General features: G+C 38.1%; 2 protein-coding genes across 6 annotated transcripts in view; both read right to left on the minus strand.

Annotated features, from left to right (window-relative positions):
- Positions 1-1,078: 1,078 nt before the first annotated feature.
- MLF1 (myeloid leukemia factor 1) lies at positions 1,079-32,660 on the minus strand. Of its 4 annotated transcripts, XR_008710633.1 has the most exons (9): positions 32,479-32,660; positions 20,183-20,330; positions 13,416-13,457; positions 9,021-9,104; positions 7,807-7,935; positions 5,645-5,804; positions 3,997-4,135; positions 3,133-3,195; positions 1,079-2,411 (listed from the first exon to the last, which is right to left on the minus strand). XR_008710633.1 is itself a non-coding variant. In XM_055569236.1 (8 exons), exons 1-8 carry the CDS (start codon positions 32,523-32,525, stop codon positions 2,306-2,308), a joined length of 855 nt encoding a protein of 284 aa, XP_055425211.1. In that variant the 5' UTR covers positions 32,526-32,657; the 3' UTR covers positions 1,079-2,305. The 4 variants fall into 4 exon arrangements, 3 of the variants coding, with proteins under 3 accessions (XP_055425211.1, XP_055425212.1, XP_055425213.1); XM_055569236.1 differs by lacking the exon at positions 3,133-3,195 and having other exon boundaries at positions 32,479-32,657; XM_055569237.1 differs by lacking the exons at positions 3,133-3,195; positions 13,416-13,457 and having other exon boundaries at positions 32,479-32,656.
- Positions 32,661-60,020: 27,360 nt separating this feature from the next.
- Positions 60,021-72,089, minus strand: part of RSRC1 (arginine and serine rich coiled-coil 1) — a 434,626-nt gene continuing 422,557 nt past the window's right edge. Inside the window, exons 8-10 of one of the 2 annotated variants that reach the window (XM_055569240.1) lie at positions 68,451-68,557; positions 61,327-61,494; positions 60,021-60,677 (exon numbers count right to left, since the gene is read on the minus strand). In XM_055569240.1, coding sequence (XP_055425215.1) covers positions 60,585-60,677; positions 61,327-61,494; positions 68,451-68,557 — 368 coding nt within the window. In that variant the 3' untranslated portion in view covers positions 60,021-60,584. The remainder of the gene's footprint in view (positions 60,678-61,326; positions 61,495-68,450; positions 68,558-72,089) is intronic. The other variant, XM_055569241.1, reaches the window with a different exon arrangement.

Below are 72,089 nucleotides of genomic sequence, written 5' to 3' on the forward strand. Positions count from 1 at the left end.
ATTCCCCAAAGACACAGACTTCCAGGAAGATAAGTGGTTGTCAATAAAGAAAAAATAATATAAAAACTATAAGTATAGTTTCTATACTTGTTGACTTCAGAATGGGCTTCCATTGTGGTTCAACTGGTAAAGAATCTGCCTGCAATGCTGGAGACCTGGGCTCAATCCCTGGGTTGGGAAGATCCCCTGGAGAAGGGAAAGGCTACCCACTCCAGTATTCTGGCCTGGAGAATTCCATGGACTGTATAGTCCATGGTGTTGCAAAGAGCTGGACACAACTGAGTGACTTTCACTGACTTCAGAATTAGGATAAAAATAAATTCTGGAAAAAGTCAATTTCAGTAGTGTGTGAATGTAAAGAGTTGACATTTAATCTCTGGATGTCACATATTTTATAAATGGCCCCCTAAGAAGCATTGTAGGAGAAGGCAATGGCACCCCACTCCAGTACTCTCGCCTGGAAAATTCCATGGACGGAGGAGCCTGGTAGGCTGCAGTCCATGGCATTGCGAAGAGTCGGACACGACTGGGCAACTTCACTTTCACTTTTCACTTTCATCCATTGGAGAAGGAACTGGCAACCCACTTCAGTATTCTTGCCTGGAGAATCCCAGGGACAGGGGAGCCTGGTGGGCTGCCATCTATGGGGTCGCACAGAGTTGGACATGACTGAAGCAACTTAGCAGTAGCAGGAAGCACTGTGGCAGAAGAGGAAATACATATTTAATTCAATTTTAACATGACTGCCAGTGAACAAATTGGGGTGAAAAATGTATCTATGAATTCTGTTATATGATGCATGGAAGTTATACTCTTATAACTACAATATTTATTCAAGTGTGTTTCATATTTGAATACAATGATTTGAGTTAACGATCAGTATAATAATTTAGGAGAATAACTACAGTGTCTACTGGATTTTGATCTATCCAGTGAATTTACACAAATGTATTATTTAAAACCAATGCCTTATGATAAGTTCCCAATGTGTAATAGTATGTTATTAGTATAGTCATTATTCATAAGAGGAAAATTTTAACATATTTAACTGATACATGCTCACTTTCCATTCTAAAAATGAGATGACACATTTGCATTTTATTTTAGTGACTAAAGGCATGAAACACGACTACTAATATTAACAGGGTATGATACAGAAAATTAGAAGAGTATAAGCACAATTACACAATTCTAATTCCAAAGTTTAAAAAGGAAGATATTAGGATTATAGAGTGTTAGTTGACTTTGTTTTTTCTCCCTTTGAAACAACAAAAACTTAAAGAGTTAAGATTTTATATTTTCATAAGCTTTATACTTAAATTTATATAAACAGATCAATGCTATAATTCTAGAACAAAAAATTCAAGAGCTGAATTTTTAAATAGTATAATTAAAAAGGGAACAGTTGAATTATTAAGTACCTTGCTCAAACACACACATCATCTGTCTAAAAAATTCTGAGACAATCAATCATTAAGGTTTGCAGAATACCAAATGCATTTTTCTAAATGTCACAAAGAGGCTGAGCAGAGTTTCTCCAAGGACAATCCAACTTTAGAATCTTAACCATGGAAATAAATTAAGCTGTCTGTGAGAAAGGAGAACAGAAATATGCTACCTTAAGATGTTAAAGAGAAACGTCAATGGAAAGTCTGATGAGTGTTAAAAATGTAATACAGAACAAAAAAAGAATACACTGTATAAAGAAATGATAAGAAGAAAATTCAGGTATATTAGCAATTTAAAATCTCTTCAAAAATGAACTATTTGCTTATTCTTTATGTCCTTTATCAAAAAAACAACTAACTTTTTATAAGAGTACTAGTATAGTTTTTGCTTTATTTTCAAAAATTCTTTAAGCTGGCTGGCTACATAAACACATTATAAAATTTGAGCTAAATAATTTTCACCTTTATTAACATCACTCTATTACAGTGTTGCTAAAAAACTGGGACTATTTTTGAGCAGTTTACTTATTTTAACTAATTTTATATGATAGAACAGTTGTACGTTCAATCTTGAATATACAGGGGAAAACATAACCAATATAAAAATAATTATGAAAGCAAAATCAGCATGTGTTATGTTTTAAAGAGTGTTAGAGAACAGCTTGCACTGTTGAAGAGTCAAGTTTTATTCCTAAAGTAGGGACAATATAAAGCGATCACTTTTAAGAACATTCAGAAGAAAGTTGCTAAGAACAGTACTGATTTAATAACAAAAGATTGGTCTTATGTGTATTACCCAGCACCATTACTTTCTCTGTTAAAATAATCAAAACTAAAGAAATCAAATGCAATGCTATTTATTTTTTGTTGATTTTCACAGGTGATCCTTTGATGTTGAGTTTGTCCACAAAAACATTTGATCTTCTTCCATGTTCAATGGCTGGACTTTGATGATGTTTCTCCCTAAGAAATATACATATGAACATTAACATCATTTTTAAATGGTCATTAAAACATCAACACAAACTTGATAAAGGCCACTGTAATTTAAGGTGAGTTTTATCTTAAGAGTTCCGTAATAGCTTTGAAAAACATATGGCAGACAATTTCACTTAACATTTAAGAGAGCAACAGCTGCTTCCCTGAGACAGATTTAACTGTTTACCTTTGAACCATGCTGTCCAACATCATAGCCACTAGCCACATTATTTACATTTAAATTAATTAAAATAACATAGAATTTCAAAATTCAGTTCCTTGGTTGCATCACTGACATTTCAAGTGTGATTCAACAGCCACGTGGGGCTAGTGGCTACCATACTAGACAGTACAGATGTATAATGTTTTCATCACTGCAAAAAATCATTTCAGAAAGTTCAGCTGGACAGTGCTGGTTTACAGAAAATGCCACTGATAGGGTTATAGATTTATAAACCATCTATAAGGAGCATGCTTTTCTCTAGCTGGGACCTGAATCTCACAGGCAAACTTAGGTTTGATTATAGCACTGTTAGGTTTTTATCAATGAACTTTTCAAAGGGAGACAATTATGGTTTACAATTAATAGGGGAGCAAGTTTTCTATGGAAAACATTAGGGCTCTAAATTCCTAGACAAGTATTTTAAAATAAAAGATGTTAGCACACAAAATTCTGCACAAGGCTTCTGGTTTACTTGGTACCCACTTGTTGCTTGCTGGTTCTGGGCAGCCTTCCACCTTCTGCAGCGATCCTCCACTCTCTTATAGCCTAGAACAGATTTCTGTTTTGAGGCCTGGTGAGGCCTCTCTCTCTCTCTCTCTCTCTCTCTCTCTCTCTTAAGTCTAATGGCAACAGGAATTAGGTAGTGTTTTCAATTTTTCCCCAGAGAACCAAATTAAATTGTAACTCTAGAATATACACTAAATGTGTCCAAGTCTCATCTTTAAAGTTGGTTAAGGATATTTGTTTTTCACATCTATTCCAAAAGATAATTCCAAATGAGGCTAAAGTTTTTGAAAAATTCTTCCAGAATATCTAATACAGATATTGTAACATACTATTTAATACGTAAGTATCTAAAAATATGTTTGCCATTAAATGCTCAATTTTGATCTGTTAGGGAAGTTTTGTTCAGCCTTTTATACATACAGTCCCTCTCCCCTTACCATATCCCTAAATGCCAGTATCTTTACCTAGTACAACACCGGTTTCTTTACCTAGTACAAAATGTACAACTCCTCCTCTCTCCAGATGAGAATCTGTTGCATAAGAATAACTGCATTATAGTATATCACTTTTCCTTAGGAGGATTTTAGTGCTACTGTCTAAAGCATAATTTGCTAGTGAGTTACTAGTCATACAATCCTAAAATATTATTGGGTTTCAGGTACAAATTTAAATTTCTGTTGGAATACTCGGATGTAATTTAAAATTATTACATCTTTCACAAAACATTGATACAAATCACCTGGTCATAAATCAAAACTTCCTGATAACAGAGGTAAAATTACATAACTTTCCTTCTAATTTGTTTTTAAAAAACACAATTTAATTAGAAATAACTTTTACCTTCTTTTAAGTTCTCGGGATCCTGAATTCTCATGAGCAACACTTCGCATCCTAGAGTTATCTACATTGCGCCATTGTCCCCTTGGCTGGTACTTCAGAATCTCATTTTGCCACTCATCATCAAAAGCATGAGCATCACCTACATTAAATATCAAAATGAAAGGGTAAGTAGTAAGGTGTCAACTGTCAGTAACTGCTTTGCTCCCTACACGTTCCCTGGTGTTTCCATTGGCCTAACCTTAGAGATAGGAAACTGCTTCAAATATAAAGGTCTTTGACTCAGAGTGATACTTCCTTTTCTATTTGTTCCTCTCCTATTCCTGCTGGTAATTTGGTTATTGATGAGTTGTTTTTTCACAAACCTGCCTGGATATCATGTTGTTCTATTCCTGGACCCCATGACCCAGTGACACTGACTTACAGTCTTTCTTTTTTCCTGGGTCATCTCACAGTGATCCCACTTTTCCTCTGTACTTGGAGGACACTCCTCCCGGGACTAGCACTTCCTATTAATCTCACAATTTCACTACATAGTTTGGCCTCACAAGTTTCTGTTTCAGTTTCCTAAGATAGGTTACTCATCTGCCAATTTATGTTGCTATGAAGTAGGTAATCTAAGTTCTATAATAACGATAAGTAAATGACAATACTTGTTCTTTCAGATTGCCTATACAACAATGTTACTTTGCCAAAATTTTCTTCAATATGTTAATTATTGTGAAGTATTCTGTATATATTTAAAATATGAAAAAATTGCAAAGGTTAACATTAAAGAAAGGTTAAGATGTTGTGGCTTTCATCTCACTGCATAAGAATAATTTTCTCCAATTCCAACCTGAAGAGAATTTCTTTCTCTAAAATAAAACAATAATTAAAACTCTTTACTATTATAAAACATTTTTACTTAAAATACTTTCTAAAAACAGGAAATGAATATAACTTAAAAACTATAATGAGAAGAGTTAGGACACTAGAAAGAATTGAAGGCATTAAAGAATGAGTAGGAAATATAGGAAGTGGAAGAGATGAGCTTGATCCATATATATTATCACTTTTAGGTAACCATTTAGAATGTTTTTGAAAAAGTAACATCATAGGTGGCTGTTCACAATTATAGTTGGGAATTAAAATAAGCACAATATAAACTATATAGATGGTAAAATACTAATTTTGAAAAAGAAAAGTATGTGTGTTTATATGTTTATATATACATAAAACTATTAGGAATATATATACTAACACATTAATACTAGTATTTTGGGTTGGAATTATGGATGATTTTATTTTCTTTCTTTGAACTTTTTTATGCTTTTCAAATATACTTCTTTGATAACCACAAATATATAAAAACTCATTTTTACTAATGACAGCTTTACTAAAAAATGAAAGATTCCATTTTCCAAGTATAAAACAAAAAATAAATGATATTCAACATTAAAAAATCACTATGAAAAAACAGATCTACTATGAAACAATGAAACCACAATTTTATTACTATGTTGATGATGTCTTGCCTACATATACAATTCATAAACTGCCTGAAAGATCACATGAAATGTTTCTATTAAAAAAATTCTCACCAAGTGCTACTGGTACAGCTGCTATTTTAACTTCAAGAGGAAGAATGCCATTTTTTCTGATAACTTACATTCATTCATATTGATGAACTCTTGATTGACCTCTTCATCTCCAGTCTTGCTGTTCTTTGACTTTTTAATGACATGAGCTCGGTCATGGAGGTGATGGCCAACAGCCATCTTTTCTAGCCCACTGTCAGAGTCTCTTAGTGCCTTCCTGGTTTCCTTTATCTGTGAAAACGAAGAGTATAAAAATTACTTCTTATTTATATAAATATAGCATATAAACTCCTCAACCTACTTACCCATACAGGTAAGAAAATAAATATATTGCTCTAAAAATAATGGGTACTTAGTTCCACTACCAACTTGTAGTAAAATTATGGTAATAATTCTCTGATATTTCCTGACCTGCTTAAAATTAAAATGTCTAGGACAAGCAGAACCAGTATAATTATTTAAAAAAAGAATACATGTAAGGGCAACTAATTATTCAGCAGTCATGATATGACTTAAAATATTGTTTTCATTTAAGTCACCCATTAGACAGGCAACCCCTAATTTTCTTTAGGATAAGTACTAACAAATAGAATAAATGGAAAAGTAGCAACTCATACCAAAATCTGTAGGCGTCAACTGTTTCAATCCCTACATGATACAAAGTTGGCAATTTCTAGGTGAGGATGAGGACATGCACTTCCTCCAGTCCAACAATAGCATTCCTAGCCCTTTCTGCACAAGGGGACAGCCATGAAGATGAATAAGTGAAAAATTATAAACACCTACGTAATCTATTATTAGAAAAGTAGATTTTAAAACTGTGGTATATTCATATTTTGGACATTATATAGAAGTTAAAATAAAGAAACCAGAGCTACACATATCAACTTGAACAAATCTCAGAAGCAATTACTGAGCAAAGTCTAGTTGCAGAGCAAAGTCATGTGTGCTTGGAAACCATTTATACAAAGTTTAGAAACCTGTAAAATGATTCACTATATTGTATATGGAGCATACATAACTAATGAAATCATAAAAGCATGCATCAAAGTGGTAAGTTCCAGGTACAGGCATACCTCAGAGATAGTGCAGGATCCATTCTGGACCTCTGCAATGAAGGAAATAGTGCAATAAAATGTGTCACACGAATTTCTGGTTTTCCCGTGCATATAAAAGTAATGTTTATTCTATTCTGTTGTTATTAAGCTTGCAGTAGCATTATGTCTAAAAAAGAAATGTACACACCATAATATAAAAACACTTTATTGCTAAAAATTGCTAACTACGACCTGACAGCACAGGATTGCCACAAACCTTCAGTTTGCAAAAAATGCAACTTATCTGTGAAGTGCAATAAAGCAAAGACCAGTAAAATGAGGTATGCCTGTATAAGAAAGTGGTTCTCTTTGGGGAGGGAGAAAGGGAAAAGGGACCAAGGAGGGAGGAGCATATTGGAAATTTTAACTGCATTTTGCTTAAAAAGAGAACAAAAGACAACTTAGAGAAAAGCATTATGACTTCACTAAACTGGATTAAAGAAATATGGGGTATTTATATTATTCTTTATGTTCTGTCTGTACTCTTGAAATATTTTATGAGTTAGAATATTCATTTACTTCAAATATAAACTAACTGTAGACATTTATTTCATGAAACAAAGACTTTAGTGTCTACTTCCCTTGTCAACATGTAAAGGTAATAAACATCAATAGACATTAAAGATAAAAAAGCACCTGGGGGCACAAATGGAGGTAGGTGGGGGGACAAGTGAGCGAAAGTGAAAGTTGCTCCGTCGTGTCCGACTCTTTGCGACCCCATGGACTATATAGTCCATAGAATTCTCCAGGCCAGAATACTGGAGTGGGTAGCCTTTATATTATGGTGATTACATTGCTTTTTTAGACATAATGCTATTGCAAACTTAATAACAACAGAATAGAATAAACATATGCACGGGAAAACCAGAAATTCGTGTGACACATTTTATTGCAGTGCTCCCTTCATTGCAGAGGTCCAGAATGGATCCTGCACTATCTCCCCCACTAGCAGTGGGGGAGACAGAGAATGCCTTAGGATAAAAAACTACCGTCAACTTTACTGCTTTTCACTCTGCTTTGTGTTTTCTTCCCTCTTCTCTTTTCCGCACCAGTACCAGGTCAAGTTTTAATAGCTAAAATTTGATATGGGTGATCTATCATTCCATAACTTTATAAAGTTCCAAGAAAGTACTTACTCCTCCTGGAGCCCTACGGGTTTGTGTTGAGGCCTGGAAAACCTTTGGCGGTTCATCTCCTACTTTGGAATAAGTCATCACGGAGGAGGAACTAAATGAATGTCCATTTGGATCCATTGAAAGGTGACCCTGGAGATAAATATAAATTGTATATCCAGTGAGTTCAGTCAAATATGAAGACTAATGTCAGAAGATTCAAATAAGCAACAACACTAGCTGTAAGTTCTAGTAAAGATACTGTATATGGTTAGTATGATGTATCCAAATGGTACCCCCATGAAGGCCCTAACCTCCTTCCATTTTAGGTACCAATTCACACTCCTCTTGTAAGGAATAATGAATAACAAGTGATTCATTTTGAATTCCTCAAATCTTTGAGGTCAAAGACTTCAAGGCTTAAGTTTATAGATGTTATGCTTTGAAGCACATGATACTTTTATAGTCAGTGGTCAACTTTTGTGAGCAATTTTGCCAATGTTGAGCCAGTTAACCATATGCCAAGAAGTTTATACCTTCTGTGGACACCAATGCTACACTTCTAATGTCCAAGATTTGGACATTATGAGATGTCCTTAGATTTCAAACTGGATGACCAAAATAATATGGTTGGTCTTCATACTGAATCAAGTTATTATTTTGATTATGATTAATGTTTTGAGTAGAAAAGAAAGAATATTAGTACTAGTTTATAAGTATTCAGACTATATGACTCTAATCCAGTTTCTAAATATCATTCTTAAAATTTCTATTTTGAGTTATTTTTAAACATTAAAACTTAATAACTTAGATGCTATAATTTTTTTAAGTAGACAAGTTATATACATAATAAAAAATCTAAACTCATATAAAATGTTCATTACAACAGTGACCTTCAGCAGAATAAATATTTTTGAGGTTGAATTTTTTATTTTGAAATTTTAAGTGATGCTATTTATCAAACTTGTAGGTTATGAGATCATTTTGATAGGTTGTGACCAGGATTTTTAAAATATGAAATAAAATAGAAAATATCAATAGACATTGTAAACAGCATGATCCTTTTCTCATGAAACTTTCATTTCAGGTGTACAATATGTACAGTACACAAGTAGTGTCATGATTTAAGATATATTTTTTAGTTTCTGGGGACTATGGTTAGAAAATGGTTGAAAGCCACTATAATATAGGATACCAATAGTGGAAAACAACATTCTCATCCATCTTTTAGTACTTACAAAGTTTCTTTGTAATTCCTGCATACTGTTTCGCATATTTAACATCATTCGGTCCATTGCCTGAAAAGGGCTGACATCTGTATGCTACAGGACATTAGGAAGTATGTTATTAACTATAAATACAACACGAAAGAAGCAAATCCACCTTCCCCAAACAGCTGAATTTCTTTTTTTATCTTGACTTTGCTGTGGGATCTCATGCAGTGATCAACCAGGCAAAAATAATTTAAGGACTATACAATGAAAGTGATTTGTTAAAGAACACTTTGAAGCATACACACAATCCTAGACAGCCAGCATATAAATGGTTAGGAAGCTGTAACACTATAAACACATGCATACATACATGTGTATATATCCACATGAATATACATGCAAGAACAGGTAAATATACACATACATATCATTCAACTTGCTGAAAACATAATTTGGTTGCTATTTAAATACTGAGTGGTATATTCTGGGCTGGTACAGCTTTAGCATAGACTAGTCTTCAAATTTTTCCTTCTTATCTCTGTATATCCCACCAGGCAAATAAATAAAACCTGAGTGTAAGATAGCAGTGTCATCTCCAGCAGGACCACATGGCTCAGAGAAGCTGACTCTGGAGTAGCCAGCCCTCTTTCCATCGGCGTTAGTGTTAGTTGCTCAGTCGTGTTCAACTCTGGAACCCCGTGGACTATAGCCCACCAGGCTCCTCCATCCATGGGATTTCCCAGGCAAAAGTACTGGGGTGGGTTGCCATTTCCTTCTCCAGGGGATCCTCCCAACCCAGGGATCAAACCCGGGTCTTCCGCATTGCAGGCAGACTCTTTATTGAGCCACCAGGGAAGCCTTTCCATCAGAGTTGGTGCCAAGTGACGGAGGTTGAATCATTCCACTAACAGGTCTTGGAATTGCTGCCTATCACTGATTGCTCAGTAGGGCATCCCCTTGAAGCATGAGGTGTGCTCCTCTCCAAGAACAGTTAAGAATTCCTCTGGAACAGTGGTTTCTTAGCCAAGAGTGATTTTTACCCCAGAGGGACATTTTTAAATCATTACACTCATTTTTGTTTGTCACAACTGAGGAGGGCATATGACTGGCACCCAGTGACAGGGGCAAGGGATTCTGTTAAAAATGCTACAAAGCACAAGAATGTAGGACAGCTCCCCACAACAAGTTATCTGGCCCAACATGAAAGTAGCATCATTGAAGCAGAGAAACACTGCTCAGAAAAATCTCCTATTGATTTTAGGTTTTATCACTGGAACGATCACCAGGAATCAAAAAGCGAAGCACATATTCTAGTGTGTCAGCCAAAGCATCGCCTACTGTTAGGAGTTTCTGGTTCTTCCAGGGACTCCCTCGCTCAAGCAGGAGGAGTCTTTTGACTCCTACATGTAAGGCATTGTTAAGCAGTGCTGGTATTTCAGCCCTTCTGGAGATTCTTTTGCTTTGTACCCTATTCTGGGACTCAGTAAAGAATTATCAAAGGTCTGTTTACATCTCTGCCTTCTATTGGGTTTTTATTGCTAATGGCAACCCACTCTAGTAGTCTTTCCTGGAGAATTCTATCGACCGAGGCTACAGTCCATGGGATTGCAAAGAGTTGGACACAACTGAGTGACTAACATGTTCACATACCATAGGAAATAGAAAAATCAAATTCCTCTTTAGAATCTGCACTAACCATTGTGGGCTTCCCCTGTGGCTCAGTAACAAAGAAATCTGCCTGCAATGCCGGAGATCCAGGTTCGATCCCTGGGTCAGAAAGATCCCCTGGAGAATGGAATGCAACCTACTCCAGTATTCCCCTGGAGAATCCCATGGACAGAAGAGCCTGGTGGGCTACAGTCCATGGTACTGCAAAGAATTGGACACAACTGAGCGACTGTCACATCACTTCACTTCTAACCATAGTACAGAACAACAAAGACGCATTTAGGAAATATGATACATCTTTCCCTGATAACTCAGCTGACAAAGAACCCACCTGCAATGCAGGAGACCCCAGTTCAATTCCTGGGTTGGGAAGATCCCCTGGAGAAGGGAATGGCTACCCACTCCAGTATTCTGGCCTGGAGAATGCCATGGACTGTACAGTCCACAGGGTCACAAAGAGTCGGACACGACTGAGCAACTTTCACACTTAGGATGCAAAGGACAGCAACAGAATTAATCTGCATTTCAGAGATTCAACACAATTCCAGAAATACTGTGAATTGTTTGTTTCAGCATTACACTGAGAATCAATGTTGTTTAAGAGAGAATTCAAGAGAGGCTAAAGAGCTAGCCTAAGGAAAGTGAGGGGAAAAAGATCACATGTTTTGGGTATATTTTGTCTCTTCTCAATTCACTGTCAGCCATTAAAAGATGTTTCTGTACTTGTTATGCGGGTGGCCCAACGCCTTGACAAAAAGGGGAGGTACAAATTAGAGCTGAGATTCCAGTGGGCTTTGGAGGCCTTCAGGAACTTTGTACAGCTGCTCTTCTCTCTGCCTAGAATGTTCTCTCCTGACTCAGTATCGTTAGTTTCTTCTCATCATTCAAGTATCACCTCCTTCGAAAGGTTACCTGTCTAATCTTTGCTCCACCTGAACCTGTCCCTGTATCATTTGCCCATTTCGTCTCCTTCAAAGCACTTAGAAGCACTTTGACTATCTGAATTATTTTGTTCTTTATTGTCTGTCCTCCCACTCTGTAAAAATAACCTCTGTGAAGGCAGGGCTATCATCTCTGTCTTACTCAAAACCATATTCCCAGTACTTTAGAAACAACCCCTGGTGCATAGGAGGGCTCAATAAATATTTGCTGAATGAATGAACTAATTATCTGTAGCTCAGTTCAAGCTCATATATCCAACTGCTTACTGGATAAATCAACCTGAACAGCCCACAGATGCCTCAACTGCAAAACATCCAGACCTGAAATGATCTTTCTGAGCACTCCTGCCCTCATACTGGCACTGCCTCAATGCTCTGTTCCTTAGCTCAGTGGCATTTTCATCTAATTCCTCAGGCCAGAAAAATAAGCATAAAACTTTTCTTCCCCTTCTCTACTGATCCAACAGCCGAATGAATCGCCAAGTGCTATCCATTTACTTATGTAACTCTCTCAAAAGAGATTATTTCTCTTTATCACCACAGCTATTACTTGAGTAGAAGCTATCTATCACTCATACTTAGAACACTTTGTCAGCCTCCTAGCCTCTCTGCCTCCACTCTGGCCCCTTCTAATACCTGTCTTCCCTGCAGGGACAATGCTTTTTCAAAAAATAAGAATCTGATTCTCATACTATTTTGACAAAAATTCATCAATTGCTTCTCCTGCTCTTTTGTTAAAGTCCACAGTCCTTATCAGGGCCAAAAGAAGTCCCCCCGGTACCTCATCATCCTTACCTATACCTATTCTCCAACTCACACGCTAGGGCCAAATAACCCCAAATATCTTTGGGCTCCCTAACCTCCCAGTCTTTACACATGCTATTTCCTCTGTGTTGATATCTCTTCTCCCTTCCCAGCTTTTCCTGGCTAATTCCTATTAATCCTTAAGGCTCAAGAGTCTTCTCTAACTGACCTCTACTCCACCAACCCAAAGGTCTGGGCTAAAGGCTTTTTTCTATCTGTGTGCCCAAAGCATGCTGAATTTCCTGATTACTTGACTGATAACTCTGTGCTACAGCTGTTTTTTTTTTCCTTCATTGCTTGTCCCACAAAAAACTCTGACTAGGAAGAACAAAGTTTATAAAGCAAATTTTAAGGTAAGAAATGGCTAAAGTCTGGCACAAGAGAATTCAAAAAACTTTTTCATGAGCGTATAGATGCATGCATAGAAAGTGCTCCAAGGTGAGATGCTATTCTCTGCCACTCCCCAGATTGCCTTTAAGTGTGTTAGAAATTAGCAGCACAGCAAAAGAGGACCAAAGGCTCAGAGAAAAACGGGTAGGAGAAAAAAGCTGGCTGCAGAGTGCTTGGACATGGGAAAGGAAAGCATGACTGAACTGACAACAGAGTGATAGAGAAAGCAGTCAGTCTGAGCTTTTCCAGATGTGCTTGTCTATCCTCAATTTGGTGCTTTTTTACTTTTTGAAAAGTCAGCATAAGCAAGTGGAAGTCTCCAACTTTTAAACACAACTACGGGGATCCCTTTTGTAAATAAAGTGAATCATCATCAACCAAAATGTACTTTTTCTTTTGGAAAACTGATTTTTTTTATGTTGACGTGAGGTACTCCACAAAACACAGGCCTAAACATTCTAAGACAAATTTAACACACAAAACAAGTTTTCAGTAACAAATGCTAAAAGCTGTTATGAAAGTGAGATGGCATGCCGATTCAGTATGCTTGAGTTAATGAGAAATAAAATATTGTCAGAAAATATTGCTAAAATGGCTTGTGTCTTATGATACGAACCATACCACCAAAACTGCCAAAAGGCACAAGAGAACTCATTGCCTAGAAAAAAATCCAATTAATTTTGGTATATTTATTATACAACAATCTCTGAAAAAGAAAGTAATACACTACATAATCGCATAGTTCAGAGCTAACCAAATTACAAAACCGTTTAATCAAAAAGAGCTCAATATATATATTTAAAGTTATCTGCTTATTATTCATTATAGAGTCTGACATGAGATAAGACGACAAACAAGGAGACCACATATCTCTTTTAAATAAGACCACTCTAGTATTTATTAAAGAGAAAGTAATTGCTATGGACTAAGACAAACATTTTTCAAAGAAAATGCAAATTCACACCAAAATTAACACATAAGGTATAATGATTAAGATTATATCATCTTTCTTTTGTTCAAGGATTCCATATTTTTAAAAAATCATTTAATCTTGCCTGAAACCAATTAAAAATCGAAAGTATCTATATTAATAACATTTCAAAAGCTTAGAAGAGATATTGGTCAAAAAATTTAATGGATACCTCCTAAGAACTAATATGGAATAAGAAATACAGAGTTCAGAAAGGATTATGCATATAGGTTTAAAGATATTTAGTCTTTGATAGGAAAAAGAATGTTAAGCATAATAGATGGAATAATCAAAATAAATTTTTAGATACATATATAAATTAAAAACTTTCATTACTTGGAAGTTTCAAATGTTGAAAATAAATTTTGAGTTTCTTGGTAAAAGGTATATACAAAATTATACTATCATTCAGTGATAATTTCTTCCCTGTGTAAGTTATGTCAAAAAACTAGAGAAAACTGTGTTTAAATTTTATAATAAATTAGAACAGTAATCTCCAAAGTGTATTTGTACACCAGTAAAATTCCTCATTGTTTCTTTTAGCTAAAAGGAAAAACAGATTTTACATTGACTCTGGCACCATCTCTCAATCTGTCAGATGGTCATGTGTTATATCTTGAATTATAAAGTGCCTAATGAAATAAACTTACAGATACTGGCTTAAAAACATCCCAATAAAGAAATCATGAACTGAAGAAAAAGCTAATAGTACAAAGAAATGGCATAACTGATGCCTTTCCTACTTTTGTAGGAAGCTCTATTTTCCCTCATAATAGGGCTGAGAAAGATGACAAATGCCAAGAAATGGGCGAAAAATAAAGAAAAGGGTTATCAAGTATATATCTGAAATATAAATTTTCATCCACAAAGCATCAGCATATTACTCACTACTTAATCAAAATATTCATTTTAAAATTTATAACTTCACAAAAAGAGGAAAAAAAATCTTTGTGTAAATTATTATTAAAAAGTTCAAATAGAACAGCTAGCATGCTCAAAAAGCCTACTCTACTTAGCTGTGCTGCTTTCAAACTAGGCAGCTGATTTGTCCATCTTCTATAGTCAATTTCTAATTTTTATTCCTACTTTCATATGTAATTATAGGACACTGACTTAGAAAAGTCAAGTTGGGATAGAGGTCCTTTGTTGTTACTATTGTTTGTTTGTTTTCTTTTAATTAATGTATTTAGGTTTTTTTGCTTTTACATAAATCTTTCATACTGAGACATAAACATGTCAAATGTTTCACACCCTAGGGGTAAAAAGGAGAGCCATATCTCACCAGTATAACTCATTCAGAGGAAAAGAAGAGTTTTGGTTAAAAAGAAGCTGAATGTTCCTTGGAAAACCTACTGAACCATATGAAATTCCTATATTTAAAAATTACTACTGCCCTTCAACTGCCCTAGGGCAATGCTCAGCACTCTTGTTTAGCAAAGAGTTTTCATAGCTTGAACAAGGAAAAAAAACACTGGTGTTAGTTTTCTAAGATAGTTGATACAATATAATGTAATTGAATATAATATTATATATACCACTTGATTTTAGATGGGAGAGGTAAGTAAATACTACCTAGCAGTATTTACTATATAAAACACCATAAAGTTCAAAGTTTTATGAAATGGTTTGGTCTAAATCTGATATAGTAAAATCACCATTTACTTTCTATTTAATAGGTAGATGAGTACTGCAGTTTCTCTTGGGAAAATGTTGAGATTATTATTAAATTAAAAAAAAAATAAGATGATAGGTTCACCTGTAGGTGATTAGTGTCCTTTACTCAGTGTTGGTTTTTTTAAAAATGCTAAAAGCTTTGCACTCTTTTTGAATATTATCCTACCCTTCATTAAGGTATTCAAAACCTACATGTGGCTATTTAAAATTAATTTTAAATCATTAGAATTGAAAATTCAGTTCCTCAGTGGCACTAGGCACATTTCAAAGGTTTTTTTCTTATATATAAATTTATTTATTTTAATTGGAGGTTAATTACTTTACAATATTGTATTGGTTTTGCCATACATCAGCATGAATCTGCCTCAGGTATACACGTGTTCCCCATCCTGAACCCCCCTCCCTCCTCCCTCCCCATACCACCCCTCTGGGTCATCTCAGTGCACCAGCCCCAAGCATCTAGTAGTCATATGTGGCTAATCATACTGGACAGGGTGGATTTAGAACATTTAAATCGTCCAGAGCATTCTACTGGATAATGCTACACACAGATTTTAGCTGACACCTATGGTTCATCATCTTCAGTTCAGTTCATTCGCTCAGTCGTGTCTGACTCTGGAATCCTATGGCCTGCAGCATGCCAGGCTTCCCTGTCCATCACCAACTTTTGGAGCTTGCTCAAATTCATGTCCATTGAGTTGGTGATGCCATCCAACCATCTCATCCTCTGTCATCCCCTTCTCCTCCCGCCTTCAGTCTTTCCCAGGATCAGGGTCTTTTCCAATGAGTCAGTCCTTCACATCAAGTAGCCAAAGTATTGGAGTTTCAGTTTCAGCATCAGTCCTTCCAATGAATATTCAGGGTTGATTTCCTTTAGGATTGACTGGTTTGATTTCCTTGCAGTCCAAGGGACCTCAAAAGTCTTCTCCAACACCACAGTTCAAAAGTATCAATTCTTTGATGCTCAGCTTTCCTGATAGTCCAATTCTCACATCCATACATGACTACTGGAAAAGCCACAGATTTGACTAGACAGGCTTTTGCTGGCAAAGTAATGTCTCTGCTTTTTAATATGCTGTCTAGGTTGGTCATAACTTTTCTTCCAAGGAGCAAGCGTCTTTTAATTTCATGACTGTAGTGATTCTGGATCCCAGAAAAACAAAGTCTCTCACTGTTTCCATTGTTTTCCCCATCTATTTGCCATGAAGTGATAGGACCAGATGCCATGATCTTAGTTTTCTGAATGTTGAGTTTTAGCCAACTTTTTCACTCTCCTCTTTCACTTTCATCAAGAGGCTCTTTAGTTCTTCACTTTCTGCCGTAAGGGCAGTGTCATCTGAGTATCGGAGGTTATTGATATTTCTTGATTCCAGCTTACGCTTCATCCAGCCCGGCATTTCGCATGATATACTCTGCATATAAGTTAAATAAGCAGGGTGACAGTATACAACCTTGATTTATTCCTTTCCCTATATGGAACCAGTCTGTTGTTCCATGTCTGGTTTTAACTGTTGCTTCTTGACCTGCATACAGGTTTCCCAGGAGGCAGGTAAGGTGGTCTGGTATTCCCATCCCTTTATATTTTCCACAGTTTGTTGTGATCCACACTAGTCAAAGGTTTTGGTGTAGTCGATAAAGCAGAAATAGATGTTTTTCTGGAACTCACTTGCTTTTTCAATGATCCAACGGGTGTTGGCAATTTGATCATTGGTTCCTCTGCCTTTTCTAAATCCAGCTTGAACATCTGGAAGTTCTCAGTTCACGTACTGTTGAAGCCTGGATTTGAGAATTTTGAGCATTATTTCCTAGCGGGTGAGATGAGTACAATTGTGCTGTAGTTTGAACATTCTTTGGCATTGCCTTTCTTTGGGATTGGAATGAAAACTGACCTTTTCCAGTCCTGTGGCCACTGCTGAGTTTTCCAAATTTGCTGGAATACTGAGTGCAGCACTTTCACAGCATCATCTTTTAGGATTTGAAATAGCTCAACTGGAATTCCATCACCTCCCCTAGCTTTGTTTGTAGTGATGCTTCCTAAGGCCCACTTGATTTCACACTCCAGGATGTCTGGCACTAGGTGAGTGATCACACCATCATGATTATCTGGGTCATGAAGATCTTTTTTGTACAGTTCTTCCGTGTATTCTTGCCACCTCTTCTTAATATCTTCTGCTTCTGTTAGGTCCATACCATTTCTGTCCTTTATTGAGCCCATCTTAGCATGAAATGTTGCCTTGGTATCTCTGATTTTCTTGAAGACATCTCTAGTCTCCCATTCTATTGTTTTCCTCTTTCTTTGCATTGATCACTGAGGAAGGCTTTCATATTTCTCCTTGCTATTCTTTGGAACTCTGCATCCCAATGGGCATACCTTTCCTTTTCTCCTTTGCTTTTCGCTTCTCTTCTTTTCTCAGCTATTTGTAAGGCCTTCCTCAGACAATTGTTTTGCCTTTTTGCATTTCTTTTTCTTGGGGATGGTCTTGATCACTGCCTCCTGAACAATGTCATGAACCTCTGTCCATAGTTCTTCAGGCACTCTATTAGAGCTAATCCCTTGTATCTATTTGTCACTTGCACTGTATAATTGTTAGGGATTTGATTAATAATAAGGCCGATGATCTCATCATCTTAAACAAAAGTTAATTTATGCCACTAGAAACTGGACTCGGTAGCAACTATTTTAGTTTTTCATTCAAATATTGATTGGTCTTGGCCTTCTTTTGTATTCAGAATTGTTTTCTTACTTGACTTTCCTTATTTAATCCTCACATTTATGCAACCACATTAGTTCAGCTATGTGGTCTTTTTGGTTCCCCAAAACTTGATTTCAAGCCGCACTGGCAAGACAAATATGAGGCAAGCTAAAATACAAATCGTTTTAAATTATGAATCAGATAAACTACAGTTTCAAATAAATTTATCTTTCTATTGGTTATATATTTCTTATTCCAGCTCATTAAACATTCAGATGTTTTAAGCACGGGTACTCAGGAAAAAAACATTTCTTCTTCTAATGGATAACCAGCAGAGTTACAGCTTAGGCATCCTCACTAAGAACTTCACAGCTGAATTATAAACAGATCTCCTTTCTGTGCTTACAAGGGAATAAAATCGTCACCTCCTACTTTTTGCACAAAGGCTACCAGCAGCTCATTTATGCATGCAAATAATACAAAGCACTATGTACAGCCCTATTCTTTCTTTGCTATGTTTATAACAGATATATAAAATACTTCAATGCTCATGTGAAAGATAAAATTTAAGAATGTCATAGCTGATATTTCTGCTCTCTTTGACAGTTTTTTCCTTTGGGCTTAATTTTAGACTTTTATGGAAATTTATAGCCCTAAAAGTAAAAAAATAACATAATGACCACATTAAAAAATTTAAAAATAATTGGAATGAAATTTATATATATATATATATATATATATATAGGAATAATGTGTATGTGAAAAAGAATGTGAAGATTACTTTCATTTAAATGGCAAATGTAATTTTATCTGTCAAACTTTTAGGAGTATTTGAAACATTTTGCTCTAACAAGATTATTGCAAATAAAAAATATGAAAGTATTTCTTTGGAAGGTACTGGAAGTTTCCCAACTGACCAATTAAAAATGTTTGTTGAGAGTAGCATGCCAACATATACATTACCATATGCGAAATAGATAGCCAGTGGGGATTTGTTGTATGACTCAGGGAACTCAATCTGGGGCTCTGTGACAACCTAGAGGGGGAGGAATGGGGTGGGAAGAGGGAGACAGTGCCACAAGGGAGGGGACAACATATGTAAACCTATGGCTGATCCATGCTGATGTATGGCAGAAACCAACACAATACTGTAAGGCAATTATCCTTCAATTAAAAAGAAATACGTTAAAAAATGTTTACTGAGGTCCAAAGCTCTACATTTGAACTGTAGAGATTTATGTTTTAGAAACTCCTGTGGATTTGTTGTTCTAGAACTGCCATTCTTGAGGCTGAAAAAGCAACACAAACAAGCAGAAAACAGCTAAGGTATATGGCTGGATGGCATCACTGACTCGATGGACATGAGTCTGAGTGAACTCCGGGAGTTGGTGATGGACAGGGAGGCCTGGCGTGCTGCGATTCATGGGGTTGCAAAGAGTCGGACACGACTGAGCGACTGAACTGAACTGAAGGTATAAAAATGTCCTGAGATTTCTGTTGTTTGTTTGTAACCTTTTAGTTTTGCTCTCAGACAAGACTTCTGAACATATACTGTAGTTCTACAAGGCTTCTGAATAACTTTTAAATTAACTAATCTAAGTTTTGACGGTCCAAGGTAGCCAAGGAGTAGATTGGGTTTTCTTGGTCCAGTAGATAAAAAGCATTATACTACAGTTTTGGATGCTATTTTAAAGCGAGAAGAAAAAGTGTTGTACGCAAGGTTATTTCCATGCCTGTCCTATTTAAGACATGGGAGTAAATGATAAGGTGAGAAAAACCTCATCATGGTTTTTCTTCCTTACATGGTTCACATGGAAAAGAATGTCTTAAGTTTGGCTTATAATATATAACCCTATGGTGCTAAAAGTTTTGGTATCACAGTGAAATTCTATACAGTTAAACACTTCATTGTCAAAGAATTCTCCTTTTTCAACAGGTCCTTCCCTGTGTATAACAGTTACTTCTATAACATTAATCCTATCCTATCATCAGAGATAAATTCTTCTGTAATACTCTTCTTCACTATCTTTAAAATACAGAACTTACAGTCAAGGAATTTTCTTCATCCTCATGTCCCATACGGTTACGAGCTCTTCCTCTCCTATCAGAGATGCTGAGCATGTCTCTTCCAAAAGGTTCAGAAAAACTTCTCATCATCTGTCGCATACTTTCTCGGTGTGCGATAAAAGAATCACTATTGAAAATACATGCAATCATGTAAGTGTAAATGTTGGAATTTAAATAATACGTGGGCAGCTTAATACTACAAAGAATAATTTGGGGCTAATATGCTTGTTAAAGAGACAAAAGGAGTTAAAAAAACACATTTTTGAAAATGCAAAGCACTTTGATACTTTATAAAGTAAGGTCATAATTGCTAGATATTGGATGTTATTACATCTTAAAATGAGAGTTTTCTCACTTTTAAAAGTCGTATAGTGCATGTGTAAATATGGAAAAATGAAATGGGGGAAAACTTCTACAACTAAATCCAATGTAAATGTTCAGTTCAGACTGTATAAATGTGTTTTTTTCCCATAATGGTAATAAAGCTTATTTCTTGGCAACTCTCACTAAAATGTAAAATAAAGTACACCAATATATTTCTGTGTGGAGAAGGAAATGTATTTTCCAGTATTCTTGCTGGAAAATCCCATGGACAGAGGAGCCTGGTGGGCTCCAGTCCATGGCGTTGCAAAGAGTCGGACACAACTGAGTACTAATTTATCTTTGTGAAAACCCTAAAGCTTGTCAGATTTTGGTACTCATGGTAAGATGTTACTAAGCTTTGTTTCAATAAATACATTTCCTAACTGTTTTTAGTAAAGTATCAGTTTTAATTATATGCTAAAACAGAACTTTACTCCAAAAATATTGTGTAGTTCTGAAGCCTTATTGCCTTAATTCAACTTGAACATAATTTCTAAAAATTGAATGTAGAAATTTGTTATGTAGAATGTTTCAAATAATTATATCGATTTTACTATAATGGTGTAAAGGTGAGTGTTTTTAACTCGTCTAAAGGATTTCCAGCAATTATAATCTAGTATTTTATACAGAAAGAGCACAATTTCCCAGGTACATATGAGTATATTACAAAATATTAAAGTAAAAAATAAAAAGAACTGACCTTCCTTATAGCTATGCCTATGTTCTTCTGCTCATTCTCCCACGAATGCTTATGTCACTAGGATTTTTGCAGGAGGAGAAGGAGGGTGTTATCCTGTTGCCTAGCATTTCTCTAGTGTGATCATAATTTATACCCCCCACAACAATGTATTTTTGGACATTTCAGTGGCTTCATACCACTCACTGTGATCACAACAAAACTCAGGAAGGTGCACTTTGTATGTCTGCTTTTCCTTTATGTCTTCAGAAACTTCTTTTAGAAGTTAGTCTTTAGCTCCACTTTCTGTATGTTGGTGAGTTTTAGCAGATTAAAAACTTTAAAGACTTCTCTTAGAGAGATATTGATGGAATGTTCAAATAAAATCTTTGTTTATAGAAAAACTAAATAAAATGAGTATTCTCAATAAATAAATCTAATAGGAAGGATGTTTATGAGAGTGTTTCCTGACCGTTTTGTTCTTCAGATCTGTTTATTCCTGTGCAGTATCAATTGTTCTAAAGAAGCTGGTTAAGCAGAAAAAGAAATATATTTACAAATGATAAACAGCAGCTCCTTTGCATGCCTGACCAACACAATAACTTTCAACCACTTCTGCAGCAGGACTAGTGCTGGTCTGGATGATAGATCCATATACTAAAAAACTGTAACAAGTCAGTACTCTTCTTCATTTGTTCTCTTGCTGTCCTTCTCTTGTCCTTTATATACTCATCCACTTGGGGACATTTCCCTACTTTTCAGCCTCCCTCCTGCTGACAAATTTTACAGAAAGTCATAAAAGGAAAGTGCTCTCCAGTGTGTGCAGGCCGAGTATGCTCTTAGTGCAGCAGAACACAAAAATTTCAGCAGAAGTCCAAAAATTAAACTACTCTTGACCAAATTAGTAACCCAATCTCTGAAAATGAAGAGTTTTTTTAGCTGAACGTTCAGTATTTAATTACAGAAATACACTTGCCCTAAATTCACTTAAGAAATATAATAAAATGAAGACACTAGAGCATTTAGGTTTATTTAGAGATTATTCATATTTCATTCTTTCTAGCTTAAAGCAGACTCTAGGAATGATCAAGTAAAAACATTACACATACAATGCAGAAAAATGCCATAAATAAGATCATTCTCCCATGAATTCTTGTAGGATAAAGTTTTGGATCTGTCTTACTGATAGGAGTGATGGGCATGGGAAATGTAACGGATTACTGTCCTTAGATTTGCCACCTATTAAAAAGTTTGATAATCACTATTTCAGCAGAATTATAGGCAACTAGCACTATGAGGCGGAGAAGGCAATGGCACCCCACTCCAGTACTCTTGCCTGGAAAATCCCATGGACGGAGGAGCCTGGTAGGCTGCAGTCCATGGGGTCGCAAAGAGTCGAATACGACTGAGCGACTTCACTTTCACTTTTCATTTTCATGCATTGGAGAAGGCAATGGCAACCCACTCCGGTGTTCTTGCCTGGAGAATCCCAGGGACAGGGGAGCCTGGTGGGCTGCCGTCTATGGGGTCGCACAGAGTCGGACACGACTGAAGCGACTTAGCAGCAGCAGCAGCAGCACTATGAGGAAGTTGTGACAACTTAAAAATTAAATAGATCAACAGCACCTAGTGAAACTAGCGGGCAGAAAAAGAGTTGCTTTGTGTTTTCCCAAATAAAGACCTGAAGTCCAAAAGTTAGTTTACAATTAAGGAATCAGAAATTGGTGTATAACATACATACAGTTTTTACTTAAAAGTACAGAGTTTCAAGTAGTTCTGAAACCAATAAGTGAGTTGTCTAAGAAATAATTCCTAGTTTTTACTTAAAGGTACAGAGTTTCAAGTAGTTCTGAAACCAATAAGTGAGTTGTCTAAGAAATAATTCCTAGTTTTTATCTCAAAACCAGATTATTTTGAAGTGTTTCATATCCAGATGATACTCAATGCCAGGTGATAGCAAGAAACTAGAATTATTGTTAATCTTGTCAGATGTAAATATGGCTTTGTGGTGATGAAAGACAGTATTTTCAGAGATGTATTTGGAAATACACATGAGTGAAATACAAGAACTCTGGAATTTGTTTTAAAACACTTTAAAGACAGCAGCAGCAATAGAGATGGGTAAAGCAGGTGTATATTTTGAAATTCTGATTAAGGGGTACACCCAGTGCTATACTCTTATACTTTTACAATATACATTCAAAGTGTGTCATGATAAAAATCTTTAAAGAATAAAAAAGAAATAGAACTATGTAGAATTAAACAATTTTATACTGCTTGATGTTTCAAAATGGATGATTCAAAAGAGTCTCCTTTTGCTGAGATCTCTATACTCACTGGACATTCAGAGTTTAGGATATGGGTACAAGTATGGGGATTAAACTATTCATTCTTATTAAAATGCAGATACTTAAAAAAACACTCAGCGTTCTCTTTAGATACATGGATGAGATTCAACTTCAACCAGGAAAGATACTTCAGGGAATACTAGTTTTGGTCAGTACACAGATGAGAATTAAACAGCTATTACTTTTCTATAGAAACATAATATTTAATAAGATTTATTTTTCTAATTGGGCTAAAAATTCAGCACTAAGTGTGGCTCATTAAAAATGTTGTCCAGGTTTCTCTTTATTCAAATAGGAGTAGGTGTATTTGTACATAGAACAAATGTCAAAAAACATCTTTTTCTTTTTATTGACACAAACAAAAGGCTGCTTTAAAAAATGGGCTCACAGTCTGGCTTTTGCACCTGTCTGAACTGTTCAGGAAGAACTCTGGCTGGATCCTGAAGTGAGTTCAACTTACGTCCACCCAAAACAGCAATTGCTTAGAAATAAGACTTTTAAGATTTCTCCTGTTCAAGCTTAAATTTTTTTAACAAAGGGTAAATCTCTAATGGTAGCAAGGAGTTGTTTTAAAACTTTAAAAATTCACAGCATAGTTTTCTTTCTCAGGTAAGAAGAGTTTTTATATTTTTCTACTTATTCATATTGTTCTCTTGAAAATGAATGTTTCATTCTTCTAGGAAAATATACTGGAAATATGATGATACTTTGCAAAGCTATTACTAGAAACAGGTCATATCATGTATATAAAGTAAATTAATAATTTGAAATATGACTAAATATTTACATGAAAAATATTCTTTGCATACCTGTTAACTTAGTGAAGTGTGAAAGTTGCTCAGTCGTGTCCAATTCTTTGCAATCCAGGCCAGAATACTGGGGTGGGTAGTCATTCCCTTCTCTAGGGGATCTTCCCAACCCAGGAATCAAACCTGGTCTCCCACATTGCAGGCAGATTCTTTATCAGCTGAGCCACAGGGAAGCCCTTGCATATTCACAGGATGCAATATTTTGCAGACATTAAATTCAAGCTTCAAAGAATATCTAAAGACTAGGAAAATGCTTATGGTATATATTAAGGAAAATAGTTCATTTATAACCATAAAATTTGGTCTAATTTTGGAGAAAAAAAATCCATATATGGAAAATAGAAGCAAAATAATAGTAACCAAAATCTAAAAGACACTTAAACGACGTTTGGTCCTTGGAAGAAAAGTTATGACCAACCTAGATAGCATATTCAAAAGCAGAGACATTACTTTGCCAACAAAGGTCCGTCTAGTCAAGGCTATGGTTTTTCCTGTGGTCATGTACGGATGTGAGAGTTGGACTATAAAGAAAGCTGAGCACTGAAGAACTGATGCTTTGAACTGTGGTGTTGGAGAAGACTTTTGAGGTCCCTTGGACTGCAAGGAGATCCAACCAGTCCATTCTAAAGGAGATCAGTCCTGAATATTCACTGGAAGGACTCATGCTGAAGCTGAAACTCCAATACTCTGGCCACCTGTTGTGAAGAACTGATTCATTTGAAAAGACCCTGATGCTAGGAATGATTCAAGGTGGGAGGAGAAGGGGACGACAGAGGATGAGATGGCTGGATGGCATCACCAACTCAATGGACATGAGTTTGAGTAAACTCTGGGAGTTGGTGATGGACAGGGAGGCCCGGCATGCTGCAGTCCATGGGGTTGCAAAGAGTTGGACTCGACTGAGTGACTGAACTGACTGAACCAAAATCTTGGGTTGCGTGATTCCCTTAAACCAAATTTTCAGCATTCAGATTTTCCATGGGAATACATTTTCATTTAAGTGAGGAAAATTTTACTTATACTACTATGATGACTATATGACCTCTTTCAGGATTGCTGACACAAATCACAATCAAACAGAATGAAATTTGGCACCAAACATGTTTTTTACTCCACATTATTTACCTATCAGAAGCAGGAAACATGTTGCCCCCCAAAAAAATTTTTAACTCCTGGATTGATTCTGGGTCTCCTGGGATAATCTCAACAGAAGTTTTTTTTTTTTTTAAAGGACTGGTAATATTTCACTTCAGAATAAGTTCCTGTTTTTAAGATGCTCTCAAATATATGTTATATATATGTATATATATATATAAGACTCAAATATAATTATATATATTTTTCCAGTTATAGTTTTATTGCCTTGTACAAAATATAGATATTTGTGCTTCTAAGTAAAAAATCATCACACTATTCTTTATTATATTAAAGTCTCAGATAATTGACATGGCAGTCCCATTCATCAAGGGAAACTCCTTCTTTCTACTATATCTAGTAGTGGCATAAGCAGAGTTGTTACGGCTCTCAGATAATAAAGAATTCCCTAGTTTCAATAAGGTGGGCAGGTCCATAAAGAAAATGCATCAAGTGATTTATGTTTAGACATTATAAATAATGCATACAACACACAAGGAATTTTCTGGTGGCTCAGATGGTAAAGAGTCTGTCTGCAATGTGGGAGACCAAAGTTTGATCCCTGGTTCGGGAAGATCCCTTGGAGAAGGAAATGGAAACCCACTTCAGTATTCTTGCCTGGAAAATCCCAAGAACAGAGGAGCCTGGTGGGCTACAGTCCATAGGTCCCAAAGAATCGGATATGACTGAGCGACTTCATGTTCACTTTCTTTCACAACATTCTTAAGAGAATCTTTTAGGGCATGGGCCATGATTTCTAAAAATTTATAATCAAGTCTATAGCACTGGGCATATAGTAGAAACCTAAGAAATGCTTGAAGAATAAATGACATTTTCCTAGGTGTCCCAGGTGGTGTTAGTGGTAAAGAACCCTCCTGCCAATGCAGGAGACGCGGGTTTGATCTCTTGGTCGGGAAGATCCCCTGGAGGAGGGCATGGCAACCTACTCCAGTATTCTTGCCTGGAGAACCCCATGGACAGAGGAGCCTGGAGGGCTACGGTCCTTAGGGTCACAAAGAGTTGGACAAGACTGAAGCAACTTGGCATGCAGGCATGGAGGCAATTTCATTTGCCTACTGTTCAGAAGCACAGTTTAAAATGGTGGTGTGACAGAAGGCTTTGATACTATAAGAGTTGCAGGAATGACTATGGCTCCCTCCCATCCTGTAAGCACGCCCCTGCTTTTGCGTGAATGTTTATAAAATTCATTGATAGAACTAAGCATTATGATATAATCAGTCGGTACCAAATGGCACTCCTTGATCCAGCAACCATGTTATAATTGTGTTGTGTTCCTTGGCTCCTAATTCAATGATTTGCACCTAAGGAACCAAGAAATGCCCCAGATGAACAGTTTAGCTTATCTAATAAGGTGACTTTGTTTTATTTCCTGCCATGGCGATATTCTCAATTAAGAAAATATCAATCTTGCATGTGTAATACATTCACTTTCAACTCAGTAAGTAGCTAAAAGTGGTGTCCTCTGACTACTTCCCAAGTGCAAAATAAATAAATTTAAAAAATTAAAAATAGAGATTATAGATATATATTTTTTAGCCCCTGATGAGAGCAAGGAGATAGAGTAACAGTCTGTGAAAATATGCAGGGTGTCTTTAAAGACTGGCCATCGCAATACAGTGCCCACAAGAAGAGTCTGGGTGGCTTAAAGAAATGCTAACAATTTATAATGAAAAATAAGGCTGCTTTCCAATCTGTTTCTGAGTCTTTCATGTCTAATAGCTGATAAGTGGTAACATAGCTATTCTTTGCAGATGTCCATGATCAGAATTTCATTTCTGTAGCTCAGAAGGTTCAAAGATCATGTTTCTGTACAAAGCAGTAGAAATTTCTAGACTGGATTAGATATATGTAAACTCTGACATTTAATAATCAATGTTTCTTAGGGCATAGAAGAGGGGTCAAGACTATTTTATTCTCAAATTAATTTTCCTGTCAGTACATACATGTTTCTATTCTTAAGCAAATGCAAATGGGAAAAGAAAGTAGTATTCTTGAGAGAAAACTATCTCAACACTTTAAACAAAGTCCACAGAGAAAACCACAGTGGAGAGCTAGAAAATAAATTGTGCTCCATGTTCCCTTGTAAAATCCACATATAAATATGTGTATCTACATTTTAAAAAAGATAAAGATAAGATGATTAAAAAAAAAAAACCCAACTCTGCATGTCAGGAAGTGCTAGCTTTGAACCTTTGTGTTTTTAACCAAATTACAAGTATTATTTATATGAAAAGGTGCAAGGAGATCCAACCAGTCCATTCTGAAGGAGATCAGCCCTGGGATTTCTTTGAAGGAATGATGCTAAAGCTGAAACTCCAGTACTTTGGCCACCTTATGCGAAGAGTTGACTCATTGGAAAAGACTCTGATGCTGGGAGGGATTGGGGGCAGGAGGAGAAGAGGACGACAGAGGATGAGATGGCTGGATGGCATCACTGACTCGATGGACGTGAGTCTGGGTGAACTCCGGGAGTTGGTGATGGACAGGGAGGCCTGGCGTGCTGTGATTCATGGAGTCGCAAAGAGTTGGACACGACTGAGCGACTGAACTGAACTGAACTGATGAGCATATATACTGTGAAACAACTTCAGCTCTGAAACATATAAGGAAACCCCCAAAAGTCCCAAGCATATGATAAAACACTAAACTTTATCACTTTTAAAATTTCTCTTTTTCTCATGAAATGTTTAAAGTGCTGTTATAGAAAGGTAAACATTAAAAATGAATATATTTGGATTCAAAACTAGATTTTGTTTTTTACTCAAAGCTCTAAAGTATTTGACAATTTGAGACCATATTTTACTAGCCTCAATTTATTTAAAAATTCTAATTTTATATCCAAGAAGTATATTCTTTTTGTCTGCCAACTTTTGATTAATTAGTAAATTTGGAGAGTGTGCTTATGATTGATATCCCTGATTCTGAAAATGGCAGTGTTTAAATTGGGTTTCCTGGTGGCTCAGTGGCAAAAGAGTCTACCACAATGCAGGAAATGTGGGTTGGATTCCTGGGTCAGGAAGGTCCTCTGGAGAAGAAAATGACAACCCACTCCAGGATTCTTGCCTGGAAATTCCATGGATAGTGTTTAAATTAGGAAGTGCCAGCATCAACAATGGCACCTACTGAATGCAAATACAGATCATCCTCCACTCATGATGGGGTTGTGTGTGTACGAAGTCACTTCAGTCATGTCTGACTGTTTGTGACCCCATGGACTATAGCCAACCAGGCTCCTCTGTCCATGGGATTCTCCAGGCAAGAATACTAGAGTGGGTTGCCATGTCCTTCTCCAGGAGATCTTTCCGACCCAGGGATCCAACCCTCCTCTCTCACGTCTCCTGTGTTGACAGGTAGCTTCTTACCACTAGCACCACCTGGGAAGCCGTAATGGGGTTACATCCTCATAAACCCATCAGAAGTGGAAAATAACCCTGTAGAAAATGCATTTAACACACCTGAGCTACGAAACATTATAGCTTAGTCTGCTGCTGCTAAGTCACATTAGTCGTGTCCAACTCTGTGCGACCCCATAGATGGCAGCCCACCAGGCTCCCCTTCCCTGGGATTCTCCAGGCAAGAACACTGGAGTGGGTTGCCACTGCCTTCTCCAATGCATGAAAGTAAAAAGTGAAAGTGAAGTCGCTCAGTCGTGCCCGACTCCTAGCGACCCCATGGACTGCAGCCCACCAGGCTCCTCCGTCCATGGGATTTTCCAGGCAAGAGTACTGGAGTGGGGTGCCATTGCCTTCTCCAATAGCTCAGTCTAATGTACCTTAAACCTTAAATATGCTCAGAACACTTATTTTAGCCTGCAGTTGGGCAAAACTATCTAACACAAAGCCTATTTTGTAATAAAGTATTGAATTCCTCATGTAATTTATTGAATACTGTACTAAAAGTGAAAAACCGAATGCCTGTAAAGCGTATGGGTTGTTCACTCTCATGATCTCGTGGCTGATGGAGCTGAGGCTTGCTACCCCTGCTATTGTGCACCTTGTGAAAGTATCGTATCCCATGTCACTAGCCAGGGAAAAGACTAACATTCAAAACTGGAAGTTTGGTTTCTATTTAATGTGTATTTTTTTTACACCATTGTCAAGTTGAAAAATGTTAAGTGGAACCACTGTAAATTGGGGACCAAATGCAATCACTTTCAGCAATCCAACAATCAAATATACCATAGTAACTACAAGACAGAGAGTAAAAGACACTACATTGTCATTAAATAGTATCTCTTGAACATTTTCTACCTGTCAGACATTAAAATAGCCACCAGGCAACCCAATGACCAGACACATAATGTGAGCAATAGGGATAATATTTATATAAAAGATACTGGGCATGGAACCCCCTCTGTGTTCCTTAAGGTCAGTGGATGATTTAATAATGACTCTGTCACCTTTATCCGGAGAAGGCAATGGCACCCCACTCCAGTACTCTTGCTTGGAAAATCCCATGGACGGAGGAGCCTGGTAGGCTGCAGTCCATGGGGTCGCTAAGAGTCAGACACGACTGAGCGACTTCACTTTCACCTTTCACTTTCATGCACTGGAGAAGGATATGGCAACCCACTCCGGTGTTCTTGCCTGGAGAATCCCAGGGATGGCTGAGCCTGGCAGGCTGCCGTCTATGGGGTTGCACAGAGTTGGACACGACTGAAGCGACTTAGCAGCAGTCACCTTTATCAATTCCTTAAGCTTGACATATTAAGTAATGGATACTCATTTTGTTTGGGGTTCGGGTAAAAGGGGTGAGTCAAATGAAATAAATATTTGAAATTTACTTGAAAATAAATAAAATTTAATTTTTTACTTGAAATAAATATAAACTCACATTCTCTTTCTTATCTCCTCTAATTATTTTTACTCTCTATATTGCCAATTGTGGAGCAAAGAAATAAGTCAGTTTTATAAAGTTAATTTTATCCCCAATCTCTATGGTATGGCTGCCTGGATTTGAAGACGGCTACAGAGAATGACGACTGAAAACCTACCGCCATGTAACTGATGCTCCTACCCATCCTAAGTGCAGGGCAAGAGTGTTCTTTGATGTATGCCTACTATTTGTGTTGTTACTATTTCTGACCCTGCCTCTTGGGTTCATCGCCTTTGCTCAGAAAGAGGCACCCAAGAGTTTAAATTACACTTTTGCGAGATGTTTTAAAGAAAGTACTAATCATACATTGGTTTAGTTACGGCCATTGCTCTTTTGATATAATCAAGACAATACAACTCAAAAGTTGTCATAATCTTAACTGCCGCCCATTGTACTGAGGTCACAATTACGTAAGAACCACTTCAACAGCTCAACTAAACTATGGATATATTTAGTCCCTACTCTCACAGGCTTTTAAAAGAGCAAATTATAATACAAACTTTGAAATTTGTTAAAATGACATTGTTCATAAATGTCGCAACTGCTCCTAAACACATTAACTAAAACAATACGATAAATGTACCTGAGCCCACACGCTCCTTGGCTTCCCTGGTGGCTTAGAGGGTAAAGAACATGCCTGCAATGCAGGAGACCTGGGTTTGATCCCTGGGTGGGGAAGATACTCTGGAGAAGGGAATGGCTACCCACTCCAGTATTCTTGCCTGGAGAATTCCATGGACAGAGGAGCCTGGCAGGCTACAGTCTGTGAAGTTGCAAAGAGTTGGACACGACGGAGTGACTAACACTGCACTGTACACCCCTTAATTATAATGAATAACCTTTAGAGTAAAATATTAATAATTGTTTTTTCACACTAATAATTTCATCTTTTCTGTTAATTTTCTCTCAGTTATTACCATTATGTTATTTGGTTTTAATATAGTACTATTACATTTAAGCCAATATAATATTTTCTTTTAAAAACAAATCTATGTAGTAAACTGGCAACATTTCAACCTTTTAAACAGATCAAGCTGCACAGAGAATTTAAGTGATCAAAATAAATTAGGACTGCAAGTCAAAATTCAAACTGGCAAAACACTTGGGTAAAAAAACAACACAAACCTTCCTGTTTTAGGGATCCAACTAGATTATGTTACACTTTTATATAACCACCAAAGGAAGAACTATAGAAAATACAAAACCCAGGAAACCCTAGAAAACTAGATCATAATTAAACAACTATTTTCTGGATGGCTTCCTCTTTAGACATCCCAGTGTCTCACTTGAAACCTTGCACTGGGCTTGGCACTTGTTTACCTGAGGTGTTAAATGCAGCCTCTGTTTCCCTGCCTACTTGCACTTTTCATAGGAAGAGGAGTCCCTTTCCAAACAAGGCTACCTTTGTAACAAATCAAGAAAGGAAACAAACCGTGCACCTGGCAACTTCCAACCACTTCCAGGGACAGACGGCGAAACTCTCCAACGCTCTTATAAACACATATTATGGAAAATACTATTTTAGAAAACGTTTCCCTTTTCAAAGACTTGCCATCTTATTAAATATTCCCTGCCTCTCTTTTGGAGTAGAAGCAGGTGTGGAAAGGGCCCTCTAAGTATAATTCTCTTCAGAAGTTCCACCGAGAGGCAGTTACCATCCCCTGCAAAGCCTCTGCAGCTGCGAAGGCGGGACTCTGAGCGCCTGAGGCAAAGGGGTTAGGGGGCGCCAAGTACCCGAAATCGGGCCGAGTTAAAAGCAGCCCGCACGGGGGTCGGTTGGGCGGGGAAGCCTGCATAGACTTCTCCCCACCTCACGCCCCCAAATTTCTCTTCCTTTCCAAATCCTCCTCTCCTTTCCCTCACACGCCCCTATATCCTCTTCTCCCTTCCCTTTCACGCCCTGCGAGTCTTCCTCAAACGGTCTCTTGGAGTCACCCGAATTCTCTCTCTCCTTCTTTCTCGCGTTTTAACGGACTTTCCCCTTAAAATAGCTCCTCTCAAGATCTCCGAGTTCCCGCGCGACCGCGGACTCCCGCCCCCGACACTCACGAGAAGAAGGGATCATCCTCAAAGCTGCTGCTCAGCATCCCGAACATCCTGGCTCTGTCTCCGGCAGCGGCGTCCGCGGACAGATTGGCAAACGATGTAACTCGCCGCGGCCGCGACCCGAGCCGGCCTGCCCAGCACTGTCAACGCTTGTCTCCCAGCCGCAAAGGCCGTGGCCGTCGCGAAAGGCGGTGCTTGACGCGGAGCTGCTTTCCTATTGGGCACAGATCCCATAACGTCACCAAGACGAGGCGGGGAAACAGTGTGCCGCTGCCGTGGCAACCGCGAGCAACATGGTGGAGGCTAGAGGCTTGGCCAAGCGCCATCCGGGGAACCCAACATTAAGCCTCCCGTGGGACAAGAGAGTTTGTTCTCTGGGCTGCAGGAACACAGAAATTAGTCTACCCTCTGTGTGACCTTGGGGAAATCACCCTCGGCCTCGAAAAGGCTCTTTTCGGGAAAAAGGAGATGGGTCAAGATTTGGGCTACACTGCATCCAAAGACCCGTTTACCGGCCTCATTTTGTGATCCACAGCAGAGTCCACAGCAGGTGGTTGACCTAACGCTGTGAACAATAAGAAAAGATGTGCAAAAAGTTTTTGAGTACATTTAGTAAATAGTGCGACTCAGTACTTGAGGGAAATGGGATGAGGCCTATTAGATTTCAACAAATTTGTCTTTTGTGAGCCTAACCTGAAAGTAGTGTTTCCCAAGTGGGAAATGCTTACGTTTTACGTATACATGGTATTTAAAAAATAAGATGAGAATGTTGCTCTCTTCCATCCTCTTTCCAGTCCGTTTCAAGGAGCAAGTCTCACTTTGGTGCTGTTGTGTCTCTTCAACACTTCTCCAGCATTCCTTAACCTAAGAGCAGGACTCAGGCCCAAGATCTGCAGCAAGCAGCCATAGTCAACTAAAATTCCATTACTGTATATTTTTGTTTTAATTATATTTATATATGAGCCTTCTGTTTATGGCAGGGAAAGTGATCTTAAATTTAAACAGTAACTTTAAGTGAAAGTTTAAAAGTTTCAACATTTAAGTGAAACCATGTGCTAATTTCAGGAAATAGTACAGGTGAGATGTGGATATGTTGGGGGGTGGGTAGCGGTGGGAGGGGAGGGTATCATGACAGTGGTTCTCACATTATGGTTCTCACATTTCCAGGACTGAGCTTGGAAACAGTCCTTAAGCGTTGCTGCTGCTGCTACTGCTAAGTCACTTCAGTCGTGTCCGACTCTGTGTGACCCCATAGACGGCAGTCCACCAGGCTCCCCCGTCCCAGGGATTCCCCAGGCAAGAACACCGGAGTGGGTTGCCATTTCCTTCTCCAATGCATGAAAGTGAAAAGTGAAAGTGAAGTCGCTCAGTCGTGTCTGACTCTAGCGACCCCATGGACTGCAGCCTACCAGGCTCCTCCATCCATGGGGTTTTCCCAGGCAAGAGTACTGGAGTGGGGTGCCATTGCCTTCTCCGTGAAGTGTTGCAGGAGCCTATAAAAATATGGAGGAGAGTGAACATTAGAGAAAGAGAAGAATGATTAGGTGTCTAAGAAGAGAGAAAATGCATGTTGCATGTCCATCCTTAACTAAGTGGGCTACCCAGCCTAAGTGGGCTACCCAGCCTCTTAGGGCTACCCTAAGAGGGCTGTCACATGGAGATAGAGTGTTATCCATAGCTGCACAGGGCCTCCTGGGATTGGGCCAACAGAGTGGCACTCTGCCAGCATGAAGAAGTGTGCAGGGCCTGATTTGGAGGTGGCAGGAATACTCGGAGTTATTTTGGGAGCCAGAAATTTAATCCTTTGGACCTTTTACCTCCCCACCTTTAGCCAAGTTCTTTGATTCCCACCCCCCACCCCCATTCAGAGACTGATGACATGAGGTTGGGCAGCCTTTACAGTCCAGGTTAAGACCTCATAGCCCTTCCGAGGAAGAGGATATTTTTTTTTCTCCAGCCTCAGAATAAAGTTCAGAGAGCATATACATATTAGGGATATTCTTAATTAGTTTCAAGGCAAAACAATTATTTTAGAAGAACTGAAATTATTTTCTGTTGAAAATAATACAACCCAAGATGTTAAGGAGGCTACATTAAAATAAAAAACTTAAGTGAAATGGGGAAAGTTATTGGTGATCAATGATAGCATTAAAATAGTTTTGAATTAAGATCAAACAAAGCAGTTTGTGGGAAGTTTTCCCCTTTTGTTCCCATGGGGAAATCTTTCTTAGCATTGCACTGTTGAAACATTTAAGCTTTAGTCCAAGCATAGGTTAGTTCAGGGTGTTATCTGGAGCTTCTAAAAGCAGTTTGGGCCTAATGGCAAACACTTAAAAAATGTTAGTAGAGGAAAAGGGAGAGTGGATGCTAAAGAGACCTCATCAGTTTCAGATCAGATGGGTAACAGGTAGAAGCCGGAGCAGGGAAAAAAAGAATTGCAAAGCAGGACTGTGGGGAGAGGGCCCTGCACTGTCTTATAAATAGAATCACAATAGATCTGTGTACTGATTGTCTGCCAGGTACTACGGTAGGCCCTTCATATACATTCACTCATTAAATCCTCACAATTTTTATGGAGTAGTGATTGTTTTATCTCCATTTATAGGTAATGCAACCAAGATATAGAGAAGCTAAGAAAGTTTCCAAAATTCACACAGCCAGAAATTGAACTGGGCAGAGTGCCTGGAGTTTTTGCTAGGAGGAGCTGTTTTCATGGAATGTGGGTGATGGGCCACACTGAGAGATGCAGATGAAAGCAGGTTATTATTTCTCAAAATCATGTAAACAAACTAAATAATGGGCTCATACTAAAAAGTGTAAAATTCAGTGGGGATATATTAAAATCAACATAACTTTACAAATATCCATTGAGTGCCTACCCTAGTCAGACACTTATCTATACACTGAGGTGTTGGTGAACAAAACAGACAAATTCCTGTTGTCCTGGAGTTTGTATCTTGTGAATGAGCAAATGAAAAATGACACCACAGAAAGTAGTATGTATGTTAAAAGGTGCTAGGTGTTACGAGCAAAAACTGAGCAGGGTAAGGGGAATGGAGGAATGCAGTTTTAAACAAGGAGATCTGTGTCGATCTCATTGAGATGGTGAGGTTGAGCAGACTCACTAGAAGGAAATGGACATCTATGAGAAGAGCATTCCAGGCCAATGCAAAGGCCCCGAGGTAGCATGTGCCTGGTGTATATAATGCACAATCCAGTCATAGGTCAGAGGAATAAGATGGGCCAAGTAAAGTGAAAATAACCTACTAGCATAATAGCTCCTGTTTGTACTTATGTTCCAGGCATTGCATTCAGTGCTTCACATACATTTTCTTAATCCTCATAACAACTTTGTATACTAAGATGTTTGTCTCCATATTACATATGGAAAACCCAGAGAGATTTGGTGATTTCCTAGTCAACTCAGGACTTCCCTGGTGGCTCAGATGGTAACATCTGTCTACAATACAGGAGACCCGGGTTTGATCCCTGGGTCAGGAAGATCCTCTGGAGAAGGAAATGGCAATCCACTCCAGTACTATTGCCTGGAAAATCCCATGGACAGAGGAGCCTGATAGGCTGCAGTCCATGGGGTCTCAAAGAGTCGGACACGACTGAGCAACTTCACTTCACTTCACTTAGTCAACTCAAATCCAAATTAGTCCTACTCCAAAGTGTATATTCTTGCCATCATCCTAATATATCTCCCTATAAAAATTAATTATTTATTGAGCACCTCTATGTAGTAGGCATGGCACTAGTGGTAAAGAACCACCTGCCAATGCAGGAAACAGAGGAGACATGGGTTTGATCCCTGGGTTGGGAAGATCCCCTGGAAGAAGACATGGCAACCCATTCCAGTATTCTTGCCTGGAGAATCCCATGGACAGAGGAGCCTGGCAGGCAAGAGTCCACAGGGTAGCAAAAAGTTAGATAAGAACGAAGAGATTTGGCATGCATGCATGTACTAGGCATTTTTATGTATATAACCTCTAACTTCACTACAGCTTACATTTGGAAGGTCACTGACCAAGTTCAAAGAACACAGTGAAGGACATGAGACCCAAGCCAACCCTATAACTCTATTAAAAACATTGAGAGTTTAAAATGAGTGCAATTGTATGGAAGTTTGAACATTCTTTGGCATTGCACTTCTTTGGGATTGGAATGAAAACTGACCTTTTCCAGTCCTGTGGCCACAGCTGAGTATTCAAATTTTGCTGACATATTGAGCACAGCACTATAATAGCATCATCTTTTAGGATTTGAAATACCTAAGCTGGGATTCCATTACCTTCACTAACTTTGTTCGTAGTGATGCTTCCTAAGGCCCACTTGACTTCACACTCCAGGATGTCTGGCTCTAGGTGAGTGACAACACCATCCTGGTTATCTGAGCCATTAAGACCTATTTTGTATAGGTCTTGTGTATTCTTGCCACCTATTCTTAATGTCTTCTGCTTGTTAGGTCCTTACCATTTCTGTCCTTTTTTGTGCCCATTCTTGCTTGAAATGTTCCCTTGATATCTCCAGTTTTCTTGACGAGATCTCTAGTCTTCACATTCTATTGTTTTCCTCTATTTCTTTACATTGTTCACTTAAGAAGGCCTTCTTATCTCTCCCTTCTATTCTTTGGAACTCTGTATTCAGTTGGATATATCTTTCGCTTTCTCCTTTGCCATTCACTTCTCTTCTTTTCTCAGCTATTTGTAGTTTCCTCAAACAACCACTTTGCTTTCTTGCATTCCTTTTTCTTGAGGATGGTTTTGGTCACTGCCTCCTGTACAACACTAAAGCATCTGATTGTATGGATCACAACAAACTGTGGCAAATTCTTAAAGATACTGGAACACCAGACCAACTTACCTGCCTCCTGAGAAACCTGTATGCAGGTCAAGAAGCAACAGTGAGAACCAGAAATGGAACAAAGAACTGGTTCAAAATTGGGAAAGCAGTACGACAAGGCTGTGTATCGTCACCCTGCTTGTTTAATTTCTGTGCAGAGTAAATCATGACAAATGATGAGCTGGATGAGAAACAAGCTGGAATCAAGATCGCTGGGAGAAATATCAACAACCTTGGATATGGAGATGCTACCACTCTATGGGCAGAAAGTGAAGAGGAACTAAATAGCCTCTTGATGAGGGTGAAAGAGGAGAGTGAAAGGCTGGCTTGAAACTCAACATTAAAAAAAACTAAGATCATGGCATCTGGCCCCATCACTTTATGGCAATTGGAAGGAGAAAAAGTGGAAGCAGTGACAGATTTTATTTTCTTGGGCTCCAAAATCACTGGAGACAGTGACTGCAGCCATGAAATTAAAAGACACTTGCTCCCTGGAAGAAAAGCTATGACAAACCTAGACAGCATATTAAAAAGCAGAGACATTACTTTGCTGACAAAGGTCCATCTAGGCAAAGCTATGGTTTTTCCAGTAGTCATGTATGGATGTGACAGTTGGCTTATAAAGAAAGCTGAGCACTGAAGAATTGATGCTTTTGAAATGTGGTGTTGGAAAAGACTCTTGAGAGTCCCTTGGACTGCAAGGAGATCCAGCCAGTCCATCCAAAAGGAAATCAGCCCTGAATATTCATTGGAAGGACTGATGTTGAAGCTGAAACTCTAATACTTTGGCCACCTGATGCAAAGAACTGACTCACTGGAAAAGACCCTGATGCTGGGAAAGATTAAAGGTGGGAGGAGAAGGGGATTACAGAGGATGAGATGGTTGGATGGCATCACTGACTCAATGGACATGAGTTTGAGTAAACTTTGGGAGTTGCTGATGGACAGGGAGGTCTGGAATGCTGCAGTCCATGGGGTTGAAAAGAGTTGGAACGACTTACTGACTGAATGACAACAATAACAAAGAGTTTGAATTCACTGTGTCCTCTTTTCTTTTTATCCCTTAATTCATCAGTTCAGTTCAGTTCAGTTCAGTTGCTCAGTCATATCCGACTCTTTGAGACCCCATGGACTGCAGCACACCAGGCCTCCCAATCCGTCACCAATTCATGGAGTTTACTCAAACACATGTCCATTGAGTCCGTGATGCCATCCAGCCATCTCATCCTCTGTCGTCCCCTTCTCCTCCCGCCTTCAATCATTCCCAGCATCAGGGTCTTTTCAAATGAGTCAGTTCTTTGCAATAGGTGGCCAAAGTATTGGAGTTTCAGCTTCAGCATGAGTCCTTCCAATGAATATTCAGGACTGATTTCCTTTAGGATGGACTGCTTGGATCTCCTTTCAGTCCAAGGGAATCTTAAGAATCCTCTACAACACCACAGTTCAGAAGCATCAATTCTTCAGCGCTCAGTTTTCTTTGTAGTACAACTCTTACATCCATACATGACCCCTGAAAAAACCATAGGCTTGACTAGATGGACCTTTGTCAGCAAAGTAATGTCTCTGCTTTTCAATATGCTGTCTAGGTTGGTCATAACTTTCCTTCCAAGGAGTAAGCGTCTTTTAATTTCATGGCTGCAGTCACCATCTGCAGTGATTTTGGAGCCCCCAAAAATAAAGTCTGTCACTGTTTCCAGTGTTTCCCCATCTATTTGCCATGAAATGATGGGACCAGATGCCATGATCTTTATTTTCTGAATGTTGAGCTTGAAGCCAACTTTTTCACTCTCCACTTTCACTTTCATCAAGAGGCTCTTTAGTTCTTCGTTTTCTGCCATAAGGGTGGTGTCATCTGCATATTTGAGGTTATTGATATTCCTCCTGGCAATCTTGATTCCAGCTTATGCTTCATCCAGTCCAGCGTTTCTCATGATGTACTCTGCATAGAAGTTAAATAAGCAGGGTGACAATATATAGCCTTGATGTACTCCTTTCCCAATTTGGAACCAGTCTGTTGTTCCGTGTCCAGTTCTAACTGTTGCTTCCTGACCTGCATACAAATTTCTCAAGAGGCAGGTCAGGTGGCCTGGTATTCCCATCTCTTTCAGAATTTTCCCCAGTTTATTGTGATCCACACAGTCAAAGGCTTTGGCACAGTCAATAAAGCAGAAATAGATGTTTTTCTGGAACTTTCTTGCTTTTTCGATGATCCAGCGTATATTGGCAATTTGATCTCTGGTTCCTCTGCCTTTTCTAAAACCAGCTTGAACATCTGGTAGTTCACGGTTCATGTATTGCTGAAGCCTGGCTTGGAGAATTTTGAGCATTACTTTACTAGCATGTGAGATCTGTGCAATTGTGTGGTAGTTTAAGCATTCTTTGGTATTGCCTGTCTTTGGGATTGGAGTGAAAACTTACATTTTCCAGTCCTGTGGCCACTGCTGGGTTTTCCAAATTTGCTGGCATATTGAGTGCAGCACTTTCACAGCATCGTCCATTAGGATTTGAAATAGCTCAACTGAAATTCCATCACCTCCACTAGCTTTGTTGGTAGTGATGCTTCCTAAGGCCCACTTGACTTCACACTCCAGGATGTCTGGCTCTAGGTAAGTGATCACATCATTGTGATTATCCAAGTCATGAATCTTTTTTTACACTTCTTCTGTGTATTCTTGCCACTGCTTCTTAATATCTTTTGCTTCTGTTAGGTCCATACCATTTCTGTCCTTTATTGAGCTCATCTGTGCATGAAATATTCCCTTGGTATCTCTAATTTTCCTGAAGAGATCTCTGCTGCTGCTGCTGCTGCTAAGTCGCTTCAATCGTGTCCGACTCTGTGTGACCCCATAGACGGCAGCCTGCCAGGCTCAGCCATCCCTGGGATTCTCCAGGCAAGAACACCGGAGTGGGTTGCCATTTCCTTCTCCAATGCATGAAAGTGAAAGGTGAAAGTGAAGTCACTCAGTCGTGTCTGACTCTTAGCGACCCCATGGACTGCAGCCTACCAGGCTCCTCCGTACATGGGATTTTCCAGGCAAGAGTACTGGAGTGGGGTGCCATTGCCTTCTCTGGAAGAGACCTCTAGTCTTTCCCATTCTATTGTTTTCCTCTATTTCTTTGCACTGCTCATTGAGGAAGGCTTTCTTATCTCTCCTTGCTATTCTTTGGAACTCTGCATTTAAATGGCTGTATATTTCCTTTTCTCCTTTGCTTTTCACTTCTCTTCTTTTCACAGCTATTTGTAAGGCCTCCTCAGACAGCAATTTTGCTTTTCTTTTTTTCATTTCTTTTGCTTGGGGATGGTCTTGATTCCTGTCTCCTGTACAATGTAATGAACCTCTGTCCATAGTTCATCAGGCATTCTATCAGATGTAGTCCCCTAAATCTATTTCTCACTTTCACTGTATAATTGTAAGGGATTTGATTTAGGTCATACCTGAATGGTCTAGTGGTTTTCCATACTTTCTTCATTTAAGTCTGAATATGGCAATAAGGAGTTCATGCATCAACTACTTATATAAAACCAACTATATCCTGGGCACTATTCTAGGCATTGAGTATATAAAACTCCTGGCCTTCTTGGAGCTTACTCTGCAGCAGATGGTTCTTTCACCAGCTAATTCTGCAGTTACTATTATTACAGCACTTCAGAATTTTCAAGATGTTTTTGAAGACTTTATCTCAAGTGCCCAAGAAGTGAACAGGCTCTTGAGTGCTGTACCTTCAGACTTAATTCTAGTTCTCCAGAACAATGGGTGTTAGGCCATAATAACCCCCTTACTATAGTTACTTTCAATGTGTCTAAGGTTTCATTTGCTTTAAACTGTGCAGAGATTCTGGGACATTATAACGTGAGAGAATTTGAAACGATGTCTGTTGGACACTGTGAAACTACTGTCTTGAGATATTTCGCATACTTTTTTTCAATATTGTGCTGCATTCCTTTAGGGGATGCCATAGCTTTGGAAAGCTAGGTTTTTAGATGTTCCCAGGCGATGGCACCCCACTCCAGTACTCTTGCCTGGAAAATCCCATGGACGGAGGAGCCTGGTGGGCTGTAGTCCATGGGGTCACCAAGAGTCGGACATGACTGCGCAACTCCACTTTCACTTTTCACTTTCATGCATTGGAGAAGGAAATGGCAACCCACTCCAGTGTTCTTGCCTGGAGAATCCCAGGGATGGGGGAGCCTGGTGGGCTGCCGTCTATGGGGTCCCACAGAGTCGGACACGACTGAAGCGACTTAGCAGCAGCAGCAGCATGATGATAAGGAAGTACCTTCTGAAAATCAATATGAAACAGGATATGTTGTTGGCAAATCTGTCTGTTCCCAATGTTTGAAATGTTGAGCTTGCTAAACAGGTACACATCTGTCAGTATGATTATTTAGAATGATAAAAAAATTATTTTTTTTTAATTTATTCATTTTTTTAAAAGGCTACTGAGTTTTCAGGACATACATACTTAAGTTGTTGGTAATAAACAGAATCAACTGCTGAGTATTTTTTCAGATCTAGGGGAAACTGTAAATATTACTGAGGCAGGAAGGGATCATGAACTGAGATCATTTGGGGTAAGATTGAAGGCAGGAGGAGAAGGGGATGACAGAGGATGAGATGGTTGGATGGCATCACAGACTCAGACATAAGTTTGAGCAAGCTCTGGGAGTTGGTGATGGACAGGGAAGCCTGGTGTGCTGCAGCCCATGGGATTGCAAAGAGTTGGACACAACTGAATGACTGAACTGAACTGGGAACATCTGTCCTAACCCCATGATCTTTTTTTTTTTTTTTTTCAAATTTTGTATCACAAATCCAATTTTATTAAAAGGTGTGATTCATTTTCCTTTTAGTGTACATCCTCTTTTCACCCAGCTGTCTTACCAGCCCTCATACAGGTTTGCATTATACCTTTATGATAAATGGGGAAATCATACATAGTGCTACATGACCTATAAAATAAAAGCATAGGTCCAAGGTCTTCAAAATCCCTGGTGGGGCCACCTCTGATCCATATGGCACCATTGTTCAAATTAGGAACAGGCATCTCTCTCTCTCAAGATACTTCCATTAAGGAGGCAATCATTTAGTACATTTATAAGTCTACAATGTGTACAATATGACTAGTGCAACCCTGTGGAGTCACCCACTTAGTAATGGACACCCCAGTCCCAAGCCTGAATTCTACTCATAGGAAGTTAATGTACCCAGCTCATTCACAAACGCATGAGTAAGAAATGTAATTTTATTTTTCTGTAGCTGACCTTAGTCTATGTTCTGTGCTCCCATCTACCAGGGGTGATCCTTCCCACTCCCAGGAAGACAGTGGGTTGCCAACCATGCTGGATCCCTGAAGGCATCTTTATACCCTCGCTGGATGGAACCAGGACACTAAGCATCTCACAGTCTTGCACAGTGAAGAACTGTCTTGTCCTAAATGCTAATAGGATTCTTCTCCCTTTGAGAAACATGCTCTCTAGAGCAAGTTTTTCTTCCAGTGAAGTAACAGAGCAAATTGACTTCATGGAGAAAAACTTTCCATGTCAAATCCTCCTTTTCAGTGCTTGCTACTGAGGTGACAGCCAGGAGTTTTGTTCACACCAAACCATGAATAAGCAGCACACTTTCTGAGTTGTGTTTACTTTTATATCTCGTTTTCTCTGTGGAGATGTATATTCATGGCTGGCTATTTATTGTGCACAAATTGTAACTGAGTCGTATTTTACTTGGAAAAATATTGAGAAAATACCACCTTTGGGGTATTGGTTACAAGAGATATGCCTTTGCCAAAGTTGTTGTAGTTGGCTCTTGAGAGCAGAAATAGAGGCTTTAGTCCCGGCTATGCTATGCTAAGTCCCTTCAGTCATGTCCAACTCTTTGTGACCCCATGGACTGTAGCCTGCCAGGCTCCTCCATCCAGGGATTCCCCAGGCAAGAATACTGGAGTGGGTGACCATTTCCTTCCCCAGGGGACCTTCCTGACCCATGTCTCTTACTTCTGCATTGGCAAGAAGGTTCTTTACCAATAGCATAACCTGGGAAGCCCATTAGTCCCTGGGTGGGGTCCTAACATTCAGGTGGCAAAAAGGAAGTCTGTAGGAGAGAAGTCGGGGAGAGTTCTGCTCTAGAAGGACAGAGAGGATGGAGGTGCTAGAAAACACTGGGGAGGGAGTGAGGGCTCACCGTAGGGTCAGTTCAGTTCAGTCACTCAGTCGTGTCCAACTCTTTGCGACCCCATGAATTGCAGAACGCCAGGCCTCCCTGCCCATCACAAACTCCCGGAGTTCACTCAGACTCAGGGCTGAACCAAAGATTATACTATTGCTAAATATGGGCAAGTTTTGGCCTTTCCCACATTTCTTAGATGTAAACGTTTGAGGCTTGGATATTTTGAAGCATGTGCCATTTTTAAAATATAGCATGTCTACATTTTTAAGCACATCTATATTTTTAAAATATAAACTTAGATAAGGGCTCACTTCCATTTAGTGACAGTTTACATCTAAAAATTGTCTACCAAAAGCTTTACAAAATTTATCCCAACCAATAATCTCACTAACGGTGCAAGGGAGGCACCATCTCCATCTTGCAGAAGAGATGGATTCAGGGAGAGGAGTGATTTGCTAGGTCCTCTAGCTGGTGACTGGTAGAATTGGGATTCTGATCCAGATCAGACCACTTCAAGGTCATTTTCTACTCACTACACCCCTAGGCAGTTCACATAATGAAAAAAGAACTTGGTGGTGTGAAATGGCATACACTTGAAGCTCCTAGGGCTGTCTGAACATTGATATAGGTTGTTTGGTTTAAGTATATCTAAAGATTTTTGAATTTTCCTGAAAAACAAATAATAACAAAAATGTTATTTAATGAATAAAACAAAGGTTATTACTCCAAAGAATCTGAGTGACAATGTAAAGTACAAATATGTTACAATAACTTTTTTTTTCTGCGACAAACTTCCAGAGAGTCTATAATGGAGCCACATGTAGTTTCAAAAATCCACAAAGACTAACAGTTTTTTTAAATTTACTTTTTAGTTGAGGTATAAATATGGTAAACTCCAATAAGCTTTAATGTACAGTTCAATAAGATTTACATATGAATCAGTTCAGTTCCGTCGCTCAGTCATGTCTGACTCTTTGCGACCCCATGAATCGCAGCACGCCAGGCCTCCCTGTCCATCACCAACTCCCGGAGTTCACTCAGACTCACGTCCATCGAGTTGGTGATGCCATCCAGCCATCTCATCCTCTGTCTTCCCCTTCTCCTCCTGCCCCCAACCCCTCCCAGCATCAGAGTCTTTTCCAATGAGTCAACTCTTCGCATAAGGTGGCCAAAGTACTGGAGTTTCAGCTTTAGCATCAGTCCTTCCAAAGAAATCCCAGGGCTGATCTCCTTTAGAATGGACTGGTTGGATCTCCTGAATAACCCTATGTAAACACCACCCAGCTGAAGATACAAAACATTTTAAAGATTTCGTGTTCCCTCCCAGATCATCTCTCTCAAAGGTAACTAGCATCTTGAGATTTTCTTCTTTTGCTTAACATGTTTGAAAAATTCACTTGTATCATTGCATATAGCAGTGGTTTATTCTTTTTCATTGCTGTGTAGTATTTTATTGTAGGAATTTACCATAAGTAATTTACCCATCTACTGCTGAAAAAGTTTTTTTTCTTTTTTGATGTTTAAGACTAACACTGCCATGACCTTCTTATACATGACTTGATTAATTTTTTTAATTTTCTGGTTAGGCTGAACAGCTAATGGGATCTTAGTTACTCAACCAGGGATTGAACCCTGGGCCCTAGCAGTGAAAGTGCCGAGTCCTAACTGTTGGACTTCCAGGGAATTCCCAGGACTTGATTAATTTAAAAAATCAATTTAACATTCAGTTCTTTTAAAATCTTTATTTTCATTGAAATTTGGAAAACTTTCTACAGACAATAATTTCATAAGGAGGATTTTTCTATTGAGTCAACTCTTTGATGTTTGCAACTGTCTATTTCTTTTGTGTCTAGAATAGAAGAAGCACTTTGCTGCTTTTTTTAAAAAAATGAAAAATTTTAGAATCATGATGCCTAAAACAAGTTGAATAGTAGGTAGCATTCTTTAAGAAATACTGTTGAGGTCATCTGTTCTCAGGAACTTTTTAATGTGACTGTCTAAAGCATTATTTCAAAAGTTATTTTTAAACCTTTGATAAGATTTGGAGAGAATTCAAGCTGTGGGTGGATGTCCCACTGTGAAGGCAATCATATGAGAAGACTGTCAGGGCTTGAGGGGATTATTTTGGAAAACTTTAAAAACTTGAATGCCTTCATCTTTGTCATATGCTTAGATGCTTTTACTATTTGAAATAGTAGGAAAAATTTCGCTTCATCTTAGAGGAAGTGTTTTTAATCTCAAAGCCATGCAAGTTTTAATGCTACCTGGGATAAATATTTGGGGATAACATGATAAAAGGGTGACAAGGAGTTAATAATAAGTAGCTCCAAGCTATACCTGGTTTCTTCCTAATTCATATCTCCCTCAGACCTGGAAGCCCCTGGACCCTGATGAGAGAAACTGAGGTGGGCCAGGCCTGGGTTTACTGGTGGGCAGAATGCTGTGGTCTGCTGAGTGTTCTTTATAATAAAAGCTAAAGCCTACTATGTGCTAGGCACATTAATTCACAGCAGTTTTGTCACTATTTTATAGAATTAAGTAAACACAGGCTTTAGAGAGTTAAATATTATAATTTGTGCAAGAGCTATTGCTAAGAAGCAGTAGCGGTGGGACTGGACATCAGGTTGTCTGGCTTTAGAACCTGGGCTCTTATTCAGTGCACTGGCTGTAACTCCCACTGTCTAGCACATAGGAGACTAGCTGTCTCTACATCCAACTGAGGATGGGGCTTTACCTAGAGCCCACATCAGAAACACAAGACCAATAAGGGCCAGGTAAGTAATAAAAGTGGGAAAAGTGGAACAGATAAGACAGTGAAGAGAAAAACAACGAACATGTATTGAGCTTCCACTGTGCACCAGGCACTTTAAGTGCTTTACCTGTTTTAACTCTCTTAATCTTTCTAACAGTCTAATGAGATAGGTGCTATTATTACACCCATTTTATGTAAGAGGAAGGAAAGGGTCAGTGAAGAGAAATCACGTACTCAAGGTCACACAGCGGGAAGTGGGACCCGGTGAGTCTTGCTGGGCACCTGTGCTGTAGGCCATGGGCTCCTAGAGGGGCCTGCATGGTGGGGCACTGAATGGATTTGTCTCTAGCAGACCAGATTGCCCTGCAGAAATTCACGTCCACTGGTAGTATGGGATTTCATATGAAATCTTCCAATTTTTTAAAGTGAGCAATTAATTAAAAACAAGATATCTTAGAAGGCAAACAAAACAAGCCTGTGGGCTGAATCTGGCCCAAGCCTGTGATCTAGTTACTGTGAAAGTGAGCTGTCATGGCAGGAAAGGATACTTGAGCCTGGCAGCATCTGCGTACACTGGCTTCTGAATGTAGCTCAAAACCACACTGACAGCGAGGCCTGTCCTGTGAGAACTGAGAAGCACCCCGACTCCCAGACAAAGGCCTTTGTAAGTGGACGCCAGTCACCACAAATCTTACAATATTGATACTATGAAGCAGTAGCTTCATTTCTGCAAGGTATTTAGATTATAAACATAATGTTTTCATCTGGTTTGCATAAGCTTGGCACAAGTTGATTATCCGTTTGGGGTATTACATTACCTTTCTAGTTCTGTGTCTTAAAGTAGATCTGAAATCATCTTGCCTGTTCTCTAAAAAGTTCACATTCCAGTTTTTCAAACTGAAGTACTTGTGGGTTTTGACTCCAGCTCTCAGTAAACCCCTCCCTCAAAGGGAGTTAAGGGAAGAGCCAGTCTCCTCTGTGCCAGTGGGACCAGCAGTCTTGCTCAAGACTGTCCTCCCTGTAGAGCTTTGGAAAAATCAGACTCTCATAATATATGCAATAAAATATCAAAAGCCTATTTACCCATAGAAAAACAATCTGTTAAACTAAATGTGACTAGATGCCTCCAAGAGTTTCTTCCCTCTTAACATTGTTCACTTATCTGTTACTTGTTTTGTCACTGTTCAGCATGTATGGGAGAGCCATAGGTTTTAAACAAAAAGCTTAACAGACAACATATTTGGAATTTAATTTGTTTTCTTCATTTTCTCCCCTTCAAATCCTTATATTCATACTGGGCATGTACTCTAGGTTCTTAGGAAAAAAGGTGTTTAAGGGTTGTATTACTTTCTTAGAGCTAATACTGCAAGCTAGGTGGCTGAAACAACACGTTTAGTCTCTCACAGTTCTGGAGGATAGCAGGCAAGCTGTCAGTAGGGCCATGCTGGCTTGGAAGGCTCTGGGGAAGAATTCTTGCTGCTCCTTGGCTTGTCCCCATCTCTCTAGTCTCTTCCTCAGTCATCACATGGCCTGCTCCCCGTGTGTTTCTGAATCCAAATTCCCCCTTTCTTATAAGGATGCCAGGCACTGGATTTGGGGCCCATCCTAATCCAGTGTGACTTGATTACAACTGCAAGGACCCTAATTCCAAATAAGGTCATACTCACAGGTTCCAGGTGGACATGAATTTTGGGGAGATGCTCTTCAACCCAGTGCATGCATTATTAGTACCTTGTACAAAAATAATCAGAGTAGGTAGAGAAAAATTCTCAGGATTAATCACTACATAAGACTGGGAATGCCAAGTCGCTTTAGTTGTGTCCAACTGTTTGTGACCTCATGGACTGTAGCCCACCAGGCTCTTGTCAATGGGATTCTCTAGACAAGAATTCTGGAGTGGTTGCCACTTCCTCCTCCAGGGGATCTTCCCAACCCAGGGATTAAACCTGTCTTCTGCGGCTCTTGCATTGCAGGCAGATTTTTTTACCACTGAGCCATAGGAGGAGCTGAAGATTGGGAATACATGCCAACATCAGCTGACAAGTTTGCAGGTGTGTAATCCTGCAGAACTTTACAGCATGCATTTACGATATCAACCTCATTCCTTCCAACTTCCTGCTGTCTCTACTTTCATTCTCTTCTTGGCCCTAGTTTCTTCACTGACTTGTTACAATTTCTCTTTTATTTGGTCATATCCTTTGAATTATAAAATACTTGATGCTTCTTTGGAACAAAGAATGATAGGGATAAATAAAATAATAACATAACCACCATTAATTTGATGGTAGTGTTGAGATATTGGCCTCCATTTAAGAACAAACTCATTATGAGAAGCCTTCTGACATGATAAAATGCCAGTGTAGATCTCAGAGTGATGTCTCTAATTGCCTAGACCTTTTTACTCTAGGTATCTGCATGAGTTATAACTCTTTTGTGAAGATAAAAAGGATACTGTGAGAAATAGCCCCAGTGCTATAAGAGCTGTCAGACTGGAGGGCATTGCAAATGAGATTAATGATGTCTGCCTTAATATAAGAAGATTTAGCATAACCAAGATTATGGATCCTGCAGAAACCTGCCAGCACTCATTTATCTGGGATAAATATTATTTTTAATTAAAGTCCTAAGGTAGGTTATTCTTGAGCTAATGAGATCTATAGTGATTATCTTTGGGAATTAATTTTCTTTCTTAATTCTTAGTCATTTTGATGATTATCGCTTATTCAGTGTTATGGCAGTCAGCTTGTAGGACATGCTATTTCTAGCTAAAGATGCTAGTATTTAGCTAGAACAAATAACCCAGTATTTGTTTTTATGTAGCACTCTCATTTTCTAATTATATTTACCATTTAACCCAAATACTGTTACAGATTTGTCTGTCCAACTGAGCTGTATATGATGAGTCAACTTTATAAAATCAGATCACTCACAAGAGCATAAAGATTCAATCTAAGTGAAATGATAAGGAATATAAAATCAGAAAATAGGGCATTGCTATTTTTTAACTACTTAATTGATTCTAGTTCTTTGCTAGGCACTGTGCCGAGCGTCGTAAACACATCAACTCTAAACCACATACAGACTCTGCAAAATAGGAATTATTTGCTTATTAGATATGGAATAAATGCTTAAGAGACAGGAGGTTTAACTCCATAGCTCATGTTTATACACCACACAGCTTCTCTGCTATCAGGGGCCATCACCCAGCTTTCAGCAGACCTCCACATAAACATTAGTGTTTGTCCAGGGCATGGTTTAACCAAATTTTCAGTGACTCTATAGGGTTGGTGTTCTGGTTACTCTAGCTGTGTAACAAACCACCCTAAAACCTTGTGGTATGGGGTGACATTTTATTATGCTCATAGATGCTGTGGGTAAGGAGTATAGACTGGGAAATGAAGATGGCTTGTCTGTAGAGCCTCAGCTAGAGGGGACTGTGGCTGGAGGAGTCTACATTCACATGCTGGTTGTTGGCTGGAACTTCAGCTGGAACTGAACACCAAAACACCAACAATGTAGACCCTCCCTATGGCCTGGGTTTTCTTGGGACATGGCCACCCCTGAGTCATTGGTCATCTTGTATGGCAGCTCAGGGCTCTGGGGTGAGTATCCCAAGTGAATTAGGCATAAGCTTTTTGTGAATTAGTCTTGCAAGTTATGCTGTGTCACTTCTGATACATTCTGTTGGTTAAAAGCAAGTCACTAAGATTGACCCAGATTCAACAAAGAGGTTATAGACCCCCACCCCTCAATGAGAGGTGTCAAAGAATTTGAAGACATGCTTTAAAGCCATCACAGTAGGTAACAAATATTCTATTACATATTGTTACCTGTCACTGATGTGTTGGAGTTAAGGTTCTCATCTATCACTCTGCCCCTTCCTGCTGGCTAATCGGTTCCCAGACATATAAGAAAGGGCATGCTCCAGGTAAATGCACCTCTATTCCTAGTTGGGATTTCTGATCCTAATTTCTAGCTGATATATGGCCTTAATACATTGACTTGGGAAGAGCTGAAGCACTGGCAGTCCCCTTCTCAACTTTTTCTTCTAAGACTGAGAGAGCCAGACTATGCTTCTCGTTTACCTTAGATGGTTTTGCTTGGCTTTTCAGGAGCTAGAGCTGAAAAAAATCCAAATTTATTGTTTCACTCACCTGAGATCACACACCTGGTTAATTCAATTTTTAGTAAATTAAAATATTTGTTGACAGGAAGACCCTGCTGGGGTAGATAGAAATCATTAAGAAAAGGTTGGCTGATAACTGCAGAATTAGAATTGAATTGAGCATTTTCCATGTGCTTACAACCTAAGATGAATGAAAATTTCTTTTTTGTCCTTTAAAGGAGAAAAAGTTGAATAGATATGGAAACTACCTAAATGGGAAAAGAGGTGATTATGACTAAGGGTTAAATTGATGATTTGGTGCCTCTTTTTCCCTGAGGCCTCACTTCAAGATAATCATACCATTTTGACATAGGCTGAAACGTTCATGCCAGACCTCTCTAAATCGGATACATTCAGGCTCAGAGAACCACTCTTCAATGACTAGTGTTGGTCTGGAATAGAGAGCTGAGGAGCAATGGTGATTGGGAATCTCAGAGTTGAGATGCCACTCACTTCGTGTGTGAAGTGTTTGCACATAAAGCTACCACTGTCACAGCTTAATGCATCTTCATGAAAAGATGGCTTGTTGAATAGCTTTTGGAGAGCTGGAGAAAGGAGTATGCCCTAGGTTCATCCACCTAGAGCATGTTATACAGAGTGAAGTTAAGTCAGAAAGAGAAAAACAAATATCATACATTAACACATATAGATGGAACCTAGAATGATAAGTCTTTTGCAGGGCAGCAGTAGAGACTCAGAGAAAGACTTGTGGACACAGTAGGGGGAGGGGAGGGTGGGATGAAGTGAGAGAGCAGCATTGAAATATATACATTACCCTATATAAAACAGATAGCCAGTGGGAATTTGCTGTATGATGCAGGGAGCTCAATCCTGTGCTCTGTGACAACCTAGAGGGGTGGGGTAGGCTGGAAGGAGGGAGGAAGGTTCAAGAGGGAGGGGACATATGTATACTTATGGTGGATTCATGTTGTTGTATGGCAGAAATCAACACAATATTGTAAAGCAATTATCCTTCAATTACAAAAAAAAAAAAAGTATGCCAGTCAGCAGCATTTGATGGAACTACTTTCTGAATAAGCAGAAATTTGAGTGTGTAGATATGCTATGTAGCTGGATTTCTTTAGGATTTTCTATATTGTTAAAGGAGATTTCTTAACCTCTCTTGTGACAGGGGAGTTGTCGGCTGACTAAGTTCTAGTGGATGAGGTATAAGCTTCCAAGTTTCTTTTATTTTTCACTTCTGAGTCTTGTTAAAAGAAAGGGAGTAAGTATATCTTTCATACTGCCTGGAATGTAGGCAGTGGGATGGGAATATGATGGCTAGAGCTGTACTGAACCACACTGTGGAAGCCACTGACAGAGAGGAGGATGTTAGAACAAGAGCCTGGGTTCTTGCCATATGAAACCACCATACCCGCCTTTCAATGTCTCTTCCTTGAGAGAGAAATAAATTTTTTTGTGTGTTTTTTTTTCTATTTAAGCCACTGTTTGTTGTTAACTGTTGTCATTGTGTATGAACGTAAAACTAAATGGTGTACTTAATTAATCCTAATTGATCCACTGCCCTTGCAAATAATTTTACCAGCTTTGGTCCCAGCAGGAAACAAATGACATACTCTAAAGAGTTTAATGAAGGCATTATATACAGAGATGTGAATAGGGTTAAAGGAGCCAATCAGGGACTGATACCAGTCTCCAGGTCACCAGGGGCAGGGAGGAAGCTGTACCTGTAACGGGTGACAGCTGTACCCTTGAGAGGGGCGCCTGCTCGAGTTGTGGCCTCAGGAAACCAGCCACAGCAGAAAGAGCAGGGTATGGAGACTCAGTTCTCTCTTCCTTCCTGTGATTTCCTGTTAGAGCCTGCTATTGCTTGAACCCAATCAGAAGCCAGAGGGCAAGGAAAACTGGGTGATTCAGTCTGTAAAGGACAGCTTCCTGGGACACTGCAGAGAAAAAAAAAAAAGAGTGAAGAATGAATCTGAATGAGCAATGGAGAGAACGAGCTATATACAATGTCCCCTCATTATAAACTGACTTTTTAATTCTTAAATGATTTGAAGAACAGAATGAGATGATGATTTGCATGAAATTGTCCAATTTGAAAGTTTACTTACTGTTGTTATTTACTGGTTTATGGCTCAGCAATTACACTTTTAGGAATCTATGCAACTGTTAAAAAGAATGAGGTATAGGTAGACTGCTCTGGAAAGTTATCTAAAGCATATGATCATGGAAAAAAAATTAACTGCAGACAAATCTGTTTTCCTGGTCCAAAAAGAGAGCCCATGTGTCAATATCTCAATAGAAATGCATTTGTTCAAGTACAGGGCTAGGCTGGGAGGACTTTTTCTCCCAGTCTAGTGGTCACCAGGTGTTCTGTGACAACCTAGAGGGGTGGGATGGGGTGGGAGGTGGGAGCAACATTCAAGAGGGTGGGGACATACATATACCTATGGCTGATTCATGTTGATACATGGCAGAAACCAACACAGTATTGCAAAGCAATTATCCTCTAATTAAAAATAAATTTAAAAATTTTTTAAAAAGAGAGAAAAAAAATAATGGTCACTAGGTAGGGAGAGACAATGCAGCTAACCAAGAAAAACTGGTTCCATATGGATGACTTTCCTTTTGTGTTTTGTTGGTATTTTTCGATGAAAAAAATCCAAATCACAAAAGTGTGGAAGATATGACTTAACAAAAAGCTTAATTCTTGATATAAATCTCATTTTATGTATTCTTTTACTAGCAAATGATCAAATTTAATAAATTGTATGTGATCATTTGCTAGCTGGCATAAATTATATAATTTATAGAAAAATATAAAATGAATATTGAGAACATTTTGAAGTACTTAGCAGAAAGAGAATTAGTTTAGTAAAATGGTGGCCGTTAATATTTAATTTACAAATTCCACATCTGAATTAGAATCCAACATTCAGGAACTTCCCTGATAGTCAAGTGGTTATGACTTTGACTTCCAACAGGAGGTGTGGGTTCGACCTGGCCAGGGAGAGGTTGGGGAGACATCCCACATGCTCCTGGTTAAAAAAAAGAAAGAAAACAAAAAACACCACCCAAAACTTAAAACAAAAGCAACATTGTATCAAATTCAATAGATTTTGAAAATGATCCACATTTAAAGAAATCTTAAAAAAAAAAAAAAGAATCCAATATTCAAATCTCCCATTGACATTTAAACAATGTATTTTAAATTTCCCAAAGCAAAAATACATTTCAAATCTATGCTGTCTTTGTTAGTAAAAGAACAGCGATCTTTATCATGGATTGTGATAAATTCTAAAATAGGTTTCTCAAAAAATAAGAAGATAATTCTTTGAAAGAGTTTTGTAACCCTTTCAAAATTCTCTGAAAGTCTGTGTAAATGCCTTTCAAAGGGATTTAAAAATTAACTGAACAATGTCTTTTGGGAATTATATTACACTATTATGGCAAGATAAACATACTTAGAAAGTGGAACTTTAAGGACCCCAAACAGAAACGGAGTCTCTGGAAATTTCTAGACTGTGTCAAATACTAACCTATTTACCAATCATTTGTCACCTTCTCTTATTAAGTTAACCATAAAGAAGGCGAGTTAAAAGTCTCTGAGCGCCTTTGTTGAAAACGGCCCACATGACCTTGGAAACACAAGTGTGCTAGTGGGAGAACAAATGTTAATACGAAAATGGTTTACTTCCTGAAAGTTCAAGTGTTTTAGATGGAATAGCTATTATATAACACAGGCACTGGGCTGCTAATTATGCTTTATGGTAGTTAAAAAATTTTTTTTTAATGATCTACTTTGAACATGGAGAAAGTATATTTATTGAAGATTATAACCTTGGATGACTTCTCGTTTCCACTGCATGTGGTAACTGCAACCAATTCAAATATACAGCATTATCAAAAAAGTATTTTTTCAAACTATTAATAAGTGAGTTATCTAGATTTGCTGCAGCAGAAAGAGGAAAGAAAAAAGCTACGATGGGGCTAAATAAATAATCCAGTTAAAAAATCTACCTGTTCTTTAATATAGTCATTCAATCCATTGTAGTGGTATGTCGAAAATATTGATTTACTTCTCAATTATTTGTTTTCAGTTTGATTTTAAGCTTATGATATTTTCATAGAACAGGCACAGGTAGATAAACTATAGCTATGGATTTTATTCAAGATGTGGGATTTTGGCAGTTAATTATTTAAAAGATTATGAAGGGAGCATGTACTATACTAGTTTTTTTTTACATTGGGATTTAAGCCTGAGTACTATGTTACAAGATGTGAAGAAGAAAGGGTCAATTCAGTTCATCATTCTCTCTTAGCACTGCTGCAGGATCATTTTGCCATTCAAGACCTAAAAATAAAATGGTACATTGTTGAGTTTAAAGTGTTGTCTTACTATGCTGGTAGAGTCTACTTCTTGAAACGGACCTGTCGTTTGCGAGGAGAGCAGTCACAGCATCCATGTGTGGACCCTCAATGACCACATCTGTATCACTTAAAATATTATTTCTATAATTTAAAAATTGGACCAGAAAGAAAGTCTGGGCAAGTGAAGACTAGTGTCCTGGCTTAAACTCTGGCCCCACTGTTGTTCATCACTAATGCAACAGAGAAGGCCCTGTGTACTCTCTATTTCCTCATGGTATCCAAAGGCCTTGGTCAGTTCAGAGACATGCAGAGACACAAATCACAGAAACCAAACTCATTTGGCAACAAAACTTGTGTTTTTTTTAATTTAATTTTTTAAATAGTTTTTTTTTTTTTTTTGGCGTTGTAAAAGTACACACAATTACTCTTACCCATTTTTAAGTGTACAGTTCAGTGTTATTAAACATATTCACATTGCTGTGCATCCATCTATGCCTATAACCCTTTTCATGTTATAAAACTGAAACTATTCCCATTAAAGAATAGCCCCATCTCCCTTCCCCACTAGGCCCAGATAACCACCATTATACTTTCTGCTTTTATGACTTTAATTACTCATGTAAGTAGAATCACATAGTATTTGTCTTTTTGTGACTGGATTATTTCTCTTAGCATAATGTGTTCAAGGTTCATCAATGTTGTAGCAGATTGCACAATTTTCTTCCTCTTACACTAAGTGCCAAGTCACTTCAGTCATATCCGACTCTTCGCAACCCCATGCACTGTAGCCTGCCAGGCTCCTCTGTCCATGGGATTCTCCAGGCAAGAATTCTCCAGGCAAGAGTGGGTTGCCGTGTCCTCCTCCAGGGGATCTCCTTGAACCAGGGATTGAACCCACATCTCTTAGTTATGTCTCCTGCATTGGCAGGAGGGTTCTTTACCACTAGTGCCACTTGGGAAGCCCAAGGTACAGAGATATCTTTTTGTTTTTGGAGTGCCCAGGCCTAATATAGCTCATTTTTTATCTGGACATGGCTGTCTACTTCCAGGATTTATAATGTGTCCCATGTATTTAACTTGTTGCTTTGAGATTTTGTGCCTTTTTCTGGGAGACCCAATAACCCTGGGTCCCAAGGAAATTAAGAATTTCAATCATGTTCTGATCTGAGGCCTCCATGGAGGGCCTACATATTCACATGTCTAAATACTGTAGAATAGCCCCTTCTTTTAGGTGTATGTTCCTTAGTTCCTTTCCCAGGGCCTGGGCAAACAAGTGTGGGCTGTCCCCAGACCCATAAGGCAATACTGTCCAGGTGTACTGTTGCATCTGGCCCAAGCGGGAGTTAGTCCATTCAAAGGCCAACATATTATTCTTCTCCTTTAAGGTTGAGGAATATTTCATTGTATATATACACATTCATATATACTACATTTTACTTCATCCATCCCTGGATACTTGGGTTGCTTCCATATTTTGGCTATTATGAATAATGCTGCTATGACTGTGGGTGTACAAATACCTCTTCAAGACTCTGCTTTCGATTCTTTTGGGTATATACCTGGACACCGATTTATTTTCGGCTCCAAATAGGCTGAGTAATATAAATAGGCATATTGTTAAACAGACTGCTCATTTCAGATGGGCAAATTCATTTTTCCTTCATTGAAAAAATATTTATTGAGAGCTTTCTTTGTGTCAGGCAAGGGCTAGATTCTTGATCATAGGATCAATGATAGCAAAAATAACTTGGAAATATAAGATGACAGAGCATTTTCTTTGATTTGGAAAAAAAAACTCCACCAAACAGAATACTGATCAACATCCATCTCTATGATAAAAGTGAAGATGAGTAGAGAATTCACAGAGTTCTTTCTTACCTCCATTTTTATTTCTGTTCTTCTGTAAAGACTCAGATGTCTTCTTATCAAGATGAGTTGCTTTTCCATTATTCCACAAGGAAGTTCCAAAGAGTAATAAGTAGAGTTACATTTAAAGAATGGCATTTAAAATTTCTGAAATAATCCAAGAGCTGTATCTATTGAGTAATGGCCAAGAGATGGTTCAAAACCTCTTATGTCACACTCACAAAGAATTTTGGGGTGGCAAGGCAGCGGAGAAGGAAGGAGTAACATGGGTATAAGAATTCCAGATCAATTCATCCATAGTTTAGTGACCAAAAATGTCCAGTGTCTCGTTTCATTTCTAGCTTTTGTTACTATCTTAGCTGCTCACTTAAAGATTTTCACTTGATATCCAAACCAAAGTGAAGTCTGGCAAGGGGTTTAACCATATGCAAATGGATTGTATCATTTCTCTCCAAAACAATGTCTTTTATAACAATACACGCTGCGAAACCAAACAGGGTCAGGAAACACACAGCGGCCCCATGGCTGTGCAAGCCTTAATGGCAGATGCAATTCATTCTCAGAAGTACTGAAAGTCTCTGTCAGCTACCATTGCACGTTTCACGCAAGCATGGTGGTGATAGAAGACAGTGGCCAAATTGGCTTACTCCTCTGATTCTCCACCAAAAGGAAGCAACAATCAGAGAAGGCTAGAGGGTAACCAGGAACCTAAGATTTTGCCACGATTTTTAATAAGATGGAGAGGGAACGGCCATTTGGGTCTTTTACATGAGGGACTCTTTCCAGGGTGGGAAGTGCAACAGTTTCCAGCCTCCTTGAGCAGCTAGCAGGAAGATGGAAGTGGATGGCTGAGAGATTCTGTGGCTCCAGGGGCTTTTCATACTTCAAGTCTCCATTTAGCTGTGATCTCACCCATGAAGTCTTCCTTAATTTTCTAACTTACATTAACTTCCTTAATTTTCCAACTTTCTTCTTTGCAACCATGTCCTCTCCCTGTCACTAACTATTATATCTTTTATGTCATACATATGTCTAGGCTTCATAACTAAACCTCCTGAAGGCAGGATCCCCATTGGATTCACCATGTATACCCAATCACCCTTACTCTGTCCAGCAAAAACTAGGTAGTTAGAAAAATATTAATGAGTAAGTGGATAAGTCTGACTGAAGAAGACCTGAGATTCCTCGAGTAAGCAGACAGTAGGTTACTAACTGCAGAGCATTTGGTGCTTCTTGTGGTCTTGGCAGAGAGGGAGATCAGGGAAATCCAGGGACAAAGCTGGGGTCTACTGGCCATGGCAGTTCAAGCAGACACAAGGAGTACACTGAAGCTGGAGTGTAGCTTCTCAAATAATTACACATGCAACCATTTGTTCCATATTTCATTAAGATGGGCCACCATGACAAAATACTCCCTTGGCATAAATAGTACATTTTTTCTATCAAGGGCTTTCTTTTGTGTTACTTTACTGAAAAATCAAAGCAGGCATTTCTGCTATCAGTATCCTCATTTCACCTGCTGGGATGCTAAAGAGAAGTAGGTGAATGACTCAAAGTGCTCTCTTCTCATATCCTTGGGCATTTGCTTCCTCCTGACTAGAGAAGGCCAGAGAAAAAAATGTTATTCTTCCATTTTCCCTGAGAACACACTTGTTCAGAAATGAAAACTTGTATATATAGTTCTCATCATTTTGTATGAAGTCAACGTTTCAAAAAGTACTTTGAGATCTCATGTAAGTCGAAACTGTTGCCAGTAATCAACTGATATGAAAGGAATTGTTCTGTTTTATAGATTCATTATATTAGGATATTAAAGAAGGCCTGCATAGATCACCTTGAATTTGGTGATATATTTGATAGTGGTCTATGAAGTCTTTTTCATTAAATTTGATTTCACTTATGTGGTAACACTGTAGTCTTCAACAGGAATTCGGGTAAACAAAGTTAATAATACATTAAAATAAATCACATTGGAAATCAGGAAGAAGGGGAACAGTCATTTGCCAAGGGCCTTCGAATTCCCTGGATCCACCGGGGCTGGACCCCGGCAGTCATTGAGTTCCTGCAGGGACTAAAGTTTAGTTAATTAAAAAAATAATGATTCTCTATCTCATGAAAAATTTAGTTTTAAAATATAAATCTGCTGCTGCTGCTAAGTCGCTTCAGTCGTGTCTGACTCTGTGCAACCCCATAGACGGCAGCCCACCAGGCTTCGCCATCCCTGGGATTCTCCAGGCAAGAACACTGGAGTGGGTTGCCATTTCCTTCTCCAGTGCATGAAAGTGAAAAGTGAAAGTGAAGTCGCTCAGTCATGTCCGACTCTAGTGACCCCATGGACTGCAGCCTACCAGGCTCCTCTGTCCATGGGATATTCCAGGTGAGAGTACTGGAGTGGGGTGCCATTGCCTTCTCCGAAAATATAAATCTACTGCAGTTCAAACCTCTGTATTTAGACTACTTGCCAAAGAGGAACTCTGATGTTAAGTATAATTAAAGTGGATCATAGTATTTTCACTATTTTATATATGAGGAATATCAGGCATTCTGAGAAAAAATGCCTAGTCCACCTTCTCTGGAGAATCATTAGTGGCCCAAATGACAAACTGTATTCTTGCCCAGACCACTAAAAAATACTTCCCCAAAGGGTGATAGTTCTGTTACTATTTGTTATGTAATAATGAAATATAAAATTATTCAGTAACTGTGGTCCCTTTTTAAAGTCACTAAAAATTTGTATATGTTAAAAATCACACAAACCTGAGCTCATACTGGGCACTTTACTTATAACTAAGGAAAAATATCCACTAGTGTATATTGAGAAAATGGAAACATGTTTGCATGGAAAGCAAGTATTTTGTCATTAGTCTGTTTCCAACCCTTTTGCAATTGATTTTAAGTTATTTAGAGTTTTCATTTTTAACAGGGATTACAATTTTAGCAGTTTCAGAAATATAAAAAGATGGCATCAAAATGTCCTATATATTGGTAATCTGAGCCCAAGAACTTTTCATGCTTAGCTTCTGTTCTTAGCTTCACAGATACAAAATTGAGCAGAATAGAAAAGGGAAATATTCATGTCAGCTGTTGAAAACTAGTTTGTAAGATAGGCCTAAAAGCCTTTATCTCTGGCATGTTCAGTATGGAATGCATACCTGATTTTCATTCAGCCACCAGAGAAAGGCATTCTACAATGACAGATAGCCTTATCAAAATTACAATTAGCTGGATTCTTCTGCAGTATACAGCAGTTGGTTAAGTAAGGCTGAAGTGAGAGCTCTTACCAGTTTTGTCAGAAATGGTTCTCCATCATGAATATTTGGTCAACTGGTTAGGTCTAGTGTGAATGTGTAATTTTCGAAAGAAGGAGCTGCGAACTGCTAACATGTACCAAAGAAGCACCTATTAAAAGCTGATCTCAAAGCAAACAAACAATCAATTTATTTAATTTTCAAGTAGCTTTTTCACTAAATGTATTATTCCTCTAAGATTAGCACGGCTCATTCTGCTTAGATTGTTTACAGTGCTTGTTATTGTGCTTAAAATTTTGCAGTAAGGTGAAATAAAACATTCCAGATGGTTTTAAAATACATGGAAGATGAAATCTCACACTTATACAGCATATAGTTTGATTCTTTTATATTCACGACTAATCAAAATTGTGTCTTAAAACAGCAACTTGATATTTTTCAAACTGTACTCAGAGACACTACTGTATACCATTTATTTTAATACTAATACTTCTAGGATTAGCTTTATTAACAGTATGACATTTTCATGCATTCTTAAACTTTATACTAGTTTCAATACTCACAATGTTTAAGTTCAAATCAACTAGTAGAGCCTACATGAGAAAAGAATGAAATGAGATTACCCTTTTTATATAATCAGCTAAATTATTTTTAAGAGTAAAAAGTTAATACTAGGATTTAAAAACCTAAATTTCCAATGTTACTGTTAATTCAACCACATGAATATTATTTTAGGCCACAGGACTGCCCATTAGCCTTTCTTGTCGGAGAGCGATTAATCTCTTGAACCATTTTTCCTCAGCATCAGCTTTCTCAATAAATAACTGAAATGAAAAAAAAAAAAAAAAAGAAGAAAAATATCATTGTTTGCCAGATAACTTGGATTTGATCTTACAAATCATCTTTATAGAATACATCCTTTAGCACAACATTTAGATGCTACTTAACTCTTGATGACTTCTTAACTGAAGATCATCTATTTGGAATAACCCTTGGAAAGTTTGAAAGGACTAATATAAAAACTATTAGCAATTTTACATTTCATTTTGTAAAGTTTATTTCCTACAAACTTTCTGAGAGACAGAGTGGTATGACCCTAATTCACAGAAGACAGCACAATATGACATTAATGACATGCCCACAGCCAATAAGCCAATAAGTCAATAAGCAGAGCCAGAATTAGATCTTTTAGTGCCAGATGAAAAAAATGAAACAAAACTCTCTTTTGTCTATTTTTCTTAACCACATAAAGAATCTTCTAGAAATCAGGTAACATAGGGTGGCCCAAACCAGATTCAAATACTGGTAACAGCTCTAAGGGCTGGGGGTGAGCTGTCTTATGTTTGGCAAATATGAACATATGAATCCATTTTCTTCAATGGTCTTCTTGTCACCAGCCCAAAAGAACAGCAGTCTGAATTGACTTCAGTGAACTAGACTTAAACTGACATTCTTAAAGCTTAAGGGTCTTACATTTGGATGAGCCAGAGAATTGTCATCTTGGTACTTGATAGCAGTAGGGATGCTACTTGGGTCTATTTCCTTTTCATTACTCGGTGGATCAGCCACCACTGATGCAGGTCCTGATGTGGCTGCTGCATGCTTCACTTCACTAGCTTCTACTGACTGAAACATAAAACACTTTAGATTTTGAATAATAATTGCTCAACTGGCCTCCTTTGAGATGATACTAACTGCAACATGGCCCTAGGATACTGAATAACAGACTATTCCTCAAACAAGCAAACAAATACAAAGAAACTGTGAAAATATTATTCTTACAATCAACATATTTTTCTTAAGAAATTTGTACTTATGAGTCTATACTCTTGAAAAAGTATATACATTACACAGATGTAAATTCTATTAATCAAAACAAGTAGGCAACAAATCTCCACCGAGCTGGTCTCTTTAGGTATAAAAAGCAAATCCAAAGATTTTTATTACTATTTCTTAAATAAGTGCCTTCAGTTCAGTTCAGTTCAGTTCAGTCACTCAGCCGTGCACGACTCTTTGCGACCCCATGAATTGCAGCACGCCAGGCCTCCCTGTCCATCATCAACTCCCAAAGTTCACTCAAACTCATGTCCATCGAGTCGGTGATGCTATCCAGCCATCTCATCCTCTGTTGTCCCCTTCTCCTCCTGCCCCCAATCCCTCCCAGCATCAGAGTCTTTTAACTGCCTTACTGAAATATAATTCCATATCACAATTCATATTGCTTTTATTACATCAGCAGAGTTCTGAAACTATCACTCCAAACAACTTTAGAACATTTGTATAACCCTCCTAAAAAAACACATACCCATTAGCAGTCACTGCTCCCCATTTCTCCCCAACTCTGACACCCCTAGGCAACCACTTATTTACTTTCTGTCTTTATGGATTTGTCTATTCTGCACATTTTATATAAAAGGAATCATACAATATGTGTTTTTGTGTGTGTGTGTGACTGGCTTCTTTCATTTAACATGTATATCAGTATTTCATTCCTGTTTGTGGTTGAATCCTATTCCACTGTATAAAATATTATAGGCCAGGTACTGTGCTTGGTACCAGGGACAAAGACTAATAAATCATCATGCCTGCTTGGAAAGAACCAAGAGTGTAGTGCTGCTCAGGTTAATTTCAACATCTCCTTCCCTGAGCTAGGAGGTCAGGGAAGTGCCTAATTAACAGCAAGGCTGCAGGGATAATATGAAATGAATGATGAGATAAACTAGATGAGAAGTTGGAATTAAAAGTTAAAATTTAAAAACTCTAGATAATTGACTAGCCTTTTTTTTTCTACACCCATTGTTCTAAACCTATAGCTTTTCAATTTCCATGTTTTGTTGACTTTCCTACTTCTGAACATCCACTTCTCTGAATGAAGTGTAAAACAGATGTCACTGGGGAAAACATCTAGAAAATGAAATATGCATGAATTAGTTATTAGAGTGATTTATCTCAGAGTTGGAGATTCGTCTATTTAACCAGTACTTACTAAGCACTACTAATTGCTTAGCACTGGGTACACCAGGGAGAATAGAAGACATGTTCCATGTCCAAACTGAAGATGACATTTTGCTGAAGGGGTGACAGATCTCTAACAAAAAATACCAATATATATATATAAAGAAAATTGCAACAAGTTACAACAGAGATGTTTAAAGAAATATTTGGTAAATTTGATTTGGAAGTTTTTTTCTTTTATTTTGCAGCCAATATATTTTTCCCCAGACCTCTAACATTACTACATCTCCAAAATAATGGTCACAGAAGACTCATAGCCCTAAGTGATATGACACTGACTTTTTATAAAACTGAAGGCATGTAACAGTAAAACCCCATATTCCGCAGAGAGGGAAGTGGGGAAGTATCCTAGCCCAGTGAGGTCCAAGACACAATTTTTTAAAATTATGTGTTGCCATACAGGGAATGAAAGAGTATGTGTACATGCATGCCTAATCATTTCAGTCATGTCTGACTGTGCGATCCCACGGGCTGTAGCCCGCCAGGCTCCCCTGTCCATGGAATTCTCCAAGCAAAAATACTGAAGTGGGCATACTGTTCTGCGTAACTAGGCCAGGCTATGAAGGGCTCAGCTAGGAGACTGCTGTCCATATAGAACAACCTTGAAAAATTGTGAAGTGTTGTTATTCTAGTTGCCAAAGATGCAGACTGCACATATTCAGGTGGCAGAGATAACATTCTATTATAAAAATCAGGTAATCTGATTTTGTTTTTACCTACACAGTATGCTTATATACATAAGGTATAAAAAGAAAACATAAAGTTCTCAATGGTTAGGATCAGAACATAAAAGTTATTATTTAATAATGGCTAATTTAAAAATGCATGAGGAAAATGATTAATTGCTTCTTTAAGTGAGGAAAGCTGTTTTAGAGAAAATTTGACTTTAAAAAACCCTCAATATGGCCAGCCCACGACCAAACATCTGGCTTCAAGTAGCACTGCCACCTGGTGGTTCAGTTTGGAACAATTTGTTTTAAAATGCACTTTGTAAGTAAAAGAACAAATGACCATGCTGCTTAGTTAGGTACCCTTTTTGAACACTGGTGGATATCAGCCAAATACGTTAGGACTGAATAACTGATAATAAGTTTATCTGGGAGAGCAGTCTGAAAACAAGTCGCATCTTGGTTCCTCAAGTTGATGATATATCGGGAACTATCTGATTGTCTATCTACTCACATTGGAGAAATAGGATGGTAGAGAGTTAAAACTAGTTAAATCAATGTGTTGCAGGAGACACACCATCTAGCATGTCACTGGTGATAGCCACGTTTCTGGTAATATCTCCCTAGTTAAATTAGTGGAATTTATACAGCTGAAGACTCTACCATTATCATTAGGTTATACAAAAGCCTTCTTTAGAGATACAAATTTTATACCAACGTGTGTAGAATTGTCCAGGAGAAAAGGATGTTGAAATTTGGGTCATAATTTAATTTTCAAGAAAAGGATAGCCCATAAGATCTCCCCATGACCTGGATGAAATGGTCCTCTAGATAATTTACCTCCCTTTGCTAAGTCATCTCCTGATAAATAATTCATCTTCTTGGATATCCTGAATCTTTACCTCATATTGCAGACACAGACATTTTAGCAAATGGAAGGGATATCACTTTCTAAACTAATAAATTGGCCCACTGTTTTATATTACAGTCCAGTGCGAATTTATGCTTTGCTGGCCCATCACTGCTCTTCTGATGATTTTGATATGCGATGACTAATACAAGTCCAGGGTTGGATAGCTAATATTTTATTAGCCTTACTGTACATTTACCAAGGTAAATGCCATCTTCTGAGGCTTTTTAGCATATTCCCCTGTTAGGGTCACTTCAAGGCATGCTTTCTTTATAACTTAACAGGGAATATGCATTGAGTTACAATTATGAGAGACATTTAATCAGTAGGAAAAAAGTGGGTTCTGGTGTTGGACAAATTTGGTTTGGATGCTGCTTTCAATCATTTATTAGATTTAACCATGCATTATAAAATTTGCTGAATCTCAGTTATAAATGTTACTAGGATACTAGTTAAATTATAAAAGTTAAATGTCTAGTATAATGGTAGGCATTATAATGGTAATTATTATTTTAGTTGTTATTTAAATATATATGAAAAAGTGGGGTTGGGATACAACATTGTTTTATACCATTTGCTTACTGCTTTAACATTTCCAAATGGCTGTGTCGAAACAAACAGGTTTCAAGCTGATGTCTATACACGAAACCAGTAAGTTACTGTGTAAAGTAATTTTAAAACTCTTTGCTTGGTAATACAGTACATCACCAAGCCTCAAGTAAGGAGAATTTTAGGTCTAGAGAACATAAAAAAATTACATAAAACAATCTCTGGCAGAACTAAAATGGAAATTTTTGTGTCTAAAATAGCTCTGAAGGAAGTCGCACACACATCCAGCACTTGGTCTTCAGTGAGAGAAGGCGGATTAGTAGCAGGAAGACGAGGCGTGGCAACAGCTTTCTTTTCTTGAATATTTATATATGTCAGGCATGTGGTTAACTGTTTTATGTAAATATCTTGTTCATCCTCATAAAAACCTCTGCTACAGGTATTATCCCCATTTTAAGAGAAGAGAGTCAAGGTGTAATGAAACTATTACATAGTTGAAGGATATAGTCAGTAAATGGCAGAATCAGAATGTGGCTCCACGTCTGACCCTCCATCTAATGCTTTTGACCACTGCTTCCTAATTGCTAAATGCAAGATTTATTGTAATCTGGTTTGCATTTTAGAGGAAATAAATAAAATTATTGGTAAAATATTTAAACTAAACATATTTCTAAGTGGCTCAACTCTCAGTGCTGGATTAATATTTTGAGGCTGCTTCTGCTTCTCTGTCATTCTTATCCAGCCAAGAGCTAGCCTGTTCCAATTTTCTGTCTTTCTATGAATTATTGTTAAGGGGAAATTCTTTTTAAAAGATAGTTGAGACAGAAGGTGGGTTTCCCTTACACAGATTTCTTAAGGTTGCTTACAAAATGAAGAGACCCCCTAGGGGTTCCATCCTTGTCCTCTTAATCCTTAACTGTGGCATCTGAATTGGAAGTGTAAGAAAAGCCATATTGAAACTGAGTAAATCCCAACTCAGCACTAAAAACTAAAGCAAATAAAAGCTGATTATTAAAATAATTAATAATGGTGGTCCCTCTGATGAGAGAGGTAGGTGAAATTCCTTTATATTGCTTTCATAGGAAGCCCATTTAACTACACAAAGGGTTTGTTATAAATTTGGGAAGAACAGTTTTTCTCTTGGATTTAATCAGTTATCTTAAGATTAATAACCATAGGAAATAATATTTTAAAACTTTTCTTGGGAATATAACAAGGTAGAAAATTTACTAATCCTGAAATTAAAATATATAGATATTATTACATTTATACATTTCAGAAGTCTTTTAAGAAATTCTGAAGAATTTCTGTGTTTATCAGCAAGGTCTCTGATTTGTGAGCAAGGAGACTCAGGGAAACTAAGAGGCATATCAGAAAAACATAAATGAAGTAAAGTTTATACTTAAGATGGATTGAATACCTACAGTAGAACTTTTCAAGTTTTGTATGCACTATACATACTTGGTGTGTAGAACATACTTAAATATCAAATAATTTAGATGCTAGTCTATAATTTAAAAATAAACATTTAATGGATTAAGAAACATGTTAGATATTTGATAATCATTATATTTAATTCTCAATTACTCTAAAAAGTAGATATTATTAGCTTAATGTTATGAATTTGGAAACAGAGGCTTAGAAAGAGGATGAGGTTTGCTCTAGATCATAAATTATGGTAGGAAGTGTAAAAGTTAAGTTCAAAGGCAGATCTTGAGTCCAAAGTTCATGCTCTTTCCACTATATTAAACAGGGTTTGGATCAATTTCCTCAATCACTGTCAATTTTACTAGTTACTGGAAGAACTGCTATTATCTTGGAAGAGAGGAACAGAACTGCAAATAAATTTATTATATTAATAATTAATACCAAATGGGAAAAAGTTATTTAGAAGAAGACTCAGTGTATTAACCCTAGAGGAATAAATAGTTCCACAGAAAGAAAATGCTAGTTTATCTTAAGTGTGTCTGGTGAGAACTGGGAAGTCAAGGTAAACTCTAGAAAACAAATACTGTTGAAGTCAACTTCAAAATAAATTACAATTCTACTAGGAGAAGTGAATGACCCCATAACATGTACAAGTAAGATATTAAATAAAATGGGCAGCTATATTTATGAATGTGCATTTCACAGCTCCTTTTTCTTCAGAGATTGTGGCGGCAAACTACAAAATGTTCAAACGAAATCAGTGAAATAACAGGGCAGGGGCATGGACTAACCAAGGTTGGCTAGTGCATCCTGGCGTCTTGCACATGCTCAATTCATGTCTCCAGAATGAATCATTTTAAAATATATATGGCAACTGAAAAGCCATCCATCTCACTAACAATAAAATAAAATGCTAACAGAACAACAAAAGGTCAATTTTTACCTATTAGGTCAGTAAGCATGAAAAAGTCTGACTTAAAAAGTTAGGAGTTAACCAGGGTGTGAGAGGCACACTTCTCCCTGTACTTCGGGGTGGAATTTGAACTGATACAGTATTTTGGGAGAATGACTTTGGAAACAGGTATGAAAATCAACAATATTAACCTTTAACAAATAATTCCATCTTGAAAAATTTATCCTCTGGTGATAATAATGGATATTCACAAACATATATATAATACCTCCAAACTTACAACTGTTTAAATATCTACTTATCAGAGGAAACAAAATGAATGAATTATGATATTGGGTTGGCCAAAAAGTTCATTTGGGTTTTCCCGTACCGTACCATCTTACAAAAGAATCTGAATGAACTTTTTGGCCAATCCAATACATTCATCAGGAGAATGTCATACACACAGTCATTAATATATCTACAGATGCAGAATATTTTTGAATAAGTAATAACTATAGCACATCTTCATTATATGTGTGATATTAAAGAATACATGTATTTCACAGTAGACAGCCTTTTCTTCCTAAAAGAACACAAATTCCAAAAAATAACCCTGATAATGATTGAAAGAATAAATCAAATACTCAACAGAAATAAAATGCCAACGAAAGCTCCTTTTATTAGAGTTGAGTAAGTGATACCCATATATAGACAAAGAGTGTAGATAGATATATGTTACTATTTGGGCAATAATTTTATTGTTAAAGTTCTTTTCTAATTTTTCTCTAGCAATGTCAATTCAAAAAGCAGATGTATCCATTTGAAAAGAAAATGGTGTATGTTCACAAAATGCACATTACTGCTATAGAACTGTCATGTTGACATTTTACTTTGTCTTCTTGGTGAATTTTAAAATAAAAATACCATCAGAAACATTTTTACAGGTTTTTTTTTTTAACAATTTAAACAAACTGATTCTCACTGATTCATTTTTTTCTCTCAATAACACACTGACACTCTCTTGCCCTACTTCATCTACTAGAAGAACTTATATTTAAGTAAAATCCATTAATAAAGCTTCTCTTTAGTTGGAATGTAAAGGCTTATTCATAATGCCTGGATGAAAACTTACCTTTTTGATTTCTTTACTTGATCTGAATGTTTGCTGAACAAAAGAATCACTTTCAATGGCTTCAATTTCTTTGACTCTTTTTACTTGTTCTACCAGGGTGGTTTGGTCTAAAAGAGAGCATATAATGTCCATGTATTTTGATGTGGAAGCTTGTTAACAGCACTATACCTAAACAATGTTCCTTCTATGAAGTAATATTATGACTTACAAAATTTAACTGGATTAAAAAAAAAGACATTATGGTTAAGTTATAACAGAAACATTTTACCCCTAGAGATCCACAAATAGAACATTCCTTCTCCAAGGGATCTTCCTGACACAGGGATCGAACCCGGGTCTCATGCACTGCAGGCAGATTCTTTACTAACTGAGCTACCAGGGAAGCCTCTGGTATAACGATATATAATTATATTTATACTAATTATGTTAATTTTAACTAATTATATATTAATTTTCTTCTTATTATTTAATCTATCAATGGGTTTCCCTTCCATGGGGTCGTAAAGTCAGACATGACTGAGTGACTGAACAACAAGAACATGGCATTGCTGCTGCTAAGTCCCTTCAGTGGTGTCTGACTGTGCGACCCCACAGACGGCAGTCCACCAGGCTCCTCTGTCCCTGGGATTCTCCAGGCAAGAATATTGGAGTTGGTTGCCGTTTCCTTTTCCAACGCATGCATGCATGCTAAGTCACTTCAGTCATGTCCGACTCTATGCTACCTTATGGACAGCAGCCCACCAGGCTCCTCTGTCCACAGGATTCTCTAGGCAAGAATACTGGAGTGGGTTGCCATTTCCTTCTCCAGTGGCATTATGGTGGGATTTAATTTTAAATACTTCAGGTCCACTCCCCCCAAAAATTGAAGTAGGCATTGATATATTGGTGGTTTAGTTGCTACATCATGTCCAACTCTTGTGACCCCATGAACTGTAGCCTGCCAGGCTCCTCCAGCATGCCAGACTTCCCTGTCCTTCACTATTTCCTGGAGTTTGCTGATGCTCATGTTCATTGAGTTGGTGATTCCATTGAACCATCTCATCCTCTGAACCCTACTTCTCCTCTTACCCTCAATCTTTCCCAACAGCAGGGTCTTTTCCAGTGAGTCAGTTCTTGCCATGTTACCCCTAAATATTTTAGTAGGCATCTCAGATAAGGGCTTAAGGAAAAAAAACCAGCAACATAACTACAATACTATCTTTAAGTCCAAGATTATTAGGAACAATTCCTTAATATTGTTCTGTATAGTCCATGTTTAATTTTTACTGATTGCCCAAGAAAAGTGTTTTTTTTTTTTTTAACAGTTGGTTCATCTGAAACAGGATCTAAACAAAGTCCACATATTATACTTAGTCAACAAGTATCTTAAATTCCTTTTAATCACAAACAGTCCACCAACCCTTCCTTTCATTGTCATTTATTTATTGGAGAAAATGGATCATTTAGCCTCTAAAATTTTCTATATTCTGGATTTTGCTGATTTTATTATCATGGTGTTATTTAACATGTTCTTCTATCCTTCATATTTTCTGTAAACCAGCAGTTAGATCTAGCCAGGCTTAAGTATGAGCTTCAGTTTCTTTTGGTCAAGCATACATCACAGGTAGTGCTGTGTAATACCAAATACATCAGATTAGGATGTGCTTCTTCCACTTTTAATGATGTTAAGCTTGATCAGTGTGTTCAAGATGATGTCAGTCCTACCCTATTATTAAGTTCTCCACTAAACTTTCACTTAATGGTTTTAGCAGACATTAATGATTGCTGCTTAAATCCATTATTTTATTAGGCACTGCAAAATGGTGATTTTTTTTTTCTAATTCTATTATTTGTACCATATTTATTAACTCTGGTCTAAAGAATTTCCCTCATTGACTATTTTATGACTGAAATATAGTCTGTACAGGAAAAAGCAGAGTGTTTAATTCTTTCTCTTTATTGATCAATTCTGGTCCAAAGGTGACCATTATGAGCTCATGAATAATTATATATTTAATGCATTTCAGTCCGTGGGCGTCATCTTCGCATTTTGATTCTACCTTTGCCACGTGGTAGCCTCTTGGATATGAACACTGGGAGAGTGGGAGCACTCTTCTGATATGACCTCTTTTGTTAAGACTGGTAAGAGGTCCCACGAAGACTGGTAAGATAATCACGATGGTATGATCACCCAAATAGAGCCAGAAATCCTGGAGCGTGAAGTCAAGTGGGCTTTGGGAAGGATCACTACAAGCAAAGCTAGTGGAGGTGATGGAATTCCAGTTGAGCTATTTCAAATCCTAAAAGATGATGCTGTGAAAAGTGTTGCACTCAACATGCCAGCAAATTTGGAAAACTCCGCAGTGGCCACAGGACTGAAAAGGTCAGTTTTCATTCCAATTCCAAAGAAAGGCAATGCAAAGAATGTTCAAACTACTGCACAACTGCACTCATCTCACATGCTAGTAAAGTAATGCTCAAAATTCTCCAAGGTAGGCTTCAACAGTATGTGAACCGTGAACTTTCAGATGTTCAAGCTGGTTTTAGAAAAGGCAGAGGAACCAGAGATCAAATTGCCAACATCCTCTGGATCATGGAAAAAGCAAGAAAGTTCCAGAAAAACATCTATTTCTGCTTTATTTCTGCGCTATTTCTACTTTCTATGTCAAAGCCTTTGACTGTGTGGATCACAATAAACTGTGGAAAATTCTGAAAGAGATGGGAATACCAGACCACCTGACCTGCCTCTTGAAAAATCTGTATGCAAGTCAGGAAGCAACAGTTAGAACTGGGCATGGAACAACAGATTGGCTCCCAATTGGGAAAGGAGTACGTCAAGGCTGTATATTGTCACCTTGCTTACTTAACTTATATGCAAAGTACATCATGAGAAGTGCTAGGCTAGAGGAAGCACAAGCTGGAATCAAGATTCCCAGGAGAAATATCAATAACCTCAGATATGCAGATGACACCACCCTTATGGGAGAAAATGAAGAAGAACTAGAATCTTTTGATGAAAGTGAAAGAGGAGAGTGAAAAAGTTGGCTTAAGGTTCAACATTCAGAAAACTAAGATCATGGCATCCTGTCCCATCACTTCATGGCAAATAGATGGGGAAACAGTGGAAACAGTGACAGACTTTATTTTTTGAGGCTCCAAAATCACTGCAGATGGTGACCCCAGCCATGAAATTAAAAGACGCTTGCTCCTTGGAAGAAAAGTTATGACCAACCTAGACAGCATATTAAAAAGCAGAGACATTACTTTGCCAACAAAGGTCCATCTAGTCAAGGCTATGGTTTTTCCAGTAGTCATGTATGGATGTGAGAGTTGGATATAAAGAAAGCTGAGTGCTGAAGAATTGATGCTTTTGAACTGTGGTGTTGGAGAAGACTCTTGAGAGTCCCTCAGACTGCAAGAAGATCAAACCAGTCCATCTTAAAGGAAATTAGTCCTGAATATTCATTGGAAGGACTGATGCTGAAGCTGAAACTCCAATATTTTGGCCACCTGATGTGAAGAACTGACTCATTTGAAAAGACCCTGATGCTGGGAAAGATTGAAGGTGGAAGGAGAAGGGCACGACAGAGAAGGAGATGGTTGGATGGCATCACCGACTCAATGGACATGAGTTTGAGTAAATTCTGAGAGTTGGTGATG

Source organism: Bubalus kerabau, chromosome 2 (assembly GCF_029407905.1).
Source record: "Bubalus kerabau isolate K-KA32 ecotype Philippines breed swamp buffalo chromosome 2, PCC_UOA_SB_1v2, whole genome shotgun sequence".
Classification (NCBI taxonomy): Eukaryota; Metazoa; Chordata; class Mammalia; order Artiodactyla; family Bovidae; genus Bubalus; species Bubalus kerabau.

Excerpts from the sequence above, each read along its gene's own strand:
- MLF1 (XM_055569236.1), bottom strand. The coding sequence starts at position 32,525 with ATGTTCGGGATGCTGAGCAGCAGCTTTGAGGATGATCCCTTCTTCTC. Across the intron at positions 9,105-13,415 it reads TTGGCAGTTTTGGTGGTATG|CATACAGATGTCAGCCCTTT; the intron begins GTTCGTATCATA and ends AATGTCCTGTAG. Across the intron at positions 5,805-7,806 it reads CCCGTAGGGCTCCAGGAGGA|ATAAAGGAAACCAGGAAGGC; the intron begins GTAAGTACTTTC and ends TCGTTTTCACAG.